Consider the following 60948-nt stretch of genomic DNA (forward strand, 5'->3'; position numbering starts at 1 on the left):
AGCGCTGCAGATGATAAAATCCCTCAATTCCTTGCAATTGTACATTGAGAAACATTCATAAACTCGCGCAGTTGTTCACAAAGTGGTGAACCTCGCCCCATCCTTGCTTGTGAACAACTGAGCCTTTCGGGGTTGTTCTTTTGATAGCCAATCATGACACCCGTTTCCAATTAACCTGTTCACCTGTGCAATATTCCAAAGGGTGTTGTTTCTTCGCATTCCTCAACTGTCTGACAGTAACGTTCATTAGTTTGAACATTATCTTTTCTTTGTAGTGTATTCAGTTGATTTTCAAATCGTTGTATTCTGTTTTATTTACATTATACACAAAGTCTCAACTTCCTTTGAATTGGGGTTTGTAAAATTAGTTTTAAATAAAATAAATATTGAGGGAGGGAGGATATGTTCTGATTCAAATCCACAGGGAGACGAAGCTCAGTTCTCCAAATGATTATGTTATGATGATTGTAATTTATTATGCTTTACTCTATACAGGCCAATCCTGCAGTTGGTAATGTTTTTTTAAAGACCCTGTAAACTGACAAATTGAAAAAAAAAAAAAAAAGTTAATTAAATTTAACACACCATAGAGAAGAGTCTGCCAAATTTGAATGACTAAAAAAATAAATAAATCAAGTATATGAAATCTGGCTTCAAAATGGTGAAGAAACAACACATTGTGTCAGCTTTGAGTTGCTGTGGGCGTGCCCACAATAACACGCCCCACCAAACCTTTCGCTGTCAGTGAAATACATGCCTTTTCTCCCAGCTCGTTCCGAGCGATGCACATGCTCTCGCGGGCCGCAGAGAGGTTATCTGTGGTGGTCAGGCAGCTTCTGAAATAAAAATCTGCAATGACCTGCAGCCGTGCCGGGGCTCAGAGACAATTTGTACCTCCTTCAGCACTGTTGAAATACAGCGGGTCATCGGCGGAATGGAGTGCTCGCCATGCGTCGGCCACAGCAGCAAAATGATTGTTCCTCGCCCCACGCCATTGCAGGCGGCCGGCAAGCACTCTGAGCCTGACAGCCTATACGCTGGTGAGCAGATCCGCAGCTCTGCTGGCAGCTACCATCTACTCACGCTGGTGGGCAAGCATGGGGCGGGGGAGGCGTCGGGTTTACCGATGCCTTGCTCTGCGCCGCGCTTGGGGGCACACGGCAAGGAAGTTGTAGCCCAAATAAAACCAAATTAAACAAAACAAAAAAAAAACAACAACACTTAACACTTCAGGGAAGATGTTTTTTTTTGCATGATGTGTTGCATGAATAGATTGATGGCTAACTACACACATGTAATGGCAGAAATGTTTTTATCAATAAGGAACTGGTAATTGCGCCGAATCGCTACAGCTAAATTGAGGGCGCTGAGCACTGATATAGTGAAGGAGGGGCGATTAAGGGCCATAATGTACACCCAAACCCAAGTGCGTAATTGGGGTTGTTTTTAGCCCCGCCCAAAAAATCCAGATAACTGAGATGGTGAAAAATAGTTTAACCCTATACAGCGGCTGAAATAAGTATTTAACATGTCACCATTTTTCCTCATTAAATAAATTTCCAAAGGTGCTATTGACATGAAAATGTCACCAGCTGTTGGGAACAACCCAAGTAATCCATACATACAAAGAAAGTAGAACAAATAAACTCAGAAATTAAGTTGTGTAATAATGTGAAATGACACAGGGAAAAAGTATTGAGCACGCCAACTGGTATTTATTTAATACTATATACAAAAGCCTTTGTTTGCAATGACAGCTTCAAGATGCCTCCTGTATGGTGAAACTAGTCGCATGCATTGCTCTGGTATAATTTTGGCCCATTCCTCCACACAAGCAGTCTTCAAATCTTGAAGGTTCCTTGGGCTTTTTTATGGACCTTGAGTTTCAGTCCTTTACATAGATTTTCGATTGGATTCAAGTCCGGTGATTGGCTGGGCCATTCTAGCAGCTTTATTTTATTTTTTCTTTGAAACCAATTGAGTTTCCTTGGCAGTATGTTTTGGATCATTGTCTTGCTGAAATCTCCACCCACATTTCATTTTCATCATCCTCGTAGATGGCAGCAGTTTTTTGTCAAGAATGTCTCGGTACATTTGCCCATTCATCCTTCCTTCAATAATGTGAAGTTTACCAGTACCATTTGCTAAAAAGCAGCCCCACACCATCACGTTCCCACCTCCAAACTTCACTGTTGGTGTGGTGTTTTTAGGATGAGTGCCAATTCTCCGCTAAACGTGGTGTGCATTATGGAATCCAAATAGTTAAATTTTGCTCTCATCCGACGAGTCTATATTCTCGCAGGATTTAACGGGGTTGTACAAATGTTGTTCAGCAAACTTTAAACGAGCTTTGAAATTTTCAGCAAATGGGGTCTTGCAAATGGGGTGAGCGTGCATTCAGGCCATGGCGCCGGAGTGCATTACTCACTGTTTTCCTTGTGACAACAGTACCTGCTAATTCCGGGGTTTTTTTGAAGCTCTCCACAGGTGGTCCTTGGCTCTTGGACAACTCTTCTGATTATTCTTTGCACTCCTCTGTCAGAAATCTTGCGAGGAGCACCTGATAGACGTATATTTATGGTGGTATGATTAGTTTTCCACTTACGTATTATGGCCTCAACTGTGCTCACTGGAACGTTCAGAAGCTTAGATATGCGCCTGTAACCAATGCCATCGTTATGTTTCACAAACAATTAGTTTCACAACAATTATGTTCTTGAGACAGCTCTCTGCTCTTACCCATCATGAGATGTGTCTTGACTCAGACCTCGGCAATGAGACCTTTTTGTCGGGCATCATTTAGTACTGAACCAGCTGATATTCATTTGCACTGACAAGGGGCTGGATTGCTGTTTGATTATTGATATATTTGAGGTATTGTCTTGGCTATCCATGCCTTTTTGCACCTCCCTTTCCTCATGTGTTCAATCCTTTTATCTGTGTCATTTCACATTTTTCCACACAACTTAATTTCTGATCTTTTTTGTTCTACTTTCTTTGAATGCATGGATTACTTGGGTTGTTCCAAACATCTGATGACCTTTTCAGGTCAGTAGCACCTTTGGAAGTATATTTAGTGAGAAAAATGGTGACGTGTTAAATACTTATTGCAGCTGGTGTATATCAACAATCCAGTACTCCAATTTGTTCACGTTTTCAGCGCTTGTCTTCAAACATATGTAATGTTCTAAGAAACAAAACGTGAAAATGCCTTTACAAGGTTTTTAACATCGGCGCCCTTTGCACAATGGTCATTGCACCGAACTGTTGCTATATTAGTCATTCAAACTGCTCTAAGTGCTGGAGGACTCTGCATCTTTGTACAATTGTCCAAAAAAAAAAATGGACCGGCAGTACCAGATAACTATTAACCCTTTATTGCTCAGTGACTGTTTTTTTTTGTCAATGTCTTTATGTCTCAAAGTGTTCTCTGTCAATTGACTGACTGTCTGTTGTCGTACTCGAGCGGCTCCAACTACCGGAGACAAATTCCTTGTGTGTTTTTTGGACATACTTGGCAAATAAAGAGGATTCTGATTCTGATATGTACGTTTGTTAGGTAAAAGAGGAAGGGTCTCACGGTCGTTCTTCAGAGACCCTTCATGTCGACAGCAGCGGTTTGGTCACACTCACCACCCCCAATAAACTGGCCACGGTCAGCGTCCGTGCAATCCCCTTGCCACAGGGTAAGACCTAAATACACACCAATGATGAACTCGGTTTCCGTAGCCCTCACTAATCTTCAACAGAGTAGGCACTCTGTTTTGTTTCAAATACAATAGACAGACAGACAGACAGATAGACGGAGTGATAACAGTGATGCAGCGAAATGGTCCACTGACAACAAGAAATGGCCAAATGAGAATAAAGCTCAAGAGTATATAGAAATGTCTGTAATTTGTTAATTATTCAAATATGTTGAATGTATTGATAGTTATGGGACAGTTTTAATAGCTATAAATAAGTAGTATTAACAAAATCATCCTCCCTAACATCCTATAAGTAGTGGATTGTTAATGCAGCAAATGTGTTTTAACTGATTTATTGTTTCTTTTTTTGGGGGGGGGGGGGGGGGGGGGATCTACAGATGTGTTCAGAATAGTTATTTTTGTAATCATCACTCCTGTGTACAGTGCTAACGTATCTTTTATTTCAGAGGTGACTTGTCTTTTGGAGAACAGCTCAGCACTAATTCGAACTCTAGAACAAGTCAATATGTCCTTGAGGGAGGGCAGGAATCTTGACGTTAGTGCAAGGACCTTGGAAGCCATTGCTGACCTCAAGGCCCAAATGGAGGGCATGCTCCAGGGAAGGAAGTGGATGAATGCTGTGGAACATATCTGGGCCTTTGGACCTCGCAGGTTTGGAAATGACTTTTTTTATTTTTTTTTATTTTTTTTTTCTCCCCCCCCCCCCCCCCCCCCCTCCCGATGGCATAGTCAGAGGTGGGCAGAGTAGCCAATATTGTACTCAAGAGTACTGTTACTTTTGAATAATATGACTCAAGTAAGTAAAAAGTAGTCCTCCAAATATTTACTTAGAGTAAGAAAGTACTCAATGAAAAAAATACTCAAGTAAAGAGTAATTTGAAAGTAACTTCTGATTATTATTTTAAATCAGAGCATTAACATCAAATGAAAAAAACAATGATATATGGGAGGCGACACACCTACCACCATTTAAATTTTTAACTGCCAAAAAAACAACAACACATGCATTGGGGCCTACAGAAACATGATTTGCTTGATTTGCTTAAATGATTTCATGAAGAAGCTGACCAGACAGTACATCAAAAAAATTCTCATTCAGTTGAATCCATTTTGATTGCTAATCTTTGACATATCCAAGCCTAATCACTCACCACCAAAGCCCCATCACCCTACTATTTGTTATATGGAACAATAATAATAATAGTAATACAAACTCAATAATTGAAATAATAATAACCACATTTTTTAGTCACTAATGGAAAAAAGCAGAAACAAACATTTTGTAGCAGTTGGTTTTCTGCCTCCAATGTTTGTAAATTTGAGGAGGGCAAAAGGCTTCATCTCCAAACAGCAGCTCTCTGAATACCCTTTCACGTACAGTAGAGCTTTTCTACCTTCAAGGTACTCAAAGATATTTATTCACCAACTGATAATGCAGCACCAGGAGCAACTGGGGGTTTAGTATTTTGCTCTAGGACACTTCGACATGGTCACAAGGGCATCTGAGATGCAGGAATTACGCCACATAACTACAGTGGGGCAGAAAAGGTATTTAGTCAGCCACCAATTGTTCTTTGGAGGGAGTTGAAAGTCTGTGTTGCCCAGCGTCAGCCCCAAAACATCACAGCTCTGGAAGAGATCACAATTGGTGGCTGACTAAATGCTTTTTTTTGTCCCCATGAAATAACAGTTTCGACGGATGAGAGTGTTGATGTTACATCGAAGAGGAACACGTTAACTGGAAATTGGATTTTTCTTTTTTTCTTTTTTGTTAATGATCTAATAGGACTTTTTTTAACCAATCAGTTTTTGTGTTTTTAACTATTATGAGTAATTCTGTGTTTGTGTATGGGGGGGGGGGCGGGGATACTTTTTCCGTTCTGGTGGTTTGCTCAATAAATTCTTGATAAAGAAGCTATTTTAATTGTTGCTGCGGAAGACATTGTATTCACTGTAAGTTGGATTGACTGATTACAAAAATGAATAAAAACAGCATATGCTTAATCATTTGAAGCACAGTGCATTTGTAAAGAATGAATGAAAAGTTTTTTTTTTTTCCCAAATGTGACCTCTAAAAAGCCTCATTGTATTACACAAATGTCCAATCATTTGTTGGTTTGAAATTCTGTTGTTGTTTGTCAATGCTTTCAGGTGTGGCCCAAACATTCTGCTCAACAAGCTGGATGGTTATCAGCGGCCATCTCTGTGGCAGTGTCTTTGTCGAGAAGATAAAGATGGAGCTCAGGCACCCATTACACGAGATTTTGATAACAGCATTGTCAGTGGCTTCCAGTTAGCAACCCTGTCAGGGCCGATGTGCGAAGAGCCTCTCATGGGGGTCTGCTTCGCCATTGAGAGATGGGATATACAGTCTTTAAACTCACCCTATCAAAATAACTTTGAGGAAAATCCCACATTTCAAGAGGCTTCAGGAGCTAGCAAAGCACTGGCAAGCTCTGGTGCTTTGGAGGTCAACCCCACCGAGCCGAGCCGAGCCAAGCGCTTGCTGGAGACTACTTCTACAGACTGCTACGGGACTGTCTCAGGCCAGCTAATCGCTGCCGTAAAGGAGGCATGCCGCCACGCTTTCCAGGCTCAGCCCCAGAGACTTATGGCCGCGATGTATACCTGTGAAATCATGGCCACTGCAGAGGTTCTGGGTAAGAGACTGGTAACCTTCTTGTCCTGAAGATTTCTTCATCTACGTTTACACCATGCTTTGGTTGTGGTCTAACACTGTGTCTTCTTGATATCCAGGCCGAGTATATGGTGTGCTTGGGAAGCGAGAGGGCCGCATCCTCCAGGAAGAAATGAAAGAAGGAACAGAAATATTCATCATCAAGGCTGTTCTGCCTGTAGCTGAGAGTTTTGGTTTTGCAGATGAATTTCGCAAGAGGACCAGTGGGCTAGCCAGTCCACAGATGCTCTTCAGTCACTGGGAGGTAATTAATCGGATGCCCATATACAGGTGCAAGAAAAGTATGTGAACCCTTTGGAATTACCTGGATGTCTGCATAATTTGGTCATATAACTCCTAGGCTAATGACTGCTCAGAGAGCTAATCGGACTCAGGAGTCAACCAACCGCGAGTCCGAGCACGGTGACGAGTCATTGTGGAGTGGCAAAGTCGACGAGTCGACAACCGCCAGTCCGCGGGCCGTTTGGTACCGGGCCGGGCCCCCGGCACATATTGTATTTATTTATTTTGTGTAGACCGGGAAACAGAGGACCCAGCCATTAACAGTGAGATAAAGAGAAGAGAATCAAAACAAAAATGATCATTTGCATATTAGGCATGTCACTTCCTGTCAAAGTACCCGTATCACGCATCTGACTGCTTTCAAACATACCCAAATATTGTACTCCAGTAAGAGTACTGTTACTATAAAATAATGACTCAAGTCAAATTAAAAGTATTCCACCAGAAAAATACTTGAGTAAGAGTAAGAAAGTACTCTGTGGAAAAACTAGGAAAGTACTGAGTAAATGATGAGTAACTTCTGATTTATATGGCGGGACGGTGTACAGCTGGTTAGCACATCTGCCTCATAGTTTTGAGTACCCAGGTTCAAATCCGGCCTCGCCTGTGTGGAGTTCGCATGTTCTCCCCGTGCCTGCACGGGGTTTTCTCCGGGTACTCCGGTTTCCTCCCACATCCCCAAAACATGCATGGTCGGTTAATTGAAGACTCCACATTGCCCATAGGTGTGAACGCTTGTTTGTTTATGTGTGCCCTGCGATTGGCTGGCGACCAGTTCAGGGTGTACCCCGCCTCTCGCCTGAAGATAGCTGGGATAGGCTCCAGCACGCCCGTGACCCTCGTGAGGAGAAGTGGCACGGACGATGAATGAATGCATACCATTAACATCTAATGTTGTCTTTCTAGGATCATAAACTCTCTGTTCCCTCCTCAGGTGATCAGCAGCGATCCATTCTGGGTTCCGACCACTGAGGAAGAATACCTGCACTTTGGAGAAAAGGCAGACTCAAGTAACCAGGCACTCAAATACATGAACGCTGTCCGCCGCCGAAAGGGCCTATATGTGGAGGAAAAGATAGTCGAACATGCAGAAAAGCAACGAACCCTAAGCAAGAACAAATAGACAAAATATCCTTTGTACTCCACCAGATGAGACCGACGCCGCTGTTCAGCAGTGTTTGCAGTCAGCAAAATCTGCCTTTAAATATTAGTATATTTCCATGCCTAACTATCCGATATGTAGTTAGGCAGGGAATCAATGTTGGATTTCATCCAATTAAAGAAATATATATTTTCTTTATTGAACAGTAACTGTATTTGTGTAAAAGTTTTTACCTAATATAGATTTGAACATTTAACATTGTTTTACAATTTGTATGTGGCTGGTACTCATTTTTAAATTTTTTTATTTTTTTTTATTTATAAAACTCTGGACAAAAAGTCATCCTTTAGAATAGGGGTGTCAAACCTACGGCCCGCCTGCCAGAACCAGCTCGTCAGGGGATCCAATCCGGCCTGTAGGTATAGACGGCACATTCTCTGCTATTTATCAATAAAATGAACTGTTGTTGCTAATTTTGTCCACTGGAGGGCACATTGAGGACCCCTTAAGTCGTAGAAAGTCTGGTCACTTGGAAAACTCTGCATTGCTCTGTCATTGGTTTATATGCACCATGTTGTTAGCCAGCGTCTCCATTTCCCCCACAGGAGTGCAGTTATCTGCGATGGCTTTGCCTAGTTTTTGCTATTTATAAGAGGATTTTTGTCCAAATTATTTGCTGTGTGTCTGTAGACTTTTCCACTCATCACGGACAAGGTGTATGGATGAATCTTTTCCTGAAAAACCCAGAAAGGCTACTTATTCATTTTAAAACAAAAATAAAGTGTTTCTTTTTGAAGCGTGAGGCTAATTGTTTCTCTATGGTAAGTAGCAGCTAGTCGCTGTCACACTCAATTGTTTTGGATTGTTTTAGCATGTTAATATTTAACTCTTACTGGACATACTTCCGTGTTGGCTGCGATGACGTGTCAATAAAGTTTGTTCAAGTATACCACACGAAACCCGCATAAAAAGTGTGGTACTAGTACCTGTAGTGGTACGTGAAAGAATCACTGCCCAAGTACAGTTCAGTTGTATTTCTTTTTAGTATAATACATTTACATTATATTTAAAAAGTTTTTAAAATTTTAATTTGGAACATGAATATTTAATGTTAATCTTAATTGAATAATTGTTTTAAATAAACAAACATTTCTTACTGTACTTAAGCGTGTTATTAATATTTAAATTGTGCATAATGTTACAGTGGCTTACAATAATAGCAAATATACTTTTTAGGAATAAAACCTTTTTTATGAACACCGAGGTCTATTAGGCTATTTTATTTTAATATTTGTCATGATTGTGGTACTTGGAGAGCCGGTCAGTATATTTTTAGGCGGTACTTAGTCTAAGATTGAGAACCACTGGTGTAGATAGAGCGTTCTATACAGTCCCCTCCAAAAGTATTGGAACGGCAAGGTCGATTCCTTTGTTTTCATCTACTGAAGACATTTGGGTTTCAGATCAAAAGATGAATATGAGACCAAAGTTCAGAATTCCACCTTTTATTTCATGGTATTTACATCAAGATAAACAACTCAAGACACAGAGCACCTTTTGTTTGAAGCCACCCACTTTTCAAGTGAGCTTTTGTATTGGAACATGTAACTGATGGGTGTTTCTCGTTGCTCAGGTGTTGCCTTTTTTGATTGCTTGAACATTAGATAGTGCTTGTTTTTGGCTTTGGGTTTCACCTGTGAAAACTGCATTTGCTGTTAAGCAAACATGAAGACCAGAGAGCTGTCTTATGTGAGAAAAGCAAACCATTTTGAAGCTGAGAGAAAATAAAATCGATCATAGCTAAAATGGGCATAGCCAATACAACAATTTGGAATGTCTGGGGGGGGAAAAAAAACTACTGGCGTACATACGGTCTCAACGGGAGTTGATGACAAACATTGTGAGAGCTGTGAAGAAACACCCAAAGACAAAAGTCAGTGACATCACTCCCAACCTCCACAGGGCAGGGGTGAAAGTATCACAATCCACTGTTCGAAGAAGACTTTGAGAGAAGAAATATGCAAGCCATATCACAAGATGCACACCACTCATCAGCAAAAAGATTTTGCAAATGTCAAGGTAATGTCATAGCTTGGGCTTGCGTGGCTGCTTCTGGAACGGGAATTGATGATTATGATGGGAGCAGAACAACAGAACTAATTCTGAAGTCTACAAAACCACTTAGTCTGGAAATTTACAGAAAAATGCATCCAAAATAATCGGGAGGAGCTTCATCAGGGAGGACCTGAAGTGGGCGACCAACATCAACTCCGTCCTCAAAAAGGCCCAGCAGAGGATGTACTTCCTGCGGCTTCTGAGAAAGCACGGCCTGCCACCGGAGCTGCTGAGACAGTTCTACACAGCGGTCATCGAATCAGTCCTGTGTTCTTCCATCACAGTCTGGTTTGGTGCTGCTACAAAAAAGGACAAACTCCGACTGCAACGGACAATCAAAACTGCTGAAAGGATTGTCGGTACCCCCCTACCCACCCTTGAGGACTTGCACGCTGCCAGAACTAAGACAAGGGCGTGCAAAATCCTCTCGGACCCTCCCCACCCCGGTCACCAGCTCTTCCAGCTCCTTCCCTCAGGTAGGCGCTACCAATCAATGCAAACTAGAACTAGTAGACATTCCAACAGCTTCTTCCCTCTTGCAATCAACTTCTTGAACAGCTAACTTACAATTCCATTACAACAAGCTGGCAATTTTTTGACTTGAGTTCATTGTCACATTTCTGTATTATGTATTACTCGTGCACTCACTGTAGTTGTCTCGCCGTGCTGCACTATTTGCATATAGTGGCCACTCATGCCAGAGTAGCATCTGCTCCATTTGCACACTGATTGAGGAGTATCTGTAACATTTGCACAACCATTGTCCCAGATTATCGCAGTACTCGTCACTTTAAACCGCATACACTCCTTGAAGTCTCAGTGCCCTTTGCACAATGGTCATTGCACCGGACTATTGCGTCATTAGCCATTCGAACTGAGGACTCTGCATCTTTTTGCACAATTGTTGTTTGTTGTTGTTTTTTGTCAATGTCTTTATGTCTCCAAAGTGTTCTGTAAATTGACTGTCTGTTGTACTAGAGCGGCTCCAACTACCGGAGACAAATTCCTTGTGTGTTTTGGACATACTTGGCAAATAAAGAGGATTCTGATTCTGATCATGCAACAAGACAATAACCCAAATCACACTGCCAACACCACAAAGGGAAAATGTCGAAGCTCTTAGACTGGCCAACTCAGTCACTGGACTTTAACCCACTAGAGCATGCATTTTACCTCCTGAAGAGGAGACTGAAGGGAGAAACCCCCAGAAACAAACAGAAGCACTGAAAGAGGCTGCAGTAAAGGCATTTAACATTTGGTTGCATAACCCTTAAGGTTTCTTTATACTCATGCGTACGGCGACCGCGCTGATGTCACTGCGGCTATCCCTTGAACACCTTCTACTGCAGATTTGAAAAGGACACTTTCACACCCCACACCCACCCAGCCGCACCACCATCACTATCACTCCACCGACTTCTGCGTTAACCTTCCGCGAACAGGATGTGAGACGCATCTTCAAACAACAAAAGATTAACAAAGCGGCAGGCCCGGACCATGTGTCCCCATCCTGCCTCAAAGTCTGCCCGGACCAGCTCGCTCCAGTCTTCACACAGATATTCAATAAATCTCTGGAACTGTGCGAAGTACCATCCTGTTTCAAACGCTCCACCATCATTCCAGTCCCCAAGAAACCTAGAATCTTTGGTCGAAAAGACTACAGGCCTGTCGCCTTGGCATCTGTGGTCATTAAGTCCTTTGAACGTCTCGTGCTGGACCACCTCAAGAGCGTCACAGGTCCCCTGCTGGACCCCCTGCGGTTTGCCTACCAAGCGAACAGGTCTGCGAATGATGCAGTCAACATGGGACTGCACTTCATCCTAGAACACCTCGACAGTGCAGAGACCTACGCAAGGATCCTGTTCGTGGACTTCAGCTCAGCATTCAACACCATCATCCCTGAACTCCTTTCCTCCAAGCTTCTCCAGCTCAGCGTCTCACCTGCCATCTGCCAGTGGATTTACAGCTTTCTGACGGACAGGACACAGCAGGTCAGGCTGGGGGAGGCCACCTCATCCACACGCAGCATCAGCACTGGGGCGCCCCAAGGTTGTGTCCTCTCTCCGCTGCTCTTCTCTCTCTACACGAACGACTGCACCTCAGCGCACCCGGCTGTCAAACTCCTGAAGTTAGCAGATGAAACCACTGTCATCGACCTCATCAAGGACGGTGACGAGTCTGCATATCGACAGGAAGCGGAGCGGCTGGAGCTGTGGTGCGGCCGACACAACCTGGAGCTGAACACGCTCAAGACTGTAGAGATGATCGTGGACTTCAGGAGGCATCCTTCGCCACAGCTGCCCCTCACGTTGTCCAGCTGCCTTGTGTCAACCGTTGAGACCTTCAAGTTCCTGGGAATTACAGTCTCTCAGGACCTGATGTGTGTGACCAACATCAACTCCGTCCTCAAAAAGGCCCAGCAGAGGATGTACTTCCTGAGAAAGCACGGCCTGCCACAGGAGCTGCTGAGGCAGTTCTACACAGCGGTCATCGAATCAGTCCTGTGTTCTTCCATCACAGTCTGGTTTGGTGCTGCTACAAAAAAAGAACAAACTCCGACTGCAACGGACAATCAAAACTGCTGAAAGGATTGTCAGTACCCCCCTACCAATCCTTGAGGACTTGCAAGCTGCCAAGACAAGAGTGTGCAAAATCCTCTCGGACCCTCCGCATCCTGGTCACCAGCTCTTCCAGCTCCTTCCCTCAGGTAGGCGCTACCGATCAATGCAAACTAGAACTAGCAGACATTCCAACAGCTTCTTCGCTCTTGCAATCAACTTCTTCAACACCTAACCTACTTTTGCATTACAACATGCTGGCAATTTTCTGATTTGTTTGTTGACACATTTCTGTGGGGCCAATTATACATTACTCGTGGTCTCGCCACGCTGCACATTGCGTTACCTTGTGTATGAAATGCACTATATAAATACATTTGCTTTGCTTTGCTTATGAGTATTGATTGTGAATGTTTGAGTGGTCGATTATGCTTAAGTCACAGAATATGCAAAGTGGAACTCTGCAGTTCAAATTATACGCGAGTTTCTGCCCGCGCGCCCCTCTGCGTCGCTTGGCGCACAGACGGCAAAAATACTTAACCAAAGTCCAAAAGCATTGAGTTGGTGTGCATTTTCCATATAGCCTGAAAGAAGTGTCTGGAGTATTTTTCGTGCATTGCATGCTTATGTTTAGGTTTTACACAATCAGGATTTTTGGGGCCGATCAACGAGTTTAAAAAAAACATCACCGATCACCGATCCGATCACAAGATGGAGGAAGGTGTCTATTTAAATGACCTGTTCATTTACTGTATATACTTGAGTACTTAATTGCTAAAAAAATATTTAAAATAAATGTATCTTTGTTCCTCTATTTATGCCAGTGAGGCATAGTGACAGACAGAACAAATGAATGGTCTTCTATGAGATGGCAGGAAGTAAATACAGTCATTAATGGATCCACTTTTTGTGACATTTTTGTTTGTTGGTGTGCCGTGAGATTTTTCAATTGTAAAATATGTTCCTTTCTCCCATAAAGGTTGGAAATCATTGCTCTAATCAGTCAGGTCATTACAGAAATAATGGGTGCTAACTTACTGTAATTACATTACTTTATTTTTAATGAAATTACTTCACCCACACCGTCACTTTAGAGCATGATTCGACAGAACAGCGGCATGTTTGCGTCCAACCGTTCGTGCTACCGCTAGCTTGCTAGGCTACATAACATTTTCCCCCATTTTGTCCTTATAATACAGTCGGCGCAATCCACTCTTGTTGTCGCCGTCGCCATGGTAACGAGTGTATCCTGTCACATTTTGAGTTGACAAGATAAAGCCCAATGATCGTAAAAAACGGGATGCGGCGGTATCGGAATACAAGATTTTATTTCAGTCGTCTAACAGTGCAATCGTGAAAGAGCAAATTTGTCATGTCGTTTGATCCGGCATTACATGTTGTCTGTTCCACACCGCTGATGTGTTTTTCTTATTGGCCGTCAGATATTTCCAATACTATGCCAAAAGACACGCAACAAGGCTAAAAATAAGCTAGCTTTTGGATTCAAATATACTGTGCACGCGGCGACGCGGAATAAATGTCTTTTGCGGTCATTGATCGGATCGGCAAATTATGACATTAAAGCCGATCAGCATAAAATGCTAAATATCGGCCGATACTGATCAGCCTGATCAAATCGGTGTAAAGTCTACTTATGTTGGATGTAGAGATGCACATTTCATGCATTGTATTGAATAAAGTGTGTTCTATGGCGCACTTAATATTGTATAAGCTGTAAATGTGTCATCCTAAACATATTGTTACATACTGTATCTTCAGACCGTAAATTACTTGCTGCACCTATTGAGCTGGGGGCATGGGAACAGCGACTTGCTCAAAGGGCACCTCAAAAGTAGCCAGGAAGCAGACTAGCATCTCTCTAACAACTAGTTGCCATTTTAGGTTTTGTCCACAGCGGGCTTTGAAACATGACCTTCCGGTTCCAAAGCCCAAAGGCAATACAGTTGAGCTACTGTCACCCCATATTAAATGCATATGCTTGTCTTTCTTTAGCTGTCCGCTCTTAATTCAATAAATCCCAAAGACGTTACAAAATGATGACATCGCAACAACGTAGACAGTTCAAAGAACTTGTGCCTTATAATAAATGACATCGCTCAAGAACAAAGGGCAATGACATCATATTAAAGGACTGTGAAAACACTTCATCGAGACAGCCAAAATTCAAGGCATGATGCAGTATTTGCAAATACATCATGCGAGGAAAATCGAAGTATGCTTTTACAACGGGCAATTTTGAGTTTTACATATCACTCTCTGATGAGAGCAAACCATATGCTGTGTTGTTCCATGATGATATAACGGCGTAGCATTTCTGGTTTACTGAACTGGAAAGATTCTAATACCATCATCTTGGTATTGCTTCATATTACAAGTGAATACACATATTCAGCAATTTAAAAGAACTTTTTTTCAGTAAAAATGGATGGACGAGGCGACAGAAGCAACAATGTTGCTGAGGGTAAGTACCATGGTTTTTTTTTTTTTTTGCTTCTTTTCCTCTCAATGTGTCATACACTGCACTTGTAGGAATATTACAACTGAGTAAAATGTGACATTGCAGGCCCACAGTTGAATCTATACCCAAGGTTAATTATAAATGGAGATGCTCCGCCAGTCAATCCAGTTCTAAATGCAGTTTTGGAGCCCATTGAATTTCTGGTGGATGTTGGCTTCGTGGATACTTTTGGAGGCAGAAGGCAGCTTTTGCAACAACTCTCAATCCAGCCTGTCAACACCAGTAACAGTAATGTTCTTGACATGGACGACAATGTGGAAGTCCCATTGGAGGACCTAACTGGAGGATCCAGCAGTGAGGAAGATAAAGATGAAGAGGGCGATGACAATAAATTGAGATGGTGGGATGAGTTTCTTGAAAGTGAGTCAGACTGCAACTCTGATACTGACTTTGACAGCACTGGCAGCAGCTATGTGGATTGCATGGATGTACATCCAGACCACAATCCTGGTGCTCAAGTTCACTGGGATTACTGTAAACATTTTGCAGAAAAAGAATCCCTCCCTGGAGAATATAAGAAGTCCTGTGAAGATGAGGGAGAGCACAAGCCATAGCGGTGGCATGATCCAGTAAGTGGGTGTGTTGAACGTTCAAAGGTGGCTCTTAAAATGCCTCAAAAAGTCTCATGTTGTATGTTACATAAAACCAACATTGGTAATAAATCTATATTGTAACCTCAGCTTTATGATGTATCTTGCTTACACGCTCGAGCAACCTTGAATTTCATCTCAGCCCCCCTAACAATACCACTGATGATACTAGTTAGGATATTTTATCCAACCATGCATTTTCTTGCTTACATTAGCTTGTCCTTATTAAGATCCTGGTTAACTTGTTTTACACACACACACACACACATATATATATATATATATATATATACACACACACACACACACGGTGGTGTCTTCAAAATATTTGTACTGGCAAAAAAGAAAACGTACTGATTAGGTAGTGTATATCAACCTTTGAGGTCTTCCCATTTTCTTCCACTTATCCGGGGTCGGGTGGCGTGGGCAAGAGCTTAAAGCATGGAATCCCAGACTTCAAGATCTAAACAATATCAAGACATTTTTGGTTTCAAATATTTGCCATGGTCAACAAAACGGTATTGATCGACTTTGGGTCTGCCACTTTTTACCTGACAGTTTCTATTAAATATGCTTTCTCTGACTGAACACATTCCTGCACATGCTTATGAGAATCAGTGTACAGTACACAGGACATCCAGCTAATAATTGCTATACAAACCGTGTGAATGTATGTATGTACAACCCCAATTCCAGTGAAGTTGGGACGTTGTGTTAAACCTAAATAAAAACAGAATACAATGATTTGCAAATCATGTTCAACCTATATTTGATTGAATACACGACAAAGACAAGATATTTAATGTTCAAACTGATCAACTGTATTGTTTTTAGCAAATAATCATTAACTTGGAATTTTATTGCGGCAACACGTTCCCAAAAAGCTGGGACAGGTGGCAAAAAAGACTGAGAAAGTTGAGGAATGCTCATCAAACACCTGTTTGGAACATCCCACGGGTGAACGGGCTAATTGGGAACAGGTGGGTGCCATGATTGGGTAGAAAAGGAGCTTCCCTGAATTGCTCAGTCATTCACAAGCAAAGATGAGGCGAGGTTCACCTCTTTGCGAACAAGTGCGTGAGAAAATAGTCGAACAGTTTAAGGACAATGTTCCTCAACGTACAATTGCAAGGAATTGAGGGATTTCAACATCTACGGTCCAGAATATCCTCAAAAGGTTCAGAGAATCTGGAGAATTTATTACATGTAAGCGGCAAGCCCGAAAACCAACATTGAATGCCCGTGACATGTCACAGCGTAAAAATCTAAACGCAATCATCAGAGAAAGCTTTCACAAAAGTTAACTGGGCTTTCCTGTTTGCAGTGCTTCGCAAATTTGACTTTGGAGACTCATGTCGACATTGGCTAGCGACATTATGCGACAGTCACCACAAATAGGATCACTTCACAAAGTTTTACATTACAAAGAGGAACCAGACAAGGATGTCCACTCTCACCAATGCTATTTGCAATATTTATCGAACCTCTTGCTGCCGCTATACGTCAGAATGCTAATATTAAAGGTCGTGACAGAACACAAAATCAATCTATATGCTGATGATAGTCTTCTTTACTTACAGGAACCCAAGTATTCTCTTCAGACACTCTTCAATCTCATTAAAACATTTTCACAAATATCAGACTCCTCTATTAACTGGACAAAAGCAACAATACTCCCAATAACAGCAAACTCATGGACTCCTGCAGATCAAATCCCAGAGTACCCTATTCCGATAGGAAACATGAAGTATTTAGGTATCAATATTTCGTCAAAACTCACAGAGCTAACCAAACTAAATTACACACCACTTCTGGAAAAAAATCTCAGCTGATTTAAGACGCTGGAATAACTTGCCTACATCATTGCTGGGAAGAATAGCTCCAAGAAAAATGAAAACCTTACCTCAAATAAATTCTTTCTTTTCAGTGATTCCATTGAAGCCCACATTCAAATGGTTTCAAACCTTCGATTCTGCTGTCATAAATTTGTACTCAAAAAATAGAATCAGTCTATTCACTCTTGAGAAAAGTAAACAGGAGGGAGGCCTAAATGCTCCCAACTTTAAACACTTATTATTATTTAGCTAACCAATTACAATACGGTTTGCATGGTGAAAAGACTTTGGGGATCTTCTTCTCTTGTCCCTGTGTTTGCTGTTCCGGAGTCTGACTTAGCTATGAACCTTCGTGGCTTACCCATCCTATGGAGAGTATCAACGATGGTCTTCTGGCCAGTTGTCAAGTCTGCATGCAGTCTTCCCCATATTGAACCCAACTAAGACAATTGAACCAAACTGAAGCAATTTTTTTCCCCACAATATCTTTATTGAATTTTCACATAATTTATATGACAACAACAAAGAGGAAGATGAGACTAAACAGACAAAAACAAACCCATACAAAAAGGGCAACTCCACATTATATTACACTGCAATAGGTGGCTGTGCACCACATTGGTCAACAAAGTTCAGTAAAGGCTCCCACACGACTTCAAACTCCTCTGCTCTTCCTCGAATAATATAAGTCAGTCTTTCTAGTGAGACTGTATTCGTCAAGTCTCTTATCCATTGATTCATCGATAGTACATCCACTTTTTCCCAAAACGGTGCCATCAACCTCCTGGCCTGTAGCAATCCAAAGTAGATCAAAGCTGATTTACCACAAAATCTTTGGGGTAAATCCCCAGCACAAAACGTTTCGCTTGTTGAGGTATGTTAATTCCGACAATATTTGACAGGACTTGCCCCACTTACCTCCAATATGTTTGCAATTTAGAACATTCCCAGACGTAGTGAAAAAGGGAACCCCGTCCTTCTAAACATTTAGTACTGGTGTCTGGGACATCAGGAAACCAGTTATTCAGTTTTACAGGCGTAATATACGTTCTCATCAACCATTTGTATTGCAGTAACCTCATTCTCGGGTTAACAGTTTGTTTCTGGGCTTTAAGGAATGCCCTGTTCCATTCTTTCTTTGTTATAACCTCCTCAAATTCAGAGTTCCAGGCCTGTAATCTATCAGCAGAGGAGTCTTCATCAAAATGGAAATCAGACCCTTATCCTCACTGTGTGAAAGTGTTAAATGTTACAAATTCGAAAGTGGAGGTTCTGAATTAATAAATTCGTACTTTGAGGAATGTTTGAGTTGCAGATGTTTAAAGATGTGCTTTTTATGGTATTTCTGAATAAGTTCTTCAAATGGAAGTAGTATACCATTTGCGTACAAATCACACACACTTCACACACCCTTCGGCCCAGTCTGAGGTACTGAGCACTCTGGAGAAGTTTTTCGTCCAGGATATCACTGTACTTGGCCGCATTCATCTTTCCTTCGATTACAACCAGTCGTCCTGTCCCTGCAGCTGAACAACCCCCCCACAGCATGATGCTGCCACCACCGTGCTTCACTGTTGGGACTGTATTGGACAGGTGATGAGCAGTACCTGGTTTTCTCCACACATACCGCTTAGAATTAAGGCCAAAAAGTTCTATCTTGGTCTTATCAGACCATATAATCGTATTTCTCACCATCTTCGAGTCCTTCAGGTGTTTTTTTTTGTTTTGTTTTTTAATAGCAAACTCCATGCGGTCTTTCATGTGTCTTCCACTGAGGAGAGGCTTCCGTCGGGCCACTCTGCCAGAAAGCCCCGACTGGTGGATGGCTGCAGTGATGGTTGACTTCCTATAACTTTCTCCCATCTCCCGACTGCATCACTGGAGCTCAGCCACAGTGATCTTTGGGTTCTTCTTTACCTCTCTCACCATGGCTCTTCTCCGTCGATTGCTCAGTTTGGCCAGACGACCAGTTCTAGGAAGGGTTCTGATCATACCAAACGTATCCCATTTAAGGATTATCAGAATCAGAATCAGAATCAGAATCATCTTTATTTGCCAAGTATGTCCAAAACACACAAGGAATTTGTCTCCGGTAGTTGGAGCCGCTCTAGTACAACAGACAGTCAATTTACAGAACACTTTGGAGACATAAAGACATTGACAAAAAACAACAACAAACAACAATTGTGCAAAAAGATGCAGAGTCCTCAGTTCGAATGGCTAATGACGCAATAGTCCGGTGCAATGACCATTGTGCAAAGGGCACTGAGACTTCAAGGAGTGTATGCGGTTTAAAGTGACGAGTACTGCGATAATCTGGGACAATGGTTGTGCAAATGTTACAGATACTCCTCAATCAGTGTGCAAATGAAGCAGATACTACTCTGGCATGAGTGGCCACTATATGCAAATAGTGCAGCACGGCGAGACAACTACAGTGAGTGCACGAGTAATACATAATACAGAAATGTAAACGAACTCAAGTCAAAAAATTGCCAGCTTGTTGTAATGGAATTGTAAGTTAGCTGTTCAAGAAGTTGATTGCAAGAGGGAAGAAGCTGTTGGAATGTCTACTAGTTCTAGTTTGCATTGATCGGTAGCGCCTACCTGAGGGAAGGAGCTGGAAGAGCTGGTGACCGGGGTGGGGAGGGTCCGAGAGGATTTTGCACGCCCTTGTCTTAGTTCTGGCAGCGTGCAAGTCCTCAAGGGTGGGTAGGGGGGTACCGACAATCCTTTCAGCAGTTTTGATTGTCCGTTGCAGTCGGAGTTTGTCCTTTTTTGTAGCAGCACCAAACCAGACTGTGATGGAAGAACACAGGACTGATTCGATGACCGCTGTGTAGAACTGTCTCAGCAGCTCCGGTGGCAGGCCATGCTTTCTCAGAAGCCGCAGGAAGTACATCCTCTGCTGGGCCTTTTTGAGGACGGAGTTGATGTTAGTCGCCCACTTCAGGTCCTGGGAGATTGTAATTCCCAGGAACTTGAAGGTCTCGACGGTTGACACAAGGCAGCTGGACAGCGTGAGGGGCAGCTGTGGCGAAGGATGCCTCCTGAAGTCCACGATCATCTCTACAGTCTTGAGCGTGTTCAGCTCCAGGTTGTGTCGGCCGCACCACAGCTCCAGCCGCTCCGCTTCCTGTCGATATGCAGACTCGTCACCGTCCTTGATGAGGCCGATGACAGTGGTGTCATCTGCAAACTTCAGGAGTTTGACAGTCGGGTTCGCTGAGGTGCAGTCGTTCGTGTAGAGAGAGAAGAGCAGCGGAGAGAGGACACAACCTTGGGGCGCCCCAGTGCTGATGCTGCGTGTGGATGAGGTGGCCTCCCCCAGCCTGACCTGCTGTGTCCTGCCCGTCAGAAAGCTGTAGATCCACTGGCAGATGGCAGGTGAGACGCTGAGCTGGAGAAGCTTGGATGAAAGGAGTTCAGGGATGATGGTGTTGAACGCTGAGCTGAAGTCCACGAACAGGATCCTCGCGTAGGTCCCTGCACTGTCGAGGTGTTCTAGGATGAAGTGCAGTCCCATGTTGACTGCATCATCCGCAGATCTGTTCGCTTGGTAGGCAAACTGCAGGGGGTCCAGCAGGGGACCTGTGACACTCTTGAGGTGGTCCAGCACAAGACGTTCAAAGGACTTCATGACCACAGATGTCAAAGCGACAGGCCTGTAGTCATTCAGACCCGAGATTGCAGGTTTCTTGGGGACTGGGATGATGGTGGAGCGTTTGAAGCAGGATGGAACTTCGCACATTTCCAGTGATCTGTTGAAGATCTGAGTGAAGACTGGCGCGAGCTGGTCCGCGCAGACTTTGAGGCAGGATGGAGACACGTGGTCCGGGCCTGCCGCTTTGTTAATCTTTTGTTGTTTGAAGATGCGTCTCACATCCTGTTCATGGATGGTTAACGCAGAGGTCAGAGGTGTGATTGTGGTCGCGGGTGGGGCCGGGTTGGTGTGTGGTGTGAAACTGTCCTTTTCAAATCTGCAGTAGAAGGTATTCAAGTCGTTGGCTAGTGTGCTATTGTTCTCAGCTTGGGGGGATCGTCGCTTGTAATTAGTCAGCGACTGGAATGCATGCCAGACTGATTTAGAGTCGTTTGCGCTAAACTGTTTTTCCAACTTTGCTGTATAGATCCTCTTTGCAATGTTAATTTCTTTGGTCAGCTGGTTTCTAGCTCGATTATACAGGGCCCTGTCCCCGCTCTGATATGCGTCCTCCTTAGCTTGGCGAAGCTGCTTAAGTTTAGCAGTGAACCACGGCTTATTGTTGTTGAATGTGCGAAATGATTTTGTTGGAACACAGACCTCTTCACAGAAACTGATATAGGATGTGACAGTGTCCGTATATTCATCCAGGCTGCCAGCTGAATTTTCAAAGACACTCCAGTCTGTGCAGTCTAAGCAGCTTTGAAGTTCCATCTTGGCTTCATTTGTCCACTTTTTGACTGTTTTCACTGTAGGCTTCGCACATTTAAGTTCTTGCCTGTACGTCGGTATTAAGTGAATTAAGCAGTGATCAGACGAGCCCAAGGCTGCACGAGGTATAGCACGGTATGCGTTTTTTACCGTGGTGTAGCAGTGGTCTAAAGTATTATTTTCCCTGGTAGGACAGTCGATGTGCTGCTTGTATTTAGGGAGTTCGTGGTTGAGTTTAGCTTTGTTAAAGTCCCCGAGAATAATGAGGGGTGAGTCGGGGTGTTTTTTTTTTTTGGAGGCCCCTGTGCTCTTAGGAACCTTAAGTGCAGCAGAATTTTTTTTTGTAACCTTGGCCAGCTCTGTGCCTTGCCACAATTCTGTCTCTGAGCTCTTCAGGCAGTTCCTTTGACCTCATGATTCTCATGAGTGCACATGGCCTTACACTGAGGACTCTGCATCTTTTTGCACAATTGTTGTTTGTTGTTGTTTTTTGTCAATGTCTTTATGTCTCCAAAGTGTTCTGTAAATTGACTGTCTGTTGTACTAGAGCGGCTCCAACTACCGGAGACAAATTCCTTGTGTGTTTTGGACATACTTGGCAAATAAAGATGATTCTGATTCTGATTTGCTCTGACATGCACTGTGAGCTGTAAGGTCTTACATAGACAGGAGTGTGGCTTTCCTAATCAAGTCCAACCAGTATAATCAAACACAGCTGGACTCCGATGGTGTAGAACCATCTCAAGGATGATCAGAAGAAAGGACAGCACCCGAGTGTCACAGCAAAGAGTCTGAATACTTATGGCTGTGTGATATTTCAGTTTTAAACGATGTCGCAACAATCGAGCGAGCCAGAGTTAGCTGTTTAGCTCCGTGGCACACTAGCTAGTTAGCTCGCAGCCTAGCTAAAGTAATAAATATTTTCACTAAAATGTCCCAGTTTGCATCTAGGGAGCCAAAGCCGTTCCGCCAGCGGCTCTCTGCATCGTGAGCGGTGTGCCGGGTGTTACCACAACAATGAAAATGTATCGAGTCTGGAAAAAGCCTTGCTTCCATTGTATTTATGAAACGATAACCTGCCCTACTGTTCTTCTAATAGGCTAGCACGGAGACAGGACTCACACTTTTAGTGGCTAATGATTCGCTGAAGCACTTCATCAACACACACAAGGCTCAACATATTTTTTTGTTTCTTCAGGAGCAATTTTTTTGCAGTGTAATTGCACAGGGACTCGAAGCAAAGATTTTATGAAAGAAATTCTGACAATATAATGGAGTTGAATGTAGGGTTGCAGCTCACGAATATTTTAGTACTCGAGTATTCTTCTGAAAATTCTATCAAACAACCGATTTGGATAAACTATATTTTTGCTTGGTTAAAGAGCAATTTTGAATACAAAAGAGAAAAGAAGACATTTCGACTTAATAACGTACAACTACATAATTGGTTTTCTTTTTTACATAACCAAGAGTTATTTCTTGAATTCACATTGTGCATAAGAGATTAGGGATTATTTTTCTTTTTTTTTTAAAAGCATTTGTGCAGCTTCACTTAAACAGCTAGCATTTTAGCATTTTGTGACATATTTATACATTAGCTTCATGGCTGTGCATTTATCAGTTTAGACAATCTGACTAGGAATAAGACCAATATTCTTTGTACTACTACAAGTTTTGGAAGTGTGCAATTTGTTCAAACTAAAATGAAGAAACCTTGAGAGAAGGAGGGAGGGAGGGAGTAAGAGAGAGAGAGAGAGGCAGGTGTGGGATGCACTGGAGACTAATGATAATTCATCACCTGACAGGGTGAATTAAATGAATGGACTGGTGTATTGCTGTATTGAAGAACTGAGGAGTGATTCGTTCGTTGAACTTTTTCATTTGCAATCCGTTAGACGAGTGATTCCTTCGTTGAACTTCTTCGTTCGCGATCTGTTAGACACAAGCGATTCGTTCGTTGAACTTCTTCGTGCGTGATCCGCGAAGGAGCGATGTACTAGTACGATGAGTGATTTGTTTGCGCAAGGAATGACGTACTACGCAGTGAACCTACTCGAGTGATTTTAACCACTCGTCCTGACGTTCTCGCGGGGATAGCTTTCACTAGCAGCCGTTTCTTCAAGCTAACGGCTAATGTTGAGTCAGTCAAGCACACGGAAACAAGTGCACACACGGGTCGGACGGCATCTCCATAATCTTAAAACTCCACAGGAAACCGACATGCAGTCAGATTCGCCAGTACAAGGCAAGCTGAAGTGGCAGCAGCAGGAAGTTTAAGGGGGGGGGGGGATTTGAAAAGATTAATGAGAAATTTTAAATAAAACTTACAGACCCTTTCCAAAAAATTGGAATATCATGAAAAAGTTCATTTTCCATAATTTCATTCAAAAAGTTAAACGTAGATTATAGATTCAGGGCCCACAATGTAAACAATTTCAAATATTTATATTTATTTTTGCATAATTTGGGCTTGCAGCTCATAAAACCCACGAAACTAGGAATTCAAAAAATTAGAACACTGTTAAGAAATCAGACCAAATTTTGCAGGCCATAAATGTTTTAAAGTGTAAAGAGTGTCACACGCTAATCATCTACTAAAATCAAAAGCACCTGCACAGGTTTCCCCAGGTGTCATTAAATTGCTTCAGCTAGGTTCAGTTGTCTGTTGGGTTCAATATGGGGAAGACTGCAGACTTGACAAATGGCCAGAACACCATCATTGATACCCTCCATAGGATGGGTAAGCCACAAAAGTTCATAGCTAAGGAGTCTGGCTGTTGACAGAGTGCTGTGTCTAAGCATATCAATGGAATGTCTAGCGGAAGGACAAAATGTGGCAGGAGAAGATGCACCAGCAAGAGAAATGACTGTAGGCTTCAACAGATAATCAAACAGAGAAGTTTCGAGAATCAAGCAGAGATCCAGAAAGAGTGGAATGAGGCGGAAGTCACAGCTTCAAAATCCACCACAAGGTCCAAGGGTTTGGAGGAAGACTGGTGAAGAACAGAACCCCAGCTGCTTGAGGTCTAGTGTGAAATATCTACAGTCAGTCATGATTCGGGGTGCAATGTCCAGTGCAGAAGTTGGCAAACTCTGCTTTCTTAAAGCCAAGATCATCGCAACAGTCTACCAGAATGTTTTAGAGGACTTCATGATTCCTTCTGCAGAGAATCTGTATGGAGATGCAGATTTCATGGCCCTGCCCATACCGCCAAAAGCACCAAAACCTGGTTTGATGCCCATGTCATCACAGTGCTTGACTGGCCAGCCAACTCACCGGATCTAAACCCCATTGAGAATCTATGTGGTATTATCAAAAGGAAAATGACCCAAAAATAAAGAATTGACAGCAAGCATCAAGGAAATCTGGGCTTCCATGTCACTTACGACCACACCCTGCCCCGGGAGCCATGCCAAGGCACCTGCGAAGGGTTAACGCCTTCGCATATTTCCCAGGTCATGTCCAGGTCTTCCCAAGGTCACAACCCCAACACCTGCAAAGAATTAGGTACTGTTATACTAGTCATGGAATAGAAGACATATCTTGTGAATTGTTGTATTGACCATACAATATAATTCTTATAAATTCTTATAGTATTCAGAGATTTAGTATTCATTATGAGATTGCTTACACTAGTGGCCCCACAGTAACCTTGAAAACATTTTAGCTTGTGCAATATGCTTGCAGTGTGTGTGCTTGGACAAGTTGTTTACAGGATCTTGCAAAAGAGGAAGGCTGCGGAATGTTCTAGTTGACAGCTACAGGAAAACAAGTCATCCACCAGAGAAAGGGGGGAAGACGGCAGGTCAGGATGACCGCGAGCCAGACAATAAAGCTGTGAGGAGGAACATGGCCGTCCCGTACTTATTTTAATATACAAATTGTGGGGCGACCAGGGAAAGATGCGCCATTTTCTCTCCGCCTGCGACGCAGATGTGAGGCTCTGCTCTAGGGAAGAGCGAAAACGCCCAGAATTCTGTCAACATGATTTGCTGAGCTCTTGAGAATTATAAACGGCTCAAAATACTATCTGTGTCATGATAAAAATGACAAGAATAACAGTATACTACATGTTTTGGTTCGATTTTGTGATGTTGTTTACAACGTGAGAATAAGAGTTGCGGGAAAAATGTAAAACTAACAAAAAAAATGTACTGAAAAAAATATTATTACATTTACAGGTGATGGAGGCTAAAAGAGGCGGCACGGTCGCGGACTGGTTAGAGCGTAAGCCTCACAGTTCTGAGGACCGGGGTTCAATCCCCGGTACTGCCTGTGTGGAGTTTGCATGTTCTCCCCGTGCCTGCGTGGGTTTTCTCCGGGCACTCCGGTTTCCTCCCACATCCCAAAAACATGCATTAATTGGAGACTCTAAATTGCCCGTAGGTGTGAATGTGAGTGCGACTGGTTGTTTGTTTGTATGTGCCCTGCGATTGGCTGGCAACCAGTTCAGGGTGTACACCGCCTCCTGCCCGATGATAGCTGGGATAGGCTCCAGCACGCCTGCGACCCTAGTGAGGAGAAGCGGCTCAGAAAGTAGATGGATGGATGAAAAATCACACTTGAATCATTGAACAATATTTGTCCTAAAAAGCAACATGGTTTCTTTAAATGGATTTTAGTGGATGACTGAATCAAATAATTGAGAAAAGAATATTAACTCTGGAAAAATGCATTTAATTGCATTTCAAAATAAAACAGTAGAAAAACTATCCATCAATTTTCTGTACCGCATATCCTCACTAGGGTCGCGGGCGTACTGGAGCCTTATCCCAGCTATCTTCGGGCGAGAGGCGGGGTACACCCTGAACTGGTCGCCAGCCAATTGCAGGGCACGTATACAACCCCAATTCCAATTCAAAGTGAAGTCACCATTAATGCTGAAAGATACACAGGTTTTGGAGAAACATATGCTGCCATCCAAGCAATGTCTTTTTCATGGATGCCCTTGCTTATTTCGGCAAGACAATGCCAAACCACATTCTGCACGTGTTACAACAGCGTGGCTTCGTAGTAAAAGAGTGCGGGTACTAGACTGGCCTGCCTGCAGTCCAGACCTGTCTCCCATTGAAAATGTGTGGCGCATTATGAAGCGTAAAATACGACAACGGAGAATGGGAAGCAAGAATGGGAAATAATTCCACCTACAAAGCTTCAACACTTGTCTTTGTAGTGTATCCAATTAAATAGAAGTTGAACATGACTTGCAAATCATTGTATTCTATTTTATTCATGTTTAACACAACGTCCCAACTTTATTGGAATTGGGGTTGTAAGGGCAGAGACCAGACCAGAGAAGCTTGGACCTTCAGGTGTCACCTTGCCTATTGCTCTAGCACTCACACGCCTCCACTTGCACTTCATCCTGAAAATGTTTCAAGAAAAAAGAAGGGTGTATAAATTGAGATAAGCCAAAGTTTATCCAAAAATGCAGAACCGCAATAAACAAATTCTCTGCAATTGGGTGGCGACCAGTTCAGGTTGTATTCCGCGTCTCGGCCGAAGATAGCTGGGATAGGCTCCAGCACGCCCGCGACCCTAGTGAGGAGAAGCGGAATGGAAGATGGATGAGTGTAGAGCTGAAGGAGTGTGCAGAGAATCAACCAGATTAAAAACATACAAATGAGCATTACAAAATATGAGGCGGCAGTAGTACTAATCTTAATAGGAGTCATTATGTAGGACAATAAATACTTTTGAACGTATATTATATAGGTATAGTTGTTTTTGTTTTGTTTGTGGTGGTTGATCTGTTTTTATTTTCAATAAAATTTCAAGATACTGCTGTTAGTGTGATAATCATTTGTATTATTGTATTAACATATATAGGATTAAAGATGTGTATATATTATTTCTTATTATATTACTATAGTGCTGTATTGTATTGTATTGTTCTATAAAGTCATAGTTATATAGGATCCTAAGGGAGTAGAGCTCGAGATATCACAGAAGCAATTATTTCTGTTCTATCCAGATTACCAGGGATCCGCTATGGTCGTTGATAAACACTAATTTATCAGTTAAAACAATCTTCAGAATGTGCACCCCTCGTCCAGAGGTATACGTAGTACATTACTTTTAAACATTCTCCACATAAACGGTTCACGAAATCTTAAATGAAGCCCCTGCGCTAATCTTAGCAGTTGTTAGCATCATGAATTTGAATGAATTTGGAATTAATTTTGCACTCCAGCAATAATACCATATACATTTGGTAAATATGTCAAACAATACTATGTATACGGCCGATTTAGTGTTTGAAAAATTATTAAGAAACTGATTATTAATACTTACTGTTTACACCCGGCCGGGGCAGTGAGAAAGCTACGACTTTCTGAATGGAACGCACCCCTGATGTGACGTTTTTGGAAAAAAATGCACTGAATGTTGAATTTGCAACTGAATACATAAAATATTTGACAGTGAATGTTGAATTTTCAGCTGAATATGTTGATCTTTTTTTTCAGCTGAATTTTAAGGTAGAAATATTCAGTGTGGCAGCACAGTAACCGACTGGTTAGCACATCTGCCTCATAGTTCTGAGTACCCGGGTTCAAATCCGGCCTCGCCTGTGTGGAGTTTGCATGTTCTCCTTAAAAAAAATAATAATAATAATAATGATTTGCAGTTGAGAATGGGTGCAAAGGTACAAATGCAGCAAGAATCTGTATTGACACATTGATGGAGGTGTCTTTGCCCAATGTGTTCCAGCAGTGTTCTGAGCTCTGCAGCATCTCGCCCACTGGTGTCATTCTCCAATCCATTTGGATCTGATTTGTGCTATAGAAACCTCAAACTGAGCCCACTCTGTGTTCATATGTGTAACGTACCATCACTGCCATCAGTCCACCTTCATCCGTTCGTCATATTGTCCCTTCATCTCGCCATGCATCCGGGCAGAGCAAGAGAGAAACTAAGAGCTCATCCCAGTAAAGTAATAAGGGAGCTAATTGGGCTTGGCCTACAGTAGGTGGCAAATCTGTCTGCATCAAACAAATATATGTTATAATTCAGTATTGTATAACTGGCAATTTACCATATACAGATAGCCAACCTTGTTGGAAGGGGGTAAAAGGAGTTGTGTCTTGTTTGTATAGAAATTGCAGCCAAAAAGGGAACCGATGTCAGGGAAAACGATCCCCGAAAGGGATAGAATTCAAACTTCCCTAAAACAATGAATGATCTGTAAAATGCACAGTGATGAATGCACACACCAATTTATATTTAGATTGTGGGCTTTTCAACCAAATTCTGTTCAGTTATTGAGAGAATAAGAGGAAGAGGAGGACGATAATGTGGTGTGCTCTTGATGGAAGACGCTGAGGAGGAGGAAGATGAAGGGGGGAGGGATGGCAAAATGTGGTGCATTCTGTGTCGGCTCAGCCAGCGTCTGGCAGGCAGCCAATTACAGTGTAGGGAAGCAGTGCCACTTCAGTTCAGTGTGTCACTGAGGGGAAGGGGTGGGTGGAATATGGGAGGGGAACATAAGGAGGCGCGGAAACGGATGGAATAAAGCGGGATGAGAGAGAGAGAAATGGGACGGGGCACAGGGAGAAAAAGAAAGATAGGCAGACGATAAATGCCGATCCCAGCACCAAGACCGAACAACTTTATCGCTATAACAGGAGAGAGCAAACCTCCCAAATGACATTTATTTGAAGTGAAAAAGCAAATTGTTTTGTACTAATAACATCACTGGCAGGTACGCTTCAATTGTTTATTTTGGTGGCCTTCGGAATAAACGCCACAAACTGGTCGCCAGCCAATCGCGGGGCAACCAAATGATTGTCAGATTTTCTATTAGAAGGAATCACTTGTCGACGAGCCAGCCATTTGAAAACCTGTAAGACACTGTTGGACCAAGTGCGGTGCTACAAAATTGTGTTCCGTTGTCTGACCTTGAGACAGGGTCAGGTTACAATCTGCAGCACACACCTTTGGTATGGGCTGCTGTTTGTTCAGCTGCTCACGTCCAAAATAATAGCAACAGTTAGTCACATTTAGCATTAAAAAAAAACCAAAAAACTGTTTGAAAAAACTGCCGTGAATTTGCGAGAGTCAATTTTCTGCACATTTAGAACAATATTTGTCAACTTAAGCTCAAATCCAAATGTTGGATATATATTTCATTGTTAAATTCTATCTAAATATAAATCTTAAATCAAAATGTTTATATATACATATACAGGGTTTAGTTTCACTTTTCTGAAGAAGTGTCGCGTGGACGTTGCGGGGCGGGTTGTGTCTTTGGGTTTTTGGTATGGTTTTCATCACTGTATTTACGTGATATTTTCTCAGAATGCGTTGTATGGGTTCTGTTTTAATCTTCATGTATGGGAGTTTTACTACATCCTTGTTTTTGGTGTCTGTTTCCTGTTTGTGTTTCACTTTCCTTTTTCTTCTGTTCATGTTGTCTGGCTTCTTGCTTTCCTTTGTTTATGGCCGATTTTGGATACGTTTTGGTTTTGTAAATGCTTTTCCTCCTCCTCTTTGTCCTTGTTGTCTGTTATGAGGCTGGTGCGGTTGAATGGAGAGTTTGTGTGCTGTAGGATGAAAAAAAAAATCTTTCAAAAAAATATAATAAAGAAGAAGACAAGATGAAGGTTGTTGGCGGCAGGCGTGCTTCAACAAAATGCATTCAGCTTCATTGTCATTTCCCCCCCGCGTTTTTTAAAATTGCCAATATGCATAGGATAATATTGTTACTCTAACTTATTTGAGACAGCAGAACAGGACCTTACTGAACAATGAACTCATTCACTGCCAGCCTTCCCAGTTAACATGGATATTTGACTTCTAAAGCCGTCAATGGCAGTGATTAATTCATAACAAGGGGATAATTACTTTTTCACACAGGGCCAGGTAACTTTGGTTTTTTCTCCTTAATCGATGAAATCCCCCATTTATAAACAGCATTTTAAGTTCACTTGGGTTGTATTTGTCTGATATTTACATGTGTTTGATGATCTCAAACATTAAAGTGGGGAAACTATGCAAAAGTATAAGAATTTGAGACTTGGGTCAATACATTTTCACGGCACTGTATATATATTTTTTAAACACATACTTTGTGTAACAGACACTATCCATGATGATGCTTTGAACTTAGAGAGGAAGTTACTGAATCGATTTCAAGCAACCGTTTTGGATCGCATCGTTCTGAATCAAACAATATCATCCTTGAATCCAATCGACAAGCACAAATTGTGATACGAATTGAATCGTTGCGAAAGCGAAGTGTGACACCCCTCACCTGATCTTCTGCCCACCTAGTCACAATATAGTCAATGTCGTAATATTATGCAACTTGTGAGGAAAGTGTTGACAAGAAACCCCCAAATCATTTTAGTCCTGTCACATTTTTGGAGACTGCGATAAAATGAAAAAGTGCATATTATACTAACATTTCAAGTTATTTTTCTCTCTCTCTCTCTCTCTCAAACCAATATTTGACATTCGGTAGTAAAGTTTAAAAAAATACCAAGCTTTTGCTCCAACTACATGACTTGGGCATTTCCTGACATTGCCCAGATCATATTTGACTGGACATAGGTCTAATTTCACAGGTATGTGCCCAAGTATCTGAGTTTACAAAACAAAGGGACAACTTTACTGAAATGAATAGGTTCATGCTTGCTTGGAATAGGGGAGGGAGGTGTTGCAGGCGTAGCTGAGGTGTCAAATATTAACAAGAGGGTCCCATCAGATCGCCTCCTCCAGCTCCTCAATGATTCCTCATTACCATTGGCATTGTGCTCCAGGAGGGAGGTGACAAAGCAAAGTGCTTCTGGCTTCAGCGGTTTTAAATCAGCTCGAAGTCCCCTTTGTGCTGGCCCAATGCCCTCTGAGACCCCCCTCAACCTCCACTACCCTAATGGAACGATGGCATCCAACGGTCGAACTGAAAAACACTCCAACATTGCTGCAATGTGTTTCAAATGTTCTCAATAGTTTTCGTCAAGAAATACATTTCATATGAAATACAAACATGGGGTTTCCTTCCCTGAATGTGTGAGGAGTAAACCTGCCCCATATGGAAAGTGCCTTGAAATAAGTTTTGTTTTAATTGGCGCCACATAAATAAAATTGACTTGACTTCACTCATGGGCAAACGGCAAAATAGATCATTTTAATACGATGTGAGTGATTGAAGAGATTTGCACTGTTATACAATTTGATGGATTACTTTTGAAGTGTCACAAATTACTGTTGACAAAACAAGTGTCTGCATCATGAAATGTACTCTTATTCTCTTTCTCATTCTGTGGTATGTGATGCTGAAACATTGATGTGCTTCTATAATGAAGTCATTTATTCAATGTAAAAGGTTCAGGTCCCTCACCGACAAATAAGTCCTCTCCATAAATGTGAGACAGATTTTTTTTTTTTGGGGGTGGTTCTGTCATTTAAATAATTTATGAAAGTGTTATCTCGTGAAAGCGTTTCAAACTAAAAGACGCAATCAATATGAAAGAGGAGAGACAGAAGAAAGAATGGGCGTCAAATTAGAAAACAAGCCCGCCCTCTCCCAGCCTATAAACAGCCAATGGAGATTGCAGACAGACAGACACACACACACAAAAAAAAAAAAAAAAAAAAAAAACAAGTTAACGCGCCGCATCGTTCCTGGCCAGCCGGTGACGTCGTCTACACGACTGTCTGGCTGCAAAACGGACTTAGACAAAAGCAACAGAAAACCGAAGGGCGAGGAGCCTTGCCACAAAGGATTAACACATTTACCGTCCTGGAGTACACATATGGCTTTTCTCTGATGATTTTTGCGCAACTGCTGGGATTGGATCGGGCCTTTATTATTTTAGAAATTATTATTTGGAAGGACAAAGCGGGCGGATGTTTTTGTAGCTCTTCCTCCGTACTCTGTTTGTCACCTCTCCGCCGCATTGATTTCTTTGCACTGAGCAGTTGTCTGCTGAAAACCTGGTCCGGTGCCTTCCCCCACCTTCCTTCCTTCCTTCTCCTCTCTTGCCGATCGCTCCTTCGGTGCCCTCCTTCTTTCTTTCTTGGGCTCCGAAGATGCCCAGCTCACTTTTCGCCGACCGCGGCGTGCAGGGAGATGCGCTAGACGACCAGAGAGCCCTGCAGATCGCCCTGGACCAGCTCTCTCTGCTCGGGTTGGCCCACGACGACGACGACGACGACGACGACAGCCAGGAGACCCGGAAAAAGAGCGTCAACATGACTGAGTGCGTTCCGGTGCCCAGCTCCGAGCATGTGGCCGAGATTGTGGGCAGACAAGGTTAGTGTCCGGCCCGGCCCGGCCCGGCCCGGCCCTTCCCAATGTGGCGCCCGAGGCCACATTTTACAAGCCAGGAAAGCTGACAAAAGAAAGCAAATCTCTCCCAGCACACTACAACCTTGTCTCATATGTACTGTATGATCTACTGTTTTCCTGATATGCATATTATATTACATGCGACGTTACTGTCTTGATTATAGTTGACACAAAGAAGCTGCAAACTGCTGTTTAATACGGCATGTGGGAATACTCAGTTATGGAGTATTAACCAAATGACACTACTACTACTAATAAGTAAATATAGTGTGTACAGTGGAACCTCGGATTGTGTAACCTGAAACGTTCTTAAACTGAAGTCATGTTTCCCATTGAAATGAATGGAAACGCAAATTAAGTTGTACTTAACTTTTTTTTTTTTTTTTTTTTTTTTTTTCCATCCGTGTGTGGTTAAAAATAAATATATTGCAATACAGAAATGAGTGAAAACACACTATTATACAAAATAAAACACTAAATAAACAGGTTAATGGTTTATTGTTCATTAACTTAAACTCAGGAGGGAAAGGGGAGGAGGACTGCAGATTCTCCATTGAAGAAGAGTCCATCCATCCATCCATCCATCCATCTTCTGTACCACTTTATCCTCACAAGAGTCGCGGCCGTGCTGGAGCCTATCCCAGCTAACTTCGGGCAAGAGGCGGGGTACACCCTGAACTGGTCGCCAGGCAATTGCAGGGCACATATACAACCCCAATTCCAGTGAAGTTGGGACGTTGTGTTAAACATAAATAAAAACAGAATACAATGATTTGCAAATCATGTTCGACCTATATTTCATTGAATACACTAGAAAGATAAGATATGTAATGTTCAAACTGATAAACTTTATGGTTTTTAGCAAATAATCATTAACTTAGAATTTTATGGCTGCTACACGTTCCAGAAAAAACTGGGAGAGGGTCCTGTTTACCACTGTGTTACATCACCTTTTCTTTTAACAACATTCAATAAACGTATGGGAACTGAGGACACTAATTGTTGAAGCTTTGTAGGTGGAGTTATCTCCCATTGTTGCTCGATGTACAGCTTCAGCTTTTCAACAGTCCGGGGTCTCCGTTGTCGTATTTTTGGCTTCATAATTCGCCACACATTTTCAATGGGAGACAGGTCTGGACTGCAGGCAGGCCAGTCTAGTACCCGCACTCTTTTACTACGAAGCCACGCTAACCGCTGTAACACGTGCAGAATGTCGTTTGGCATTGTCTTGCTGAAATGAGCAGGGGCGTCTGTGAAAAAGACGTTGCTTGGATGGCAGCATAGGTTTCTCCAAAACCTGTATGTACCTTTCAGCATTAATGGTGCCTTCACAGATGTGTAAGTTACCCATGCCATTGGCATGAACACAGCCCCATACCATCACAGATCCTGGCTTTTGAACTTTACGTCCATAACAATCCGGATGGTTCTTTTCCTCTTTGGCCCGGAGGACACGATGTCCACAATTTCCAAAAACAATTTGAGTCCATCTTAGATAAGCTCGGGCCCAGAGAAGCCGGCTGCGTTTCTGGGTGATGTTGATAAATGGCTTTTGCTTTGCATCGTAGAGTTTCAAGTTGCACTTATGGATGTAGCGCCGAACTGTATTTACTGACATTGATTTTCTGAAGTGTTCCTGAGCCATGTGGTGATATCCTTTACGCACTGATATCGGTTTTTGATGCAGTACCGCCTGAGGGATCCTAGGTCACGGGCATTCAATATTGGTTTTCGGCCTTGCCGCTTACATGCAGTGATTTCTCCAGATTCTCTGAATCTTTTGATGATATTATGGACCATAGATGATGAGATCCCGAAATTCCTTGCAATTGTACGTTGAGGAACATTGTCCTTAAACTGTTCGACTATTTTCTCACACACGTGTTCGCAAAGAGGTGAACCTCGGCCCATCTTTGCTTGTGAATGACTGAACAATTCAGGGAAGCTCCTTTTATACCCAATCATGGCACCCACCTGTGGGATGTTCCAAACAGGTGTTTGATGAGCATTCCTCAACTTTCAGTCTTTTTTGCCACCTGTCCCAGCTTTTTTGGAACGTGTTGCAGCCATAAAATTCAAAGTTAATGATTATATGCTAAAAACAATCAAGTTGATCAGTTTGAACATTAAATATCTTGTCTTTGTAGTGTCCATCCATCCATTTTCTACCGCTCATCCGAGGTCGGGTCACGGGGGCAGTAGCTTTAGCAGAGACGCCCAGACTTCCCTCCCCCCAGCCACATCATCTAGCTCTTCCGGGGGGATCCCGAGGCCTTCCCACACCAGCCGAAGGATGTAGTCTCTCCAGCATGTCCTGGGTCGTCCCAGTGGTCTCCTCCCGGTGGGACTTGCCCAGAAAACCTCACCAGGGAGGCGTCCGGGAGGCATCCGAATCAGATGCCCCAGCCACCTCATCTGGCTCCTCTCGATGTGAAGGAGCAGCGGCTCCACTCTGAGATCCTCCCGGATGACCGAGCTTCTCACCCTATCTCTAAGGGAGAGCCCGGACACCCTGCGAAGGAAACTCACTTCGGCCGCTTGTATCCTGGATCTTGTTCTTTCGGTCACGACCCACAGCTCGTGACCATAGGTGAGGGTAGGAACGTAGATCGACCGGTAAATCGAGAGCTTCGCCTTCCGGCTTAGCTCCTCCTTCACCACAACGGATCGATACAAAGACTGCATCACTGCAGACGCTGCACCGATCCGCCTGTCGCGGAGCAGACACCTAGCTTCAGTTTACAGTAAAGAGTTATGCATTGCGTCAATGATTGTCACGCAGCGTGAGTACAAGCACATCATAAATCCTTATGTTCGTCCATACCAAGACCCTTCCCAAATTGAAAATTGTACATAAATAGAGGGAATTTTCATTTCATACTTAAAACGGGTCGTTCCTAACCCGAGGTTACACAGAACTTTTATCACTGAAGTAAAGGGAGGCCTTATTTGGTATTATCATTTATAGTAATATTATTTGGGAATTACTTTACATTTGAATCTGTCATAGCTTTTTCATTTTGTGTCAATTTATTGTGAACACGTAGCTTCCCCATTTGATTCATCCACCGAAGATTTCATCTGCATTTGACTCAATTACAGTACCAGGCAACATTTCCTTTTTTTTTCTTCTCCTTTTATTTTGGCATTAACAGTAATTTAGTTTGGCAGTTCATCTAGTTATTCCCCCTAAGGTGCAAAAAGCGCAATCGGTGCACCAACATTAGCAACTGAATGAGATTTAGTTTTACATTTATTGTTTGGATTTTGGTGAAAAACCTAAGGGGGGAAAAAAATGCTTTGGTAGATAACTGTAAGTAATATCAGAAATGTAATGCACTCTTTTGTAAATACTATAACGTAGCACCAGCCTTACATTTATTCCTGTTTCACATTTCTCCACAATAAATATAAATAAAGCTGTCAATGCTGTTTAAATTGAATATGAAATGATTCATGTATTTACATTAGGCTTTACACGATCAGGATTTTTGGGGCCAATCACCGATCAGCGGGTTTAAAAAAATTGATAACTCTGAGCACCGATCTGATCACAAGATGGAGCAATGTGTCTATTTAAATGACTTGTTCATTTACTGTATATACTTGTGTACTGTATACTGAGTATCTTCAAAAGTATTCTCTCGCATTTTAGACCAAAGGTAAAACATTAATGACCTCTCGGGCATTCAAGGATTGTTTTCAGTTAGGTCAAACCAACATTACAACACGACAGAAATAATGGGTGCTAACTTCGGGTCATTCAATTACTTTACTTTAATTAAATTAAATTAAAATAAATTAAAAACTTTAGAGCATGATTCGACAGAATGCTTTACAACCGTTAGTGCTAGCACTAGCTTACTAGGCTACATAATGTTTTGTTGACTGCTTGCGAGCCGTATCGTATTTAAAGTACATGAACATCGGTGATGACCAGCACACGTTTTTCCTTATTTTATTAAAAAAAATTTCCCCCACCACACGATACATTTGCGATCTATTGTTGTTGTCATCGCCATGGTAACGCGCTTATCCGGTCGCGTTTGAGTTGGCAAGATAAACCCAGTGTTCGTAAAAGACGGGATGCGGTGGTATCGGAATACAAAATGTTATTGCAGTAGTCTGACATATTGCAATCGTGAAAGACCAAATTTGTCTTGTCGTCTGATCCAAGGCATTGCGTGTTGCCTGTCCCACAGCGCCGACATGTTTTTAAAAATAACTTTATTGGCGGTCAGCTATTTACAGTACTATGGCAAAAGACATGTGAAAAAGCTAAAAATAAACGAGCTTTTGGATTCAAATAAACCGTACACAATGGCGAGGCGGAGTAAACGTCTTTTGCGGAGTCATTGATCGGATCTGCGAATGATGACATCAAAGCTGATCAGCCGATCAGCATAAAATGCTAATTATCGGACGATACCGATCAAGCTGATCAGATCGGTGTAAAGTCTAATTTAAATGCCCCTATTGCCCTTTAATATGACAGACTCAGCGTTTCCAACTTGACGACTAGCGACAAATATAGCGACTTTTTCGGACGTTTCGGAGACATGAAGCACGTATCGGTGCGGTTAATGTCCTCCGGCATCGCTAAGCACTCACAGGCGGTCATGTTCACAGTAGCCTCGTGCAGCAGTCAATACACAATGATTACAAATAAATCAGTAAAAGAAAACTCACATCTGCAAGTTGGTCCCAATCCCATTGTTCTTGTTAATGAGCCTGTCAATACATTTGGTTCATTTGTGAATGTCACAACCCAACAGTCTTTTGGTCAAATTTGCTACTCTAACATTTAACAATGTTGGAAAACAAACTAAGAATCAACAGAAGAAAGTTTATTTGCAGTCCTAATCATACTTAGCATTTATTTAAGCTCACTTTTTATCGTTATTCCTATCTCGTATAGCTTCCATTGCAATCAATTATGCAATTGAGGCTATGGCGTCATCTCGTGACTTCTAGTGATTTCTAGGACAGCCAATAGCTACCTTCCTTAGTGAGGAGTTGGCAATAGTGCCCAGACTCCCACAGTTAACCAGCCTCTCCATCATAAAACATCATCTTATCGTCTGTATTTCAGATTCGTGTGTATGATTCACTCGTTGTCCCGCTCTGTACTTGCTAGGTGTGTTTGTTTACCTCCGGTTTGCTGTCATCTGAGGCGGGGCACGTCTCTTTTTATGCTTCATGCAGAAACACTGATTTCAAACTTGCTCACCTCGCTCCTCTGCGCTGATTTAATGAGTTCTTTATTCGTCCATTTTCGATATAATCCTCTTCTCTCTCCTGTCATCATGGTGGAAACAGTTTGCCTTGACATTGAGGGCTCTATTTTCGTAGACCGCACATCTGCGGTGGGGCGCAAATACTGGCGGATTCAGATCTTCGTATAAGCGCAAGGCTCGATGCAATCGTTTGCCAATTTGGCAGACAGGTCTGCACCAAGCTGGGCGTTACAACACAGCCAATGTGTGTCCTTGGAGATGTGCCCGGCGTTGTGACAATTTCGTGGCAGAAAGTCGGTCTAAACTTGTGCCTGCTCACGCTTAAATACTGGCACAAGGTACTGGTAGATTGAGATTTTGGTGAATTTGATTGGGGCCCAGGCAGAAAGATACTGAGGTGTGTGGACATATTTAAGCCAGCGGTTATCACTAGCTCATCGTGTATTTGACAAGGTTACTTGCTAACGCTGCCTTGACAACACTGGCCAAGAGCAGTGACAATGCTCCACTCACGCACGGATTGCTGTGATTCTGCATCATCTTCCGCACAGAGATGTCTCCATCGGCACTGTCATTGCGCACATTTAAATGGAATGAAAGAAACCACTTTTATTGGCGGCGAATAAAGCTGTAAACACACCCACAGTGGCGCAGCCCGCGCACTCTGGGATCTGCCAGTCTGTGCTGGTCTCCAAAATTGCCAACACCAGTTCAACCTGCCCCTGGTGCACAGTTGCGTTCCCCGCCGCACCAGATTTATACCAAGATAGGGCCCTACGAGTGAATGGTATTAACTACTCACGAATATAATTATATTAAAGTTCTTGGGTTTTTTGGGCACGCTTAGCATTCGCCTATATTGCCTAATGAGCAAACTGGCGCTGTGCGTGTCAGGAAACTTGATTGTGTTGTGTAACACCTCCCCAAGCTTTTGTCCTGTTTGGATAGCAACCTCAAATACTACACGTGTGTTGTGTATAACCTCCTCAGGCTATTGTCATTTTTGGATAGGAAACTCAAATACTACAGGTGTGTTAGGACTAATTGTTGTCATCCTTCTGCGCCAAGAGACAATGGATTACTGCACCGATCCATCTGGCTTGCAATGCATTTTGTGACTATACAAATACAAGACTATAGGATTGCATATTGTAAAAAGGCTGATTTAAAAGGCATTCTAAGCTGAAGTGCACTGATCATAGACACAGGAAAGTGGATACCCGTTATTTACTCACGCTAGGTACTGTAGCTCCTTTGTTGCTCAAAGGCCCTTCGATCGATCTCAGTCTTGCAATAATGACGTCGTAAAATGAAATTAGGACAACGGTCACGATCTTACCTCACCGCATGCAGTCGACGCCCACTGCTGAACACTTTTCCAGCTGCAGGGCGGTACAAGTGCTAGGTTACATATGCAGAGTCCACTCCCTGCAACATCCCTCTGCTGCTGCTGCTGCTGTTCCCAGAAAAACAAAGTGACTGCAAGGGAACCACCTCCCTCCACTACAGTATCAATTGGAAGGCAGATAGCATACAGTCAGATCCCTTTTGTAGGTCATATCAGAGATGAAATGGAAAAACACATGACATTTATTATGCACTGCATCCAAGAGATATGTTCTTAAGCGACTTTAAGCATTTCACATGTACTGTGTTAAATAATAGAAATGGCTACAATGCAACCTCCCTGTCCCCCCCCATCCCTCAACCCTCTAGAAGTGGGTTGTCCTTCCTCTTCATCCAGGTTTACATCACCCTCATCTGATTATTTCAATCCTCCAAGATCCTATTTAGTTAATAAATAAAACATTGACTGCATTACTAACACATTGTGACATTATCATGAGGCTTTACTGTTTCCATTAAATGAGGATCTTTAAAAAGAACTCATTGACGGGATCTCTCTACTTTTTCATAGGGTTCAGCATGTGGTTTAAATTTGCCCCTCTTAAAAAGCACGAATAAAACACATCCAGCAACAATTTTTATGTTTAAAATATATAATATGTCATATCAATATTGTTTTGGAACCTGCCTTAATTTTCTCCTTTTGCTCGCTTGCTCAGGTTGCAAGATTAAAGCACTGCGAGCAAAGACCAACACCTATATCAAGACTCCGGTCCGAGGTGAGGAGCCAGTTTTTGTAGTGACAGGCAGAAGGGAGGATGTGGCGATGGCCAGGAGAGAGATCATCTCAGCGGCAGAGCATTTCTCGCTGATTCGAGCTTCCAGAAACAAAAACACCAGCTTAAATGGCAGCGGTACTCCAGTCCCTGGCCCCCCTAACTTACCTGGACAAACCACCATCCAGGTGCGAGTACCCTACCGTGTAGTGGGTCTTGTTGTAGGCCCCAAGGGCGCTACAATTAAACGCATCCAGCAACAGACCCATACTTACATTGTGACTCCCAGTCGGGACAAGGAGCCTGTGTTTGAGGTTACAGGGATGCCAGAAAATGTGGACCGAGCCCGTGAGGAGATTGAAGCTCACATTGCCATGAGAACAGGGGCTCTTATCGAGGTCCAGGATGTAAACGACTTCCATGCCAATGGAACAGATGTGGGGATTGATCTGAATGGGCACCCTACTCTGTGGTCGAAGCCCAGCGTCGGGATGACCCCGACCAATGTGCGCAAAACCTTCTCCAAGTACCGCAATGACTCGTCCTCGTCCCTAGGAAGCGCCTCCACAGACTCCTACTTTGGCACTAATTCCCACATGGCAGACTACAGCCCCCCCAGCCCTGCTCTGAGTTACACAACCAGCAACATTAATTGCAACAACAACAACAACAACAACATCAGTGTCAACACAAATGGCAATGGGTTTGTTTATGGAAATGAGGCAATCTCTCCTGACTGCACTGATCTGACTTTTGATTCCCCGCCAGGGCTTGAATCTACGCCAGCCCAACCTGCGATTTTATGGTCCCAGTACGAAAATCAAAGCAACCCTTCTTTGACCAGAGGCAGCTCTTCCATCTCCACGACAGCCAATTCCAATGGCATGATGATGATGAATCAGAGAAGAATGAACAGAGAGGCATCCCAATCCAGGATGTCACCGGCCCTCCACACTGGTCCCAGCGAGCACCAGTTGGCTCCAAGGGTCTGCGCTGACCTTAGTGAAGACTTGCTAAGTTTCTCTGGCTATGTCAACACCGTTGCCTCCCTGACAAACTCTCACCTTGCTTGTGTTCCATGTGAATCCTCTGCCTCTTCTTCCTCCTCTTCCTCTTCCACCAGCCGTAAAGGCAGCCGCGACTGTTCAGTGTGCTTTGAAAGCGAGGTCATTGCAGCACTGGTGCCCTGTGGACACAACCTCTTCTGTATGGACTGTGCCAATCGTATCTGTGAGCGAAGCGAGCCCAAATGCCCTGTCTGCCACACCGGTGTTACTCAGGCTATACGTATATTTTCATAAGAATGTGACTCTTTAATGAGACCTGTTACAATAGGTACCGTTAGACCGTTTGGAAAGTGTACATAGAATTACATACAGGTGACGCTGTGGTATGAGAAGGAAAAGAAACACGTTTGAGTTTGTTGGATGAAGTTCAAGTGTACTGTAGCTGAAATCATTTCAGCATGTTTGAAATATCACAGAATCATTAGCTCTGGTCCATTGTACCCAATACTTATGTGACTAGGGATGCAAGTATGTGGATCAGACGCAAGCCATCCAGCTTGCCTCATGGACAGTTGACAGTAGCTGGGGAGCAAAACAGGACTATTGACATACAAAGATACTTCAGCTCCTGTTTGCAGAAATATCCTACAAATTTATGTGTAGAATACATTTGAAATGACAACAGATTGAAGTATTTGCTCCTTTTTTCACTTGAAAAAGTATATTTCTTATTGCAAAGATGTTTACAAGATATTTTTTAGTTCAGTGAAACCTTTGAAGCTGGGATAAAATCATATTTTTTAGTATGGCCTAATGGCAAAGATCACTGTATTATTTTAATGTCATATTCCTGTGTGCAGGAGAACCAAGTCCACAAAATATGTTTTGCATTGGACAGTATTCTGTGTAGATGAAGCTTGAATAGTTTCAGCACAATTTTAAATCTGCTTCACTTATCATATTTTTTATTCAATAATATAAAGCGTATTTTATTCTCTGTTTATGAAACATTGAAATGTGCAAAGATGAACACAAAGAAACATTTTACGCTTTCTAAAATTTGTATGTATTAGATTTTGGTGGGAATTACAGGATTCTGTTGCACCACTGTACTTTTAGTATTTCTATTTTGATACATTTCTTTACCACTTGCTTATGTATTTGTAGTTATTTTAGTGTAAATGTACTTCATTTTAAGAACAAATATATTTTATTTTATGAAAGAGGACCTGGAACCTCATGGTCAAACACTAACTTTATATTTCCTGAGACAAGATTTAAAAATGTATCAAGAGTTTTTATTTTTCTGAAATTTAAAGTAATACATGATAAGTAATGGTGCTACTTCATGTTTTTTTTTTTTTTTTTTTAAGTATTTCTATACAAGTTAAATAAAAACATTGTACACTTGAGGTGTGGCACTTAATTGAAGACTCTTCATTGGCCGTAGCTGAGAATGCGAGTGTGAATGGGTGTTTGTTTATACGTGCCCTGCGATTGGCTAGCGACCAGTTCAGAGTGTACCCCGCCTCTCGCCCGAAGATAGCTGGGGGATGGGGTCCAGCACGCCCGCGACCCGAGTGAATGAAGATCTTCCGTAAGGCTTTTGTGAATCTTGGTCATGGTCAACACTGCTGGTTAATCAAATCACGTTTGGTAACAATCATTTCTTTCCCCAGAGAAAATGTTTGCTTGGATGCAATATAAAAACCATGTCCAACGGAATAACCCGATGACCTAATTTCCTGAGCCATGATTCATAATTGAATCAATGCTTGGTTATAGACATGTCATCGTCTGACAGTCAACAGTAAATGTTACATTTTAAGTGCTTCACAAATTGGTAAAATATTTCATTACACTGTGAATAGTTAAAAACAAAAATGGCTTGCTTCTGAGAATACGTTTTTCACTCTAAATCCATGATAAATAAATGATCAAAAATAGCAAAACGTAAATTCCCACACTTTCAATGAACACGCAGTCTCAAAATGATTTAGTCCCTTCAAGACGAGCCTATTTAGTACTCCATTTTGCTGTCATGATCTGTTGCAAGCGCAATACGTAGCCAAACATTAGCTTCTGGCAGAAGAATCGCAAATATAATAAAGTATTATACAGTATACGATTTCTGCTGTTAACTAACTTCGGCCTGCTTTTGGTGTTAAGGAGATTGGTAAGTGACTTGTGTGATATAAATCTGGATCACATAGTGACTGTCGGGTCTGTGTGGGAATACCAATGTGTAGCACCGAAACTGGATGCATGGCATGAAAATGAAGAGTTCCTGTTCTGTTCTTTTCATTTCCCTTCCCCCCCCCCACCCCCTTGCCTTTCTTTTGCTCAAGCAAAGCTTCTTGTCATGTGGTCCTGTTGGAAACACTGACGCTTAAACACATAGTTTGCAAGATAGTAACTGCAGGCTCTAATGACAGGTTTAAAATGGAAACGTTCATCAGAGGCCAGCAGAAACTGCCCCTATAAACCATATTATTAGGAGGCAATCTTACAGTAAAAAGCTGACAAGTGGTTTTTAGCCAAGTGTAACACATGGAGTGTACATTTTCCCTCACGTGGCCCAAGATTCTCAAATATATACAGTTCATAAGCGAGGTGAGGGAATAAAGTTTAAATTGCTGTTATGTCTCTGTTTTTCTAAATCATGATCGAGTCAATGTTCTTAATAGTTTATTGGTTCATTTTACACAAATGTAGCAGTGAATACAATTTGGAATAGGTGTTTACAACTGTATTTCCGACATTAAATACTTTATATACAATAATATACATTTAAAAAATATTTCAATTTGAATTTTCACAAACTTTTTTTGTTCTAATAAAATTTGCTGTTATGCTGCTTTCTGACTAAAGTATATTTAGTACAATATATATATATATATATATATATACTGCAGGGATGTAGTTTGATGTGCGTCTGAGACGCACAAAAAATGAGCAGGGACGCATGAAGTGATTTCAATCTGCATCCGTAGACGCAAACCACTCATCCACCAAGGAGTGTGGAGAGCGGATGCCAATAGCTGCTAAACCTTTGTAAATAGTGTGACATCACAGTAGCATGACAGCAAGTTACAAAATACTAAACAGCGCAGCATGCTATATATGTCTGTTTTCTGTTGACGTCCACCATATTTGTTTACAACTGTTAGACCAACAACACACTGATGTTTTTTGGACCCTTTGCATTACTGTAAATATATGCAAATCAAGAAACTGAAATGCACTGTTAGATATCCATCCATCCATCTTCTACCGCTTATCCGAGGTCGGGTCGCGGGGGCAGTAGCTTTAGCAGGGACGCCCAGACTTCCCTTTCCCCAGCCACTTCATCCATCTCTTCCGGGGGTATCCCGAGGCGTTCCCAGGCCAGCCGAAGGATGTAGTCTCTCCAGCGTGTCCTGGGACGTCCCCGGGGTCTCCTCCCGGTGGGACGTGCCCGGAACACCTCACCAGGGAGGCATCCGAAACAGATGCCCCAGCCGCCTCATCTGGTTCCTCTCGATGTGAAGGAGCAGCGGCTCTACTCTGAGATCCTCCCGGATGACCGAGCTTCTCAACCTATCTCTAAGGGAGAGCCCGGACACCCTGCGGAGGAATCTCATTTTGGCCGCTTGTATCCGGGATCTCGTTCTTTCGGTCACGACCCAGAGCTCGTGACCATAGGTGAGGGTAGGAACGTAGTTCGACCGGTAAATCGAGAGCTTCGCCTTTCGGCTGTTAGATATGATTATGATTATTCTCTCTCACTCTCGTACAGTGCAGATGCTTTTTTTTTGCTCGCTCTGCTTACAAAACATTGACATAAGACTTACAAATAGATTGGAGCCACTTTTACAAGACGCTGGCCAAGAATGCTCATCCCCCACCACGACTGAAAGGTATGAAACTAAATCATACAAGAAAAAAGTGGCACCCCAAATGTTGATAGTTGGTGATGGAGCCATCAAGGATGTGAAACGTATTTGCAGTTAGAAGAACACCAAAGTATTGTTTTACCAATGACATGGTGTCTGATATCTCAAAAATAAATCCTGGAGATCAGTAATCAGCACCCAACTGTGAAATCTGTCATTATACACATAAGGGCCCTGGATGTTCTCAAGCAGCAATCAGAGGTACTGAAGCGAGATTTCATTGATCTCCTAACAAAGGTGCAATGTTTGGTTGCTGAGGTTTTTATTAGTGGACCTCTCCCACTTGTACAATTTGGAGATGAACGTTTCTCTATGCTCAATCAATTAAATAAGTGGCTCAAAGAAGTGTGTACTGCACTCACCGTGAGTTTCACTGACAATTTCTGCGTTTTTTGGAAGTGCAGACATCTTTACAAGGCAGACGGTTTCTGTCTAAATAGACAAGGGGTTAGGTTATTGACTGCCAACATTCTTTTACTGTGTACGTCATTCAGCGGCCCGAAAAGAAAACACTGGCCTTGGTGACACGACTGAAGGACAAAAAGATGCAGTTGTTCCCAAACAATCAGAGGAACAGCAGATAAGACGACACGAGGCACAGACGGATTCATCAACGTCATCCAAACAATCTGGGGAGCGAATGACAAATGAGATGAGCCAGCACTTTCAATCTCCTACACCCCTGCCTGCCCCATTGGAGCAAAGCCCAATGCAAACCTCACTCTCTACTCACCTAAATTCTCTGCTAGGTGTGACAGACAGGATGAAGTCTATTGTCAATATTGGAATCCAACGCACACCACGCCAAGATCTGTCCCCCCCTCGCCTGAAACCACCGTCCACTAAGATGCCTGCGTGGGTTTTCTCCGGGCCCTCCGGTTTCCTTCCACATCCCAAAAACATGCACGGTAGGTTTATTGAGGACTCTAAATTGCCCGTAGGTGGGAATGTGAGTGTGAGTAGTTGTTTGTTTATATGTGTGCCCTGCGATTGGCTGGTAACCAGTTCAGGGTGTACCCCGCCTCCTGCCCGATGATACCTGGGATTGCCACCCATTAATGCTGAAAGGTACTTACAGGTTTTGGAGAAACATATGCTGCCATCCAAGCAACGTCTTTTTCATGGACGCCCCTGCTTATTTCAGCAAGACAATGCCAAACCACATTCTGCACGTGTTACAACAGCGTGGCTTCGTAGTAAAAGAGTGCGGGTACCAGACTGGCTTGCCTGCAGTCCAGACCTGTCTCCCATTGAAAATGTGTGGCGCATTATGAAGCGTAAAATACGACAACGGAGACCCCGGACTGTTGAACAGCTGAAGCTGTACATCAAGCAAGAATGGGAAAGAATTCCACCGACAAAGCTTCAACAATTAGTGTCCTCAGTTCCCAAACGTTTATTGAATGTTGTTAAAAGAAAAGGTGATGTAACACAGTGGTAAACATGACCCTGTCCCAGCTTTTTGGGAACGTGTTGCAGCCATAAAATTCTAAGTTAATGATTATTTTACTAAAAACAATAAAGTTTATCAGTTTGAACATTATATATCTTGTCTTTGTAGTGTATTCAATGAAATATAGGTTGAACATGATTTGCAAATCATTGTATTCTGTTTTTATTTATGTTTAACACAACGTCCCAACTTCATTGGAATTGTACAATAAAAGAATTTATGAAGGACTTTTCAGAACTGCTGTCAGTTATTTGTACTGAATACAACTATTTTGTCATAACGGGAGACTTTAACATTCATGTTGATAATAACATGGGGAAAAAAAACCTAAAGAACTCTCTGCTATACGAGACACATTTGACCTCTCTCAACATTAGGAGTCCAACCCACACTCAAGGTCACACCTTAGACCTGGTCATCTCTAAGGATGTTGAAATTCTATCAGTTGACATTAAGGATATGGCTATTTCTGACCATTTTTGTGTGTTCTTTGAATTACAGATTCTCCCAAAAGTTCTGACAACCTCTATGTCTATTAAGAAAAGGTACATAAATGGGCGTACCGCCACTAAGTTTATGGAGACCATAGCTGTGCCACAAACTGTGAATGCTGCGACAGTTGATGAACCTTTGGATAATTTCACCTGGAAAATCTCAAAGGTCATGAATGCTGTGGCTCCTATTGTAACTAAGACAATCTTGAGGCGACCTAGAACACCGTGGAGGAGCACAATGATGATAAAGACCTCGAAATCAAAGTGTAGGAAAGCAGAATGTAAGTGGAGGAAAAATAAACTCCAAATTGACTATGACCTCTTCAGAAAAAGTCTTTGTAATTTCAACCAAGAGTTAGTCAGGGCTAGACAGCAACACTTTTCTGAAATCATCAGTAAGAACTTCAACAATACTCGCACTCTGTTTGCTGTGGTGGACAAGCTCACAACCCGCCAAATCAGATAGCTCCAGAACTCCTAACAGCAGATAAATGCAATGAATTTGCTTATTTGAGTGAAAAAATACAATCCATTAGGTTAAACATCAGCACAAATCAGCAAAATGACAAAATGATATTGCATCGAAGCCACCCAGGAAAAACTCTTATTACCATGTCACAGTTTGATACAGTTGACCAAAAACTGTAGAGAAAACGGTTCAGCAGCTGAAACCATCAACAAGCTGACTTGACTCAATACCATCTGACTTTTTCAAACCTATTGCGAAGTCTGTGCTAGCTGATTTGCAGCAAATAATCAATTGCTCACTTCAGTCAGGCGAGTTCCCTAAAGCTCTTAAAGTAGCTGCCATTAAGCCTCTGCTAAGAAATAGAATGCTGGATGCTTCCATGTTAGCAAGCCATAGACCCTATCACAAATATCCCTTTCAGCTACCTAGTTAGCTATTATGACTACTGAAATTATTTATAATAAGGCAAACAAAATTGGAAGCAAATTCAGTCACTAAACAGGAAAGTAAATGACACACATCAGGTGCTCTTTAAACTGAGCCTAAGTGTCTAACATGGAAGCCCAGGCTTGTGCAGATGGCGATTGGACAGCCAGGTCGGCCAGCTCTGACTGTCTGTCGGTGTGAGGAGCTGAGGCATACTGTATCTGAGCCAATGAGGAGTAGGTGTTGGGCTCTGTGGATCTGTGGTAGAGGAAAACCTTTGAGATGCTCATAGCGGTTTTGAAGAGCTGCAGCTGGATACGTGTGCTAAGACAAGCTCAGACTGTCGGCAGTGAAGTCAGGTTCAATCCAATACTTCTTGTTTAGCTTGAATATTGGCAATACATGAAGGCTGAGTGAAAAACCTTTCAGCTCCTTAACCTCTTGCTGTACAGTGCGCAGGTGAAGCGTTTCAGGGTACTACGTTGTAGTCGTTCTACAGCTTGTGGAAGGATTATCATTCTCTCAGAAACATCATCGAGCACTGCAAATGTCTCCAGGATACGATTTCCATGATGCAGGAGCACTTTTGACAACTTTCAATAAAACTCTCTATGGCCTTCGGGGCTGCTCAATGTAGACAGTAGGCTTGGGCCAACTGACCTGCAGCACTTTCTGGGATGAGTCTTGGATGGCGTCATGCAAGGTTGTGAGGCGTTTCTCTTTGGATGTCTTGCATGGGCGTTTAAGCGTGCAGGCTATACCTTTGTGGCTGTTGCCGCACTTCCAACATCGGTCCCCTTCCTGGCTCCACTTCTTAATCTCTGTAGTCGACAGTTTCTTGAAGTCTGCGCATGAGTTACGGTAGTGCTCCTTATAGTTGCAGAATGGGCAATCAGGATTAGGATTGAAGGCCTGGGGCTTGGGCTGAGTGGTCCTCTTGTTGGCGGGAGGCTCGCCAGAGCAGAGGCAGACGGATGCTGTCTTATTCTTGGGCTTTGAGCTACGTTGTTCTCTCTTCGGAGGGGAAGGCCCTGTAGAGTTGTAGAGGAGCGTACCTCAGCTTGCGAGGTGCTTGGCTCGAGCTTGCATCTGAAGCCACGCAGCATGAACTCATACAATAACATAAATAAACAATAAGATTGAATATCAATTGACAATAATGTTATTGTTAATGTATTAGTATTGTTTGATACATTTCATACAACTTGTTGAATAAAGTACCAGACCGTAATACCAGCTAATGGTTTCCCGGATATGTCATGAGTATTGATAAATGTCTTGCCTGATTAGGATTAATTTAAAAAAATAATTGTTCACAGGAAAATCTCTATTTAACTGTATTTTATTTTGTTATGTTTATCTTACCATCAACATAGGATGTTGTTCAATGCTAGTTGACGTACAACTATGCCATTCTGAGATCTGGTTTTGCAGGTGTCACCAGCTACCAACATGCTGCTGTTGCCCCACTGGGAGCTGGTGACACCAGCAAAACCGTCATGTTGGTTAACAGATGAACAATAAAACAATCTTAGTGGTTTTACATGTCCCCAGATGTCATTGAGAGGTTGAGAGCCTTTGACTTTAAGTTAATTTATTTTGTTAATATCCATTATCTTCTCTGTGATGTACCGTTCACATTTTATCACCCGAGCATCCACCGTTGCCTTGTCCTTTCTTTTTTTTTTTTTTCCTGGAGCCACTCTTTGTAGCAAGCTGAAAAAGACAAATACACAATGAGTGACAGGTTAAAAAAAATAAAAATAAAAACAAAGTCAGCCATTTCCCAAATAATTTTATGAGTTTTAATCATCTCCTAATGAACATAAAAAAATGGAATGTTACTAAAATGACTAGAATGAGTTTATCTACATATTGCACAATGGGTACAACGGAGAAATTCTGTTGGTGCTGTTTCCTTATCCTTAAACAGAGGTCACCAACATGGTGCATGCGGGAATGGTAGCCCCCAAGGATCGCAGTCAACCCCGAGCCTGGTCTATAAATACACTAGCTCACGGCGGATTCGCCCTGACCTCAGTGCAAATTTCGTGAAAAGTCACTGTCGGAGTTAAACGCCCAAAAACTGCACTGGAGAAAGAAAAATAGTTCCACAGGATTGCAAGTGATTGATGTACAAATCATTGTTCTAATCATTCTATGTTTTATTAAATCACGATAGACAGGCTGGGGCTCAGACTGGGACTAGTCTTCTAGTTCAGGGGGCCCCCAACGTCGTTTAATCTGACCCGATGAACATTTATGAGAGTCCCAAATATTATTTTGCATTAATTAAGCCGATTCACCTCAAAATGGGATGAAAAGTATTTTTTCATTATATCCATTTTGTAATAATTTCTCTTGTAATTGGTTGAGTAATTGAATATGAATACATTTAAATACATATACATTTAACAATGTTGTTGATTTTAATAAATCATTGGTTATTTAAGTTAATTTAGCTTAATTCTAAATAATTACATTTTAAAATGAATACATTATTTACTTTGTAAAATAAAACATTCTACATTTTTTATTGATCTAAAAAAAAACAGGTGACTGATTTAATGTCAGTCAAATAAATCAACATGACAAATATACTTTTACGTATACATTTGAAATTTTAAAAAAATCACCAGTTGCTTCATTAATTATCAGTGAAATAATTACAAATATTTAAAATGGGAATTAACAATTTTATTGGTTTAAAAGTGTTCATTTATATTAGTTATATTGATTTATCTAATTGAATAACTGTTTTAACAGATTTATTGTAAATAAAATAAAACATATTTTTGTATTATTAGCATAAATTTTTTTTTCTTTGGACTTCATCTACAAATGACCTGGCCCATTTGTCCATTTCAAAAAACGAATGTAGCCCTTGAGCACAAACGTTGGCTCCCCCCATGGAGCCTACTTGGACGTCAATCGCTCAGAAACAAGTAAACGAACTTGGGAAAAAAAGAACCCAGATTCACCCCTCATTATTCTTGGGGACTTCAAAGCTCAACTCAACCACAAACTCCCTAAATACAAGCAGCACATTAACAGTCCTGCCTTCTTTTCTATCTACAGCCTCTCCTTCAAGTGCAGCCTCCAAGAGAAAGGTGAAAGAAGGAAAGGTCCAGAACACTTGGTAGCATCTAGGAGAGGTTGTTTATGTCAATTTGATTTAGTGATGTCAATTATTTTTTTTCTGTCTCCACTTGCAGCCTCACCAGGTGTGTCTGGAGGAGGAAGAGGCAGGCCGAACGGGACCGGGAGCTGCCGTCGCCAACGGCGGGCTACTGAACCGGGCGATCCCTGCAAGCAGTGCGGCCGTCCCAGAACTCTTGGCTCGGAGCACGCCTTCTTCGTGGGGGAGTTTTACTGCGCTGCCGAAAGCCGCGACGGCAAAAGCACCAAAGAGTGTCTCCAGGAGCGGCAGGAGTCCAGCGGCGAAAAAGATCCCCTCTTGTAGGAGTCATTTAAAAATGACAATTGCGTGTTGTTGTAGTATTTTATTACTTTTATCTCATTCTCTCTCTTCCTCCTCTTCACTATAAATACATTTATTTTTCTTCTATATTACTTGCCAGCCATCTTATTTATAAAGATCTTATTTACACTGATTGATACTGACAAGATTTGACTTGCCTTCCGTCGTGCCTCTCATGTATATATATATACATTATATCTTATATAGATAGATTTATATTGATCGATCCCTGATTTATATCGATCGCAGCGTACCCGTGTTCCCCGCACGCCGAGGGGAACCCTTGTGCATCAAATGTAGAAATTATGTCTTTTTTGTTGACTTTGATGTCTTTCAAGATAAAGCACTTAAAAAAAAGTTTCTAAATGGTTCAGATCCTACCCTGGAGGAAAGGAGTTATTTGTAACAATTGGAAGTGTTCAATCTCATCGAATGACAATGACCTATGGGGTCCCTCAAGGGTCAGTTCTTGGACCCCTCCTGTTTAGCCTGTATATGCTACCCTTGGGTCAAATTCTTCAGAACTTTAATTTTGACTATCATAGCTATGCAGATGACACAGTTATATCTAGCAGTGTCTCCAGATGACTAAAGTTCAATTGAGGTGTTGTGTCACTGTCTAAAACAGATAAATAACTGGATGAGCCAAAATTTTCTTCAATTAAACCACAACAAAACTGAGATAATTTTTTTGGGCAATAAAGAAAAGAGGATTGCTGTTAGTAAATACCTGGAGTCACTCTCTTTAAAAACCAAAGACCAAGTCCAAAACCTTGGTGTTGTGGTAGATTCTGACCTGACTTTCAATAGTCATATCAAATCAATTACTAAAACTGCCTTCTACCATCTGAAGAACATATCCAGAGTGAAGGCTTGCATGTGTCAAGCAGACCAGGAGAAGCTCATCCATGCTTTTATCTCAATTAGTCTTGACTATTGTAATGGTCTTCTGACTGGAGTCCATAAAAAGAGCATTAAACAGCTGGAGCTCATTCAGAATGCTGCAGCTCGGGTTCTGACCAGAACAAAGAGATCAGAGCATATTAGTTCAATTCCAAAGTCTTTACACCGGCTTCCAGTCAGCTTTAGAATAGATTTTAAAGTTCTGCTACTGGTCTATAAATCACTAAACAGTTTAGGTCCTGAATACATGAATGAAATGCTAATGGAATATGAACCCAGTAGGGCTCTGAGATCGACAGACTCAGGTCAAATAGTGGAGCACAGAGTCCAAAGCAAGCATGGTGAAGCAGCATTTAGCTATTATGCTGCACACAAATGGAAAAAGAGAGAAGTGAAGCCCCAAGTGTGAATTTGCTTTTTAGAGCATTTCCACTTTTAAATGACATTTCTTGCACTGTACGCTGTTTTAATTGGATTTTTATGAAAAAAATTCTCTTTGTTTTAAATGTTTAGAAGCTGTTTTTTCCATTTGTTTTTAAATGCTTTTAATCATGTAAAGCACATTGAGTTACCTTGTGTATGAAATGTGCTATAAAAATACATTTGCTTTAGTTTTCTTTGATTTGTTATTTTGTATTTTAAATTGTGTGGCATGTTATGTTATAAATTAAGGGCAAAATTAAAAACTATTGCTATTCAATTTTTTTGTAAGCGCATGTAAATCATTGATGGAAAGGGGTGCCATATTAAATTTCGCATAGGGTGCCACATTGGCTAGGCTGCTACTGTTCTGTTCCCCAGGAAATGTGTGGTAACAATGTCCACTGAGCCTAACTGTTATCATATCCCCAGTGAAATCCAGCCTCTAATTGGGACATGACTGCTGAGTGGTTGAAGACATTTTTATAGAAGTGGGTCTGCCCTAGAAAATACTTTGTGCTGGGTAGGCTGAGTTCGGTTTTGTGTTGTCCTGTATTTGAGTTGTGACAGCTGGGACAGGGTCCTGTTTACCACTATGTTACATCACCTTTTCTTTTAACAACACTCAATAAATGTTCGGGAACTGAGCGCACTAATTGTTGAAGCTTTACGATCGAGTTACGATCGATCGACCCAATATTTTTTTAACATGGACGTTGTTTCCCTCTCCGTAGGCGCTATATATAAAGCTTAACATTGTTTAATGTTAGAAACCTACGACCAATCATCACGAAAACGTACTTTATGTCGAAACCATCAGAACGATTCGTTTTGACTGTTTCGGTGGGCATCTGTCCTGTTCGGTCTGTCAAAAACTTTTTTGTCCCTCATTTTTTCCCCTCGTTTACTATTGAGGCGAAGTCTACAGTAGCCATGGTAGCCAAGATGGCGGTGCATGTTTACGGCATCATGTTGACCGCACTTGAGTAGTTGACTAGGCAGGACAAATTCAATCTGATGCAAGATGGAGGAATAGCTATTTAAATGACCTGTTCATTTACTGTATATACTTGTGTACTTAATTGCTCACAAAATTATATTCACAATAAATAATGTATATATGTGTTCCTCATTTATGCCAATAATGTATATCTTTGTTCCTCTATTTATGCCAGTGAGGCATAGTGACAGACAAATGAATGGTCTTCTATTAGATGGCAGGAAGTAAATACAGTCATTAATGTATCCACTTTTTGTGAGATTTTTGTTTGTTTGTGTGCCGTTAGATTTTTCAATTATGGCTCCATAAAGGTTTGAAATCACTGCTCTAGTCAGATCGTGTATTTTAATCAGTCAGGTCAAACCAACATTACAACATGACAGAAATCTTCTTCTTCTTTTCCTTTCGGCTTGTCCCGTTAGGGGTCGCCACAGCGCGTCATCCTTTTCCATGAGAGCCTATCTCCTGCATCCTCCTCTCGAACACCAACTGCCATCATGTCTTCCCTCACGACATCCATCAACCTTCTCTTTGGTCTTCCTCGAGCTCTCTTGCCTGGCAGCTCCATCCTCATCATCCTTCTACCAATATACTCCCTCTCTCTCCTCTGGACGTGTCCAAACCATTGAAGTCTGCTCTCTCTAACTTTGTCTCCAAAACATCGAACCTTGGCTGTCCCTCTGATGAGCTCATTTCTAATTTTATCCAACCTGGTCACTCCGAGAGCGAACCTCAACATCTTCATTTCCGCCACCTCCAGCTCTGCTTCCTGTTTTCTCTTCAGTGCCACTGTCTCTAATCCATACATCATGGCTGGCCTCACCACTGTTTTATAAACTTTGCCCTTCATCCTAGCAGAGACTCTTCTGTCACATAACACACCTGACACCTTCCTCCACCCGTTCCAACCTGCTTGGACCCGTTTCTTCACTTCCTGACCACACTCACCATTGCTCTGGACGGTTGACCCCAAGTATTTAAAGTCCTCTACCCTTGCCATCTCTTCTCCCTGGAGCCTCATTCTTCCCCCACCACCCCTCTCATTCATGCACATATATTCTGTTTTACTTCGGCTAATCTTCATTCCTCTTCTTTCCAGTGCATGCCTCCATCTTTCTAACTGTTCCTCCAGCTGCTCCCTGCTTTCACTGCAGATCACAATGTCATCTGCAAACATCACGGTCCACGGGGATTCCAGTCTAACCTCATCTGTCAGCCTATCCATCACCACTGCAAAAAGGAAGGGGCTCAGGGCTGATCCCTGATGCAGTCCCACGTCCACCTTAAATTCTTCTGTCACACCGACAGCACACCTCACCGCTGTTCTGCTGCCCTCGTACATGTCCTGTATTATTCTCACATACTTCTCTGCCACTCCAGACTTCCGCATGCAGTACCACAGTTCCTCTCTGGGTACTCTGTCATAGGCTTTCTCTAGATCTACAAAGACACAATGTAGCTCCTTCTGACCTTCTCTGTACTTTTCCATCAACATCCTCAAGGCAAATAATGCATCTGTGGTACTCTTTCTCGGCATGAAACCATACTGTTGCTCGCAAATACTCACTTCTGTCCTGAGTCGAGCCTCCACTACTCTTTCCCATAACTTCATTGTGTGGCTCATCCACTTTATTCCTCTATAGTTGCCACAGCTCTGCACATCACCTTTGTTCTTAAAAATGGGCACCAGTACACTTTTCCTCCATTCCTCAGGCATCTTCTCACGCACTAGAATTCTATTGAACAAGCTGGTCAAAAACTCCACAGCCACCTCTCCTAGATGCTTCCATACCTCCACAGGAATGTCATCAGGACCAACTGCCTTTCCATTTTTCATTCTCTTTAATGCCTTTCTAACTTCCCCCTTACTAATCATTGCCTCTTCCTGGTCCACCACACTTGCCTCTTCTACTCTCCCTTCTCTATCATTTTCCTCATTCATCAACTCCTCGAAGTATTCTTTCCATCTACCTAGCACACTGCTGGCACCAGTCAACATATTTCCATCTCTATCCTTAATCACCCTAACCTGCTGCACATCCTTCCCATCTCTATCCCTCTGTCTGGCCAGCCTGTATAGATCCTTTTCTCCTTCTTTAGTGTCCAACCTGCCATACATGTCATCATATGCCTCTTGTTTTGCCATTGCCACCTCTACCTTTGCCCTGTGTCGCATCTCAATGTATTCCTTTCGCCTCTCCTCGGTCCTCTCAGTGTCCCACTTCTTCTTAGCTAACCGTTTTCCTTGTATGATTTCCTGTACTGTGAGGTTCCACCACCAAGTCTCCTTCTCTCCTTTCCTGCCAGAAGATACACCAAGTACTCTCCTGCCTGCTTCTCTGATCACCTTGGCTGCAGTGGTCCAGTCTTCTGGAAGCTCTTCCCGTCCACCGAGAGCCTGTATCACCTCTTCCCGAAAAGCTGCACAACACTCGTCCTGTCTCAGCTTCCACCACATGGTTCTCTTCTCTGCCTTTGTCTTCCTAATTTTCCTCCCCACCACCAGAGTCATCTTACACACCACCATCCTATGCTGTCTAGCCACACTCTCCCCTACCACTACCTTACAGTTGGTAACTTCCTTCAGATTACATCGTCTGCACAAGATGTAATCCACCTGTGTGCTTCTACCTCCGCTCTTGTAGGTCACCCTATGTTCGTGCCTCTTCTGGAAAAAAGTGTTCACTACAGCCATTTGCATCCTTGTTGCAAAGTCTACCACCATCTGTCCCTCCAAGTTCCTTTCCTGGATACCGTACTTACCCATCACTTCTTCATCACCCTTATTACCTTCACCAACATGTCCATTACAATCTGCACCAATTACGACTCTCTCTCTGTCTGGGATGCTCAGAACGACATCATCTAGCTCCTTCCAGAATTTCTCTTTCACCTCTAGGTCACATCCTACCTGTGGGGCATAGCCACTAATCACATTACACATAACACCCTCAATTTCAAATTTCAGCCTCATCACTCGATCTGATACTCTTTTCACCTCCAAGACATTCTTAGCCAACTCTTCTTTTAAAATAACCCCGACTCCATTTCTCTTCCCATCTACACCATGGTAAAATAATTTAAACCCTGCCCCTAAACTTCTAGCCTTACTGCCTTTCCACCTGGTCTCCTGGACACACAATATATCAACCTTTCTCCTAATCATCATGTCAACCAACTCCCGAGATTTTCCTGTCATAGTCCCAACATTCAAAGTCCCCACATTCAGTTCTAGGCTCTGTGTTTTCCTCTTCTCTTTCTGCCGAAGAACCCGCTTTCCACCTCTTCTTCTTCTTCTTTAACTTCGACTTCGACCCACAGTATCTGAATTTCCAACAGCGCCCTGCAGGTTGACGGCGCCGGTGGCGGACGTTGTTAACCCGGGCCACGACCGATCCGGTATGGAATTCTTTGGATGAACGCTCATATTTGTTTGGCAAGGTTTTAAGCCGGATGCCCTTCCTGACGCAACCCTCTGCATTTATCCGGGCTTGGGACCGGCCTACAGTTTGCACTGACTTGTGCCCCCCATAGGGCTGCATTACAACATGACAGAAATAATGGGTGCTAACTTACTGTAATTAAATTACTTTTTTTTTAAGTAAATTACTTCACCCACACCGAAACTTTAGAGCATGATTTGACAGAACGGCGGCATGTTTACGTACAACGCTCAGTGCTAGCAGTAGCTTGCTAGGCTACATAACGTTTTATTGCCAGCTTGCGAGCCGTATCGTGTTAAAAGTACGGGAACATACCTCAAGCAAGCCTTAAACGAACGTCCTCTCCTGTCCTGAGCACCGGTGACCACCAACACCCGTTTTCCCCCATTTTGTTTTTATAATACAGTCGGCGCGCTCCACTCTTGTTGTCATCGCCACGGTAACGAGTGTATCCGGTCGCATTTGAGTTGACAAGATAAAGCCCATTGATCGTAAAAAACTATTGCAGTAGTCTGACAGTGCAATCGTGAAAAAGCAATTTGTAGTTTGATACGGGCATTACGTGTTGTCTGTTCCACACCGCCGACATGTTGATTTTTGTTTTGTTTTTTTAAATAAGTTTATTGGCCGTCAGATATTTACAATACTACATCAAAAGACACGTGACAAGGCTAAAAATAAACTAGCTTTTGGATTCAAATATACTGTGCACGCGGCGACGAGGAGTAAATGTCTTTCGCGGAGCCGTTCGATGACATCATTGATCGGATCGGCGAATTAGGACACTAAAGCCGATCAGCATAAAATGCTAAATATCGGCCGATACGATCAACCCGATAAAATCGGTGTAATGTCTAATATATATATATATATATATATATATATACAGTGTACATATATATATGTACACTGGCTCGCCATCAACCACCCGCGGAGGAGGAGGCACCGCTGGAGGACACAGAGGGCTGGAGGAAACCGGTTTGAGCAAGGAGACATGGAACTTTCAGGGTGAACTTTCATGGAGCCGGAGGGAGCCGAAGTTTAACTGCTACCGGGTTAACAACAGAGTCAATTTCGAAAGGACCAATTTACCGAGGACCCAGTTTTTTAGAACCCCTGGCCAAATGCAAATCTCGTGTGGACAACCAGACCTTCTCACCAGGACGGTAGGGACTAGCTGGGATCTGATGACGATCAGCTAACTGGCGGTTGCGAGCCTCACAGACGGGTCGACCACCTCCCTCTCCTGGGAAGGGAACAACGGCGGCTGATAACCGTATGCAGTCATAAACGTCGACCGTCCAGTGGCAGAGCAAACGAGGGTGTTATGCGCATATTCCACCCAAGGCAGGTGAGAAGACCACAAGGAGGGGTGCTGATGGCAAACACAGCGAAGAGCAGCCTCCACATATTGATTCGCCCTATCCGTGAATTAGTATTTAGACTCCTTGTTCTCTGCTGTTATAGCTAGCTGAAAAGGACTGACTGATCATCAGATTTTGACAAATGGGTTTCTTGTATGAAGAAGAGATCTGTTTTTAATTTTGTGATACAATCCATAATCGTAATTCTCTTTGCCTGTGAATGAATGCCATTCACATTCCATGAAACAAAAATACCAAATATTAGCAAAAACTTGAAAGGAATACTCATCTGTTAGAAGAGCCAAGGGGTGACTTTAGAATCAACAGTTGACCGTCCATGTATAGTTTGTCGTTTTCCTTGTTGTCGGTAATTCTTCATTTGAGGGTACAAGAGTTTGCATCGCTCGTTGATTTCGCGTGGAAACTGGTCATTCATCCCAAACTGTATACCCGTCAGCTCCTGTCCTTTTGACCTTACAAAAGACTTTCTGCTGGAAATGTTTGAATTAGGCGATGATTGGAAGGGGATGACTCAGTGTATTCAGTGGAAGGTGATGTTAGCAGGTATATCCTTCAGGGTTTTCAGCTCTGTCAACATGAAGTTTTTTACTTGAGCCTCTGGATTATCAGGTGTACTCTCGGAAATGCCGGAAAAGATGAGGTTATCCTGCATGCTTCTTGACAGTAAGTCCAGCATTGCTTCTTTGACTTTTTGGTTTTCTTTCTTGAGAACTTCTACCTCCGTTGTCATTGCTTTCATGGCTGACTGAAGTTCAGCATTGTTTTCTTTTAGCTCTCTGACTTGTTGATGCGTGAACACCAAGCTAGTTTTGAGCTCCTTAATGTCCTGGTGTAAAGATCGGGAAGTGATAGCTTCTTGTCTAGGGAGGAGAGGACTTGAATATGGGCGCCAGGAGAGCAAAGTTGTAAATCTTAAGTGCTAGTAGATGAGTTAGCCTTTCGTCTTTTCAGCAGATTGCTGCAGTCGTCATGGTGGGCTCTGCTAGCTTGCATGACGAAGCGATCAAAAGATCCATCGATGAAATCTTCGAGTGGCTCCATGATGTTATTTTGGCGTCAGCAGGGATTGGAAAAAAGTAATCAATAATAATCAGCTCATCCTGCTACCCTTGTATCTGTCTGAAATTAGATTCACCATAATGACATACAGTACTCACCCTTTGTCAAAACTGAACTGAAGTACAATGCTGGAGTTTATGTGGATGTGAAAGGTCTGGTTCGACTGGGTTTGCCATGGACCACGCCGCTGTACTTAAACACCGACAGCCAGTCCACATAACCAAACTGTGACAGCCTGGTGGATAACTTGCCTGTGCTTTGATTAAGAAGGCAGCTAGCCAGCTTGCTACCTACCCCTCTAGCTGCACTACACTTCAAACGTTCCTCGCGGTTATATGCTTCATTGGCTAGCCACTGTGGGCTGCCCAGGCATACACAGACTCCCCCAGCCTGCAAACTTCTCTTTCGATTATGAGGCTTGTGGCTGCTCGGCTCCCCGCATTTGAAAGACTGTGATTCTGTCCACTGAGCCAGCAGAGAGCGGTGCCCCCCCCGCAGGAAAAATTCAAGTGAACTACCCCTCAGTAGCTGTGAGAGGGATATATAAGATAACTACAAACCGTATGGTAGATGTTTTGACAGCGCACGTACACCTTTATCTGCTGCGCTCGCTCGCATGTCACATGAGCATAGGGCGAGTCTGATAAAAAAAATTCATATGCCAGACTTCCGGCATTACGCCGGAGTACCTTAGGCCATGTAGTAAGACATCGGAGGACGTGAAATCGCTATGAATGATAACGAGCATAATTTCAAAATATCGCTTTCTTTTATTTTTCACCTACGTACCCTTTCAGGTCACGTTCCTTATTAGTGGGCCAACAATAAGACGCTGGCCGCTGTGGGTGCTCACAACGGCCTTCACTGGCCGCGAAGGTCAGGTGGATGGGGCTGAAATGTGGAGAAATGGCAAATAAATAAAACAAATCAAAGAGCCAGCTGGGGTGACTTGTTGCGCTGGCCGTAGCCGCTCACA

At 42.5% G+C, this 60948-nt stretch overlaps 3 protein-coding genes across 3 annotated transcripts in view; 2 read left to right on the forward strand and 1 right to left on the reverse strand.

The window, feature by feature from the left end:
* The window catches only part of efl1 (elongation factor like GTPase 1), a 60456-nt gene extending 51868 nt beyond the window's left edge, over positions 1 to 8588 (forward strand). Inside the window, exons 19-23 of the mRNA XM_061757869.1 lie at positions 3560 to 3686; positions 4157 to 4361; positions 5862 to 6370; positions 6468 to 6652; positions 7625 to 8588. Coding sequence (XP_061613853.1) covers positions 3560 to 3686; positions 4157 to 4361; positions 5862 to 6370; positions 6468 to 6652; positions 7625 to 7813 — 1215 coding nt within the window. The 3' untranslated portion in view covers positions 7814 to 8588. The remainder of the gene's footprint in view (positions 1 to 3559; positions 3687 to 4156; positions 4362 to 5861; positions 6371 to 6467; positions 6653 to 7624) is intronic.
* A 23857-nt stretch (positions 8589 to 32445) lies between these two features.
* mex3b (mex-3 RNA binding family member B) lies at positions 32446 to 42916 on the forward strand. Its single transcript, XM_061757884.1, has 2 exons — positions 32446 to 33101; positions 40441 to 42916. Exons 1-2 carry the CDS (start codon positions 32879 to 32881, stop codon positions 41796 to 41798), a joined length of 1581 nt encoding a protein of 526 aa, XP_061613868.1. The 5' UTR covers positions 32446 to 32878; the 3' UTR covers positions 41799 to 42916.
* Positions 42917 to 54617: 11701 nt separating this feature from the next.
* Positions 54618 to 57354, reverse strand: LOC133474523 (uncharacterized; the record flags this gene model as incomplete). The annotated part of the gene is made up of 1 exon (XM_061766317.1): positions 54618 to 57354. A coding segment is annotated over exon 1 (2667 nt), but the record flags the coding sequence as incomplete, so codon positions are not given.
* Positions 57355 to 60948: the final 3594 nt, after the last annotated feature.

This window comes from Phyllopteryx taeniolatus, chromosome 2 (assembly GCF_024500385.1).
Source record: "Phyllopteryx taeniolatus isolate TA_2022b chromosome 2, UOR_Ptae_1.2, whole genome shotgun sequence".
NCBI classification, from domain to species: Eukaryota; Metazoa; Chordata; class Actinopteri; order Syngnathiformes; family Syngnathidae; genus Phyllopteryx; species Phyllopteryx taeniolatus.

Coding starts and splice junctions, on each gene's coding strand:
- mex3b (XM_061757884.1), top strand. CDS start 32,879: ATGCCCAGCTCACTTTTCGCCGACCGCGGCGTGCAGGGAGATGCGCTA. Junction 33,102..40,440: donor CGAGATTGTGGGCAGACAAG/GTTAGTGTCCGG, acceptor TCGCTTGCTCAG/GTTGCAAGATTAAAGCACTG.